Genomic DNA, 72,089 nt, shown 5'->3' on the forward strand with positions numbered 1-72,089 from the left:
GTTTTCTCAGATTAGTTGGTGTCTAAGGTAAGGTTTAGGGGTGCGTAAAGCGCTCCGTAAGAAACGAGGTACTTAATTGATCTCTGATCATCCTCTAGTATTATCCTTACCTAGCTAACTACCTGGGTAAAACTTTAATCTTTTTACTTTAGGAGTTTTTGGTTAGGAGCTGGTCTAGTTGAGTTAGGCTAAATCCTAGAATTAGAGTGATTGAAAAGTGATTGCTTGATTTGTTTTGGTTAAGATTTTTTTCTTTATCTTTTTCTTCTCATAAAAAAAACTAATTTTCTTTCTTTCCTTAAAAAAAAGTTGTTTTGGTGTATGCAAACTTGGGTTAGGGATAATTCTCATCGTTTAATCCGTGTTGAACCAATCCAAGAAATGGCAAATCAACCCGTTCTCTAGGATATGTGTTACCCTACCAGAAATATAATTCCATCTTGCATAAGGCTCCCCAAAGCAAATAGAGCAAATTTCAAGCTTAGACCGTATTACATAAACATGCTTCCCAAATTCCTTGAAAATAAAATAGAAGATGCATATATTTTTATCTCAGAATTTGAGGAAGTATGTATTATGATTAAAATGAGAGAATTAACCGAAGATGCGATTAAGCTTAGATTTATTCCATTTGCTCTTAAGGATAAAGCTAAAAAATAGCTGTACAGCTTACCGACAAATTCCATCTCAACTTAGGATGAATTTGTCACCGTTTTTCTTAAGAAATTTTTCCCTATTCATAAAACGATAAAGCTTAGGAACAACATTCAAAACTTTAAAATTATCCCGGGAGAGCCATTCTGGAAATATTTTGACCGTTTCAAAGATCTTCTAATCCAATGTCCTCATCATGGTCTAGAGAAATAGCGATTATATCAAGTCATATATGAAGGATTGGACTATTCTTCAAAAACATCCTTAGAATCGATGTGTCAGGGAGATTTTATGAGGAAAAACGCCGACGAAGCTTAGGAATTTCTAGAGAGTCTATCCGAGAAAATAATACAATAAGAACACTGTGATGACAGGGTTTCATCAGTTTCCCAATCTAAGTCTAATGGTCTTTCCTTGGAGTCAAGCATTGCTTCTGAAGTAAAGATGGCAACAGTTTTGCGGAGGTTAGAAGCCTTAGAAGTTAAGGAACGAGCTTCAGCTCAAATCAATCATGTTTCTACTTTGTGTTGTCATAATTGTCAATCTCCTACCTACGTTTCAGAGAAATATCCTCTCCTAGGAAACAACAATGCATTAGAACAGATGAACGCTGCATTCCAGCGTCCTAGAAATGATCCATTTTCTCCAACCTACAATCCACGTTGGAGAAATCATCCCAACTTTGCTTAAATCAAGGAAATTCTCCAGAAAATCAAAACTTCATTCCCACGTCGAACCCACAATTCCTTAGGGGAAATACACTTCCATTCAACACACCAAACAATTTTTAACAAGCTAGCCCAGTTTTTCTAACCCAACATCCTCATCCTCACCAGCCTACAAATCTTTCAAATTCTGATCATGAAAAATGTTTGAGTGTCTTAGAAAAGGGTTTAGAAGCTATGATCAAAGCTTCTACACAAACTACCAACATGTTGACCCAGCACAAACTACCAATATGTTGACCCAGTCATCCACCACCCTAAATTCCTTCATGCAAACAACCGGCCAAGTGCTCAACTCGAACACTCAAGCCATAGCCCGGTTAGAAACCTAACTTGGGCAACTAGCTACTGCCGTGAGCGAAAGAGAGAAAGGAAAATTCCCAAGTCAACCTGTTGCAAACCCTAAAGACAATGGATCCAGTTTATCCCAACCAGCCTATATGAATGCAGTTCACACTTTGAGATTAGGAAAACAAATAGACAACCAAGTTAGAATGCCACCGGATCAAACCCCTTCTCCCATCCAACACATTCCTTCCGATGACCAAAACGCTGAACATGAGATTGAGCCTGATCTAGATAGGTATAGGCTCGTTGCCCCCTTTCCAGATAGACTCAAACCTAGGAAAAACTCCCCACAGGTTGAGAAAATCCGAGAAACATTTAAACAGGTCAAGATCAACATCCCTCTCCTAGATGCAATCGAACAAATCCCCTCTTATTCAAAGTTCTTGAAGGACTTATGCAATAAGAAAAGAACCACCAATGTTCCCAAGAAAGTCTTCTTAGCTGCCAACCTCAGTGAAATTTTTTCGAACCCCATGTTGTTAAAATATAAGGACCCTGGTTGTCCCACAATTCCATGCGTCATAGGTAACACTCACATTGATAAGGCACTTCTAGACTTGGGAGCCAGTGTCAACCTCCTCCCTTATTCAGTCTATCAACAGCTAGGTGTAGGAGAACTTAAACCGACAAGATGCACTCTACAATTAGCTGATAGATCCGTAAAAATTCCCAAAGGAGAGGTAGAGGATGTTCTGATCAAGGTTGGAGAGTTTATTTTTCCTGTTGATTTTATTGTCTTGGAAACGCAACCCGTTTCCAATCTTAAAAGTAAAATCCTCGTCATTCTAGGAAGACCGTTCTTATCCACCTTAAATGCTTTGATCAATTGTAGAACTAGTCAAATGAAACTATCTTTTGGGAATATGACTGTTGACCTCAATATTTTCAACTTAGGGAGACAGCCTAGTGTTCCATCTGATCAACCCATGGAAGTGAATTTTATTCAGGGAATATCCGGTGAACAACAAGAGGGAGAGTGTGAGTTAGATTCAAGTGCATCTGACTTAATGTTCGTGGAGTCTTCTGATGACGAACTAGAGTTAGATCCGCTAGTCAATCATATTTCTGTTGTTAGCTGGCAACGAGAACCTTTGAAGATAGAACCCTAAGTCCAGCTTCGCCCATCTGTGGAGGAACCCCCTAAATTAGAGCTCAAACCTTTATCTAAAATCTAGAATATGCCTACTTAGGGGAGAATGAGTCTTTACCAGTTATCATTTCTTCTGACTTGACTACTGGTCAAAAGGAAGCTCTCTTAGATATTTTAAGAGAGAATAGGAAAGCCATTGGATGGACCATGGCTGATATCAAAGGGATTAGTCCAACCATTATTCAACACCGAATCCATTTGATAGATGACGCCAAACCTACTAGAGATCCTCAACATAGGTTAAACCCAATGATGAAAGAAGCTGTTAGGAAAGATATTCTGAAATGTCTCGATCATGGGATCATTTATCCCATTTCTGATAGTTCATGGGTGAGTCAGGTCCAAGTTGTTCCAAAGAAATCTGGGATCACCGTGATCCAAAATAAGGCTAATGAGTTGATTCCCACTCGAATCCAAACTGGATGGTGAGTTTGCATTGACTACCGAAAACTCAACTTAGCCACTCAGAAAGATCACTTCCCTCTTCCAATCATCGACCAAATGTTAGAGCGCTTAACAGGACATGAGTTCTATTATTTCCTGGATGGATATTCAGGTTACAATCAAATCCCTATCGCTCCAAAAGATCAGGAGAAAACCACCTTCACTTCCTCTTATGGAACATTTGCATACCGACGCATGTCTTTTGGCCTGTGCAACGCACCAGCTACATTCCAACGCTGCATGATCAATATTTTTTCTGACATGGTAGAGAGATTCTTTGAAATTTTTATGGACGACTTTTTCATTTTTTGTGACATATTTTCCCAATGTTTTCATCATCTTAAACTGGTCCTAGAACGGTGTAGGGAGAAAAATCTGACTCTCAATTGAGAGAAATGTCATTTCATGGTCAAACAATGCATAGTCTTAGGACATATAGTTTCCAATAGGGGAATCGAAGTTGACAAAGCTAAGGTAGATCTCATTTCTAATTTCCCTCCTCCCAAAACTGTCAAAGATGTCAGATCGTTTCTTGGTCATGCTGCTTTTTACCGACGTTTCATCAAGGATTTTAGTAAAATTGCTAGACCCATGACCAATCTCTTAGCTAAGGATACATCATCTGTCTTCTCTCCTGACTATCTCAAAGCTTTTGAATATCTGAAAAAGGAGCTAACCACAGCTCCTATCATTCATGCACCAGACTGGACCTTACCCTTCGAACTGATGTGTGATGCATCTGATTCTGCGATTGGTGCTGTTTTAGGATAACGGTTTAATGGAAAAGTGCATGTGATCTACTGCGCTAGTAGGACTCTGAATGATACCCAGCAAAATTACTCTGTCACAGAAAAAGAGTTTTTAGCTTTAGTCTTTGCCTTAGAAAAATTCAGGTCCTACCTCATCGGTTTCTTAACCAAAGTTTTCACAGAATATGCTATACTAAAGTATCTTTTGACCAAAAGGATGCTAAGGCACGGCTCATTAGATGGATTCTCCTACTTCAAGAGTTTGACATTTAAATTCTTGACAGAATGTCAAACTCTTGACAGAAGGGGAACAGAGAACCCCGTAGTAGATCACCTCTCTTGACTCCCAAATACACCAACATCAACCGTCCCGATCAACGAACATTTTCCAGATGAACAACTCCTAGAAATCTAATTTGTTCCATGGTTCGCCGACATTGTGAACTACATAGTCATGAACCAGATCCCTTCTCATTGGTCCAAACAGGATAGATCCCATTTTCTCTCTCAAGTAAAATACTTTTACTAGGATGATCCATATCGGTTCAAATACTGTCCTATCAGATCTTTATGAGGTGTGTTCTCACTGAAGAAGCTAGGAGTGTTCTTTCCTTTTGTCATGAGCAAGCATGTAGGGGCCACTTTGACCCAAGAAAAACAGCTGAAAAAAATTCTCCAATCTGGGCTATACTGGCCCACTCTTTTTAAGGATGCATACGAGTTTTGCAAAACCTGTAACCGCTGTCAGCTTTTAGGGAAAGTCACTAGAAGAAATATGATGCCCTTACAACCCATCTTATATGTTAAACTTTTTGATCTGTGGGGTATCGATTTTATAGGACGATTTCCAAATTCCTTTGTAAATGTTTACATTCTAGTAGCTGTTGAATACATGTCAAAATAGGTTGAGGCGGTAGCTCGCAAAACTAATGACAATAAGGTCGTTGTTAAGTTTTTGAAAGAGAATATTTTTGCACGGTTTGGACTACCCCGAGCGATCATCAGTAACAATGTTACACATTTCTGTAACCGTTCTTTTGAGACTTTGATGAGGAAATATTCAATCACACACAAATTGTCAAGTCCTTATCACCCCCAAACCAGTGGAGAAGTAGAGGTCACAAACAGGCAGATCAAACAAATCTTAGAAAAAACAGTTAATCATAACATAAATGATTGGTCTGTAAAATTATGTGAAGCTCTGTGGGCATATAGAACAGCTTTCAAGGCCAATTTAGAGATGTCACCATACAGACTGGTGTTTGGGAAAGCTTGTCACCTACCAGTGGAGTTGGTGCATCAAGCAATGTGGACGATAAAACTATTGAATTTTGACTCAGACTCTACAGGTAAGAACAGATTGCTCTAAATAAATGAGTTAGATGAAATTCGAAATGATGCATACATAAACTCAAAAATTTACAAAGAGAAAACCAAGATTTTTCATAACAAATCAATTTCATGAAAAAAATTCTCTCCAGGATAGAAAGTTTTATTGTACAATTCAAAATTATATATTTTTTCTAGAAAATTAAGATCAAGATGGAAAGGTCCATTTTTTGTCAAACAAGTTTTTTCGCATGGGGCTGTCGAGATAGAAAATCCTAAAAATGGTAACATTTTTAAAATAAATGGTCAACGTCTAAAACTATTTTTAGAATTTTCTACGCTCGGAGAGGAAGAGGTGTTGGTTCTTCATGAACCTTATTATCTGTAAAAATAAAAAATAAAAAATAAAAAAGTAATAAAAAATGAATTTTTTTTTACAATTTCTCTTTTATTTCTTCATCCTCATACTAACAATAATTACAGATCCTTATCATTATTGTTCTAGGTCGACCGAACAAATGTAAGTTCTTCAATTCTTATCTGTTTTACTTTGTGCATCAGCGAATTTGTATTGAGGACAATACAAAATTTAGGTTTAGGGGTGTGAAGTACATATTTTCCTCTTTATTTTACCCTTTTGTTGCATTTTTTGACATAATTTTTGTTTAAAAAAATAATAATAATATAAAAAAATTATTATAAAAATATTGCCACTTGCCAAATTAATAGAGTTAAGTAATAATTGATCTAATTGATAGATTTTAAATTTTCTAATTCCTAGTTAGTGATATACTCAACTTCACCTTTTATGATAACTCCAAATAAAATTCGTAAGAAATGATTTTTAAACTAGTATACTTTACTTAAGTCTTACCTTAGACTTTTAATTAAAAATTATAAAATTTTTGCATGCTTAACTTAGAGTTGAAAATATTTTTTTCAAGTTATCTTGATTTACACATTTTTTCAGACTATATATACTTACACACATATATATATTAAAAAAACTAATCTTATAAAAGAAGAGTGCGAAAAATGGGAACCAAAAAGAAAAAAAATCTTAAATTCAAGGTGATTCTATCTTATAAAGCCTAAGTTGACTGAGTAATTAAGCCCAATGAGTATCTCTATACTTAATGACCTAAGCCTAAATGGGTTAGGATTCATTGGCCCAAAACTAGTTAAATGGTCGCTTAGAAAGACCGTTAAAATAGAAAATAATCACCAAGAATTAGAGAGTGATGAAAAAATATATACATATATATCTATAACACTAACCTTTTTTTATATATATTGTTATTTTGTATATATGGTCCTGAAAAATAATTTTTGATCAAGAGACTTGAAAGTTATTTAAAACAAAGAGTTAGCATGTTCTTTTCAAAACTTTTAAATTAAATCTCTAAGATTTGACTTGGTTTTGTATTGCTATAATGAAAAAGATTTTCTAAGAGATTTACATTGCAGTTATATATAAAAATGTTTTCTTAATTAATAACTAGCTTCAATTAGAATGTCTAAATATATCAAAGAAAATTAGTTATTTACCGACTTATTTAACTTGGCAAGTTGACCAAATTTTGTGCGTATATTTACTGCAAACCCTCACGAGACTACAACTCGTCCACTAGGGTAACCTAAGGGTTTAAAGGCTTGTTGTATGCGCTAAATACAACCGTGATTCCTACAAAAGTGAGTTAGAATTTTCTATTTTCTTTGCTAAAGGACTAGCAAAAGTTTAGGTATGGGGATATTTCATAATCACATTTTATTATAATTTTATACCCTCATTATCTATTTTATATGAATAAATATGTCACTAATAATAATTTTATACCCTCATTATCTATTTTATATGAATAAATATGTCACTAATAATTATTTTTATCTTTAAATACAGGTTAATGAAGAATAAATATTTTATATGAATAAATATGTCACTAATAATTATTTTTATCTTTAAATACAGGTTAATGAAGAATAAATTCTAAAAATCCCATCTTGCATCAAAATCCCTTGATTTAATGAAGAAATAAAGCAAAGAAGCCCATTGAAAAATCAATTACCAAATTATCCAAAAGCCTAAGCTAAAAAGAAGAATTAAAGCTCAAAATGCCAAAGGCCCAAGCCCAAAAGCCGAACACAAGACGAAGCTTAATTGAGAAGACCTTCCAAAAAATTATAACTTTTTGTTTCAATCAATAAAAGAATTTTTCTCCACTATAAATTTTCTTTTCTCCTCTTTGTTGAATGATGGGGATGGAGATGAAGAGCAATTTGAAGGTTTGTATTTCTTTTATTTTTTCTCTTTTATTTCTTTTTAGTAATTTCTTCATTATTGCTTATTAGTTAGATTTACATTCATGCTTGTAGTGTAGATTTATTTTCTTATCTTTTTTATTTTTTTGCACTTTCATTTGTAGAGTAGATTTATTTTCATGCATTTAATTTTTGTAATTTATTTTATAGTTTAGATTTTAATTCTTTGTAGTTAGATTTATTTTTTGTTTATAGTTTAGATTTTTCCTTTCTTTTTATTTTTGTAATTAGTTCTTTTTCTTCTTGCTTTTATTTCTTAAGACGTGAAATTAATTCTTGTAGTAATCTTAGAATTATATGAAACTAGTCTAATTTCTTTTATGCTATATAAATTATTCTCTTACACTTAAAATAATCATGTATAGGATAATCAACTAGAGAACTAATTGATAGAAGAAGAATTTGATAATCTATGCTTATCTTGAGTGGTTTGATAGGTTATACTTATGAATTCTACGATTATTATCTTCTTGTTGTTCTTACCATGATTTTTATTTTGACTTAGATGATAGTTTGATAGGTTATATTTTCCTTAAATGGTTTAATAGTCTATGCTTAATAAATCTAAGTTGAAATATGATAAAAAGAGAATAGTTTATATTTTATAATTGAGATTAGCTAGTGGATTCAATTCTAGATCACTCATATCTTTAATTGAATCCTCCATTTTTTGTTTTCTTGATTTTTCTCTTTTTATTCTTGCTTTTTATTTTATTCTTTGATTCTTTCTTCTCTCCTCTAAAATTCAATTTATTGTCACTTGCACATATTCAAAACAATCACTCATTATATCTCTCTCCATAACCACACTTATTCTTTAATCCTAATTTTGTCACGCATAAAACACGAGAACTAATTCTAATAATCTCTTAAAAATCACCTTCCTCGTAGGATCGATAACTTTTTATACTATAACTTGATCAATTGTGCACTTGTAATTTTGGTACATAATTATGCCGCATCAGGCATGTTTTGCAGGCCATTTTCCAGCCTGAGTCGAATCCAAGTCCGAAAAAATTGGGCTGAGTCTGGACCGTGAGCTTTTTGAATACCCTATCAAAAGCGAAGTTTCAAATAAAATACATATAAAGAATGAAAATAATGTTATAAATAGTCCATTATTATAATTAATTTATCATAATTATAATTATTTTAGCATTTGGCTTTATTTTTTAACATCTCCTAAAATACAGTAAAGAACAATTATCTAAGTGGCAAATAAATAATAGGAAATAATCTAACAAAAGGTCAAAATATCCTCTCTATTTTTCCAGCCTATTTTGATTTTAGTCCTTTAAAAAAATGAAAATGCCTATTTTCAGAGTACTAAAGCATTCCTCATTATATAATACATATCCTACTATCATTCAAAAAACATGTAAAATCTTTGCAAAGAGTTAAAAATGGATATACGGAGAGATGAGAGGGTGGGAGGGGTGAGGCCGCGTTCTATATAAAACAGGGAAAAAGTCTAAGATGCTCTTTATTTTTTTCCCCAAAAGAATTATTTAACTCTACTTAGATGTCAATTATTCAAGAAATTTAGATTCTTTTTTTTTGCCAAAAAATATTATTTCTCAATCATATTCATGTATTTCTGATGTCTATAACTAATATTATATTACGTTTCTATTTTTAATCAAGGCAACTTATAAGTAATTGATCAAATGCCTTTACTATTTGCAAAAAGCAAAGAGTCTACCATCCTTACTCTGGATACTAACAATTAAGATTCATATCGAAGAACTTATTTTTATTGAATGAATAACTATCCAACAATAACACCATGCGTTTGGAAACATAGTGTTTTTTGAGCTAAATCATCCTCAAACCAAAAATACAACACTTATTTCAAAATATTTTAGGTGTTTTAAGTTTGGTATTTTGGTTTTGAGTTTGAGAATGTGTTAATATAATCTAACATAATATATTAAATATAATTAATATAGAGTTATTATCAATATGCTTATTATATTATACTATACTATACTACACTATATTATAGTTAATTTAATATATTAGTAATATTTATTAAATAATATAAAAATATAATAAATAAAATATCTTATATAATAATATAATAACATATTAAATACCAATATTTAATATATTAATAATGTATTATTTAATAAATAAATAATAATAAAATATAAATAAAGTAATGAAAATAATAAAAAGTTAATAATAATAAAAAATAATATAATAATATACTATACAATAGTATAATCGCTATAATATTATTAACTTTTTAATAAATAAATTTTAATAAATGAATAATTATAAAATATTATAAAATAGTAACACATTTAATAATAACATAACAATATAATTATTGGCCTTCTTGTTTTGATGATATTTAACAAACAATTTACTTCTAATGTTGTTTGTCTAGTGTTTGTGTTTTGGTATTTATTCTAGGCAAACAACAAGTTGGAGGTTGGATGGATTGCACCATAACGATCATATCAAATGGAGGTTTGCGGATATAGTGGGTGAAGCTATGCAAATCCAAGTTAAAGATTTAAGTTCAAGCTTCATCCGCGAGTGTACCAAGTCAAGCTTATTGAAGATCAAGATCAAGCTTGGGTATATTTAGTTTAGGTTTTATATTATGTGTGTTAGTACTTTATGCTTAATCATATATACACACACATATTTGGTTTTTATATATATACACAAGTTTTAGTTTATGGACTTAACAATTATTGTATACATATTTCATTAAGTCTATAAAATCATTTCATAGGGTTTCAAAACATTGTTTATGTCAAAACATCAAATTTCATGTATATCACATTTTCATGTTTTGGACACACTTGCAAAAAACACGAGTTAAAATTATTTTTCTAACATATTCAATTTCATGTTTATAAATGTTTCCTAAAGTTTTATCAATTTTGGAATTAATTTGTTATGTTTATTTGAATTTACAAAATCATGTTTTTAATTAGCTCATGTTCGTGCATGTTTTTACAAAACTGATGCGTTTTCACAATTGGGATATGCGATTTAAAAAATTTCTTTGTTTAAATGTTTACCATCATATATACAAACATTTTCCCAAGTTTTACTATTTTTGAAGTTGTTTTGTTATTTTCAATTGAATTTACAAAATCGTATTTTCTGCAGTTTTTTTAGAAACTATATATCTTTGTTCAAATATTTATTTCTCTTAACTGGAAAGTGATATTTTAGAAATTATTTCTCTAACATGTTTATCTATATGTCTAGAACCTTCCCTCAAAATTTCATAATTTTTGGAGTTGATTTACTATTTTTAATTAATTTTACAAAGTCAGATACGCAAAATTCCAGAATTTGTCAAAAATAGAAACTGTCCGTGAACAGTGCGGTCGGCCACACTGTACCACGGTCGCCCGCTGTTACTGTAGCACCCGGCCGTTGAAAAGTAACAGTAACTTCTGTTTTTTGGTTTTTTAGTGGGTTTTTGAAGTTTTTTGAGTTGTTTTCTTCTTCCCTATATATACCCATTTTTTATAACTATTTTCTACTACCAAGAGATGTTTTAAAAGAGTTTAATAAGGGTTTAAGCTTGTTTTGTGTTTGTTTAAAAGAATGTTTAAGAGTTTATTTGTGAAGAGAATTTTATAAGAGTTTGAGGAGATCATCAATCTTGTTTGGGCTTCAATCTACATCCCTCCACTCTTGTTTTAGAGAAGTTTTCTTAAACTCTTTATCTAGCTTATTTATGCTTAACTTGTCATATTTATTTTGCTAGATTAAATTGAGTTTAGACTTGTTTTGATTTATCTCTTTATTCACACACAACCTATTGAGCTTATTGTATTTACATTCATAGTATAATTTGGGGTTGTGGGTTTGTGACTAAGAGTTATGCTTAATTGAGTTCTCATCCATTGTAGAGAACAACTTTTGTTATATTGTGAGATTATAAGGTTTTCGGTGAGGTAGAAAACCGAGTGTGTTATTGTAAAGTTTTCGGTGAGCTAGAAAACCGAGTGAGAGTGTGAGGTGTGAACGTTGATCGGTGAGCGTTGAAAACCGACATTGTGAGGTGTAATCGTTATTCGGGTAAGCGTAAAAAACCCGGTTGTGATAGTGGATATCTCCCTAGGAGTGGGTAGAGGAGACATAGGATGGAAGGTCCGAACTCCGTGATCATATTGTGTGTTTGCATTGTTTATTTACACTATCACTTTTATCTTTTTTATGTTTATTTCACCCTTGTGTTAGTTTATATATCCTTGCATATATTACCTCTTTACTAGGATATATCTCTTTATTCATATTGCTTATTCTTTCTTATAACTCTTGTATATCTATCTTGCAAGAATATATTTGTAATTAGATTTAATTGGCATAAAATCGGATTAGATTAGCATAAGACCCTAATCACCCCCCTCTAGGGTCATACAATTGATATCAGAGCTTGATACTCTTTGATTTATGGTATGATTGCCTTGAGTTAAAAATACAAGTTATCTTTTTGTGCTAATTTAATTTTGAGATTTTTATATCTTGCTTGCACATATATACATTATGGATATGCACTGTGCACATTGTTTAGGTTATGCCATGAATGTTGCTCCTTGTTTAGATAATTTCTCCTATGCCCAATGGTGTGTTAGATTTAAGTTATTTGTTAGATCTAAACATTTTAATTTATGGGAAATTATAGATGATGCTTATATTGTGCCCCCTATGGAGAAATCCAAATGGTGTAAAAATGATAAAAGATTATTTACTATGAACAAGATTTTGTTAGAATATTTACTTAATGCACTTGATTCTTCTATTTCTAACAAGTTTGTTCATTTTGATAGTGCTTACACCTTATGAAAATTTATTAAAGCACATCAAGGGGATTTGGAGGCGATCCGACAAGCTTTAGAGGACCCCGCTTCAAGTTCATATGGAGCATCATGCACACGGCCACTAGGCGATAGCCCTAGTGAGGTTTGCGAGTTCGAATCCACTAATGATTTATCTAGTGATGAACTTGCTTATACTAGTGAAAAATTATTGCATGCTTATAACAAATTGCATAAAGATTTTATTGATTTACAAAGCAAGCATGAAGATTTGAAATCCGATCATGAGTTGTTAGCATCTAAGTTTAAAACTATTTCTAATGAAAATGTGATCATTAAAGAAAACAATGAAAAATTAAAATTGGATCATGTTTCTTTAACTTCAAATGTTGCTAGTTTAACTCATGAAAAAGATAATGTCATATTAGAAGTAGAGAATATAAAAAATAATACTGCTTCTTTTATAAATAATTATTTATGTTCTACTTCTAAAGTTAATGCTAATATGCCTAATGATGAGTTGAACAATGTCAAATACCGCATTTCTTCTTTAGATTCAACTCTAACTACATGCATTAACAATCACAAGAAGCTTATGGATATGTGTGCAGATTCAACTCTAACTACATGCATTAACAATCACAAGAAGCTTATGGATATGTGTGCCAAGTCTAAGTCGAAATCATCTACTCATTATGCACACATATATAGCAAAGTTTACAAGTGCTCCATTTGTGATCGTAAAGACCATTTATCTAAATTTTGCTATGATGCACACAAATATAAGAATGCTAAAGCTCATTGTGCATCTCATCAAGTTTCTTCATCACATACACATGTACATGCACACACTCATAAAGTTCACCACAAGCATGCTCATGTGTTTAAATGTGATCTTTGTGGATGTTTTGGCCATTTGGCAAAATTTTGCTATGATTTGAAAAAGACTTCACTTTTGCCAAATGATTTTAAAATATCACAAAAGTTTAAGTGTGATCATTGTGGAAGATTTGGTCATTTGACCAAGTTTTGTTTTAATTTGAAGAGAGTTTCCCATTTGCAAAATAATTTTAAAGAACAATCTATTTTTGCAAATGAGTCACATGCACAACCGTTTGGTCAACATAAGCAAATGTTTTCTTTCCATTATACTTATTACAATCGAAAGGGTCATTTAAGTAATTTTTGTTTTGACCGTGTTAGTGTACCACATATGCCCAAACGGGTTCATAACCCTAGGGCTTCGAGCTTAAAAGATATGGGTCATGACCCTAAACATTTTGGTACCAAGAATACTTGGGTACCAAAACAAATTTAATTTTAAACTAAGAATTTTAGTGTTTTTTTTGTTTTGAAAAATTATACTTTAAACTTTTGAACATGAAAACAATTCCTTTTATTGGTCAAATTCTTTTGTTTTCATGATTATTGGTTTTGTTTTGATGAGAGGTTTGTATTTATATAACCCTCCTAGTTTATTGGGTGTTTATTACCAAATTATGTTTACCAGGTGCTAAAAATATTTATATGGGTTGATACTAGCCCAAGAGCTAGATATGGTTGCCTCTCTTGATTTTTGAAAATCAATGATGGTTTGGTTTTATACTCTTAAATTTCTTTTAAATCCATAGTTCATGATTCTTGTATGTTAATTTTGAACTAAGAAAATTTTGCTTTGATTTGTTCTTTTGAATTCATTATATAAGCACAAATAGATGATTCAAATTTCAAATATGCTTTATAATGTATTCTATAAGTGGTTTGATCAAGTCCTACAAAGAAAGTTTTCTTTATTGAACATTGTTTTTGGATTTATACCTTGATTTGTGATTTCATTTGGTTGATTTGAAAACTTTTTGCGTGATTCTCATGTTCTATCTTTTGATTTCATAAATCTATTTTTATACACTATGCTTTTAAAATTGTGTAATGAAACACTTCTTTTATAATAACATATTTATATGTGTTCTCATTGTCTTTTTTGTATGTGAGTTATGTTTAGCATGTTTTTAATATATGATTTCTTACATATGTATTGATTAGCATTCATTTCATACATTCATATGGCATTTTGATAGGGGGAGTAATCCATATATATTGTTTTTGTGTTATACTCACTCATGCATATTGATAGGGGGAGCTTTCGCTCTCTTCATTCTTTTTGTTCTCTTTTTGATGTTGTCAAAGGGGGAGAAATATTATGAGTATATTCTTTCTTGTTTATATGCATGATATATTATACTTTGTATATTCATTTCCTTTCATGCATATATCCTTTTTATAAATTATTTGTCATCATCAAAAATGGGGAGATTGTTGGTCTTCTTATTTTGATGATGTTTAACAAACAATTTACTTCTAATGTTGTTTGTCTAGTGTTTGTGTTTTCGTATTTATTCTAGGCAAACAACGAGTTGGAGGTTGAATGGACGTCATTACGATCATATCAAATGGAGGTTGGCGGATATAGTGAGTGAAGCTATGCAAATCCAAGTTAAAGATTCAAGTTTAAGCTTCATCCGCGAGTGTACCAAGTCAAGTGTATTGAAGATCAAGATCAAGCTTGGGTATATTTAGTTTAGGTTTTATATTATGTGTGTTAGTACTTTAAGCTTAATCATATATACACACACATATTTGGTTTATATATATATACACAAGTTTTGGTTTATGGACTTAAAAATTATTGTATACATATTTCATTAAGTCTGTAAAATCATTTCATAGGGTTTCAAAATATTGTTTATGTCAAAACATTAAATTTCATGTATATCATATTTTCATGTTTTGGACACACTTGCAAAACACATGAGTTTTCACAAATGGAAAACTCAATTTGAGAAATTATCTTTCTAACATATTCAATTTCATGTTTATAAATTTTTCCTAAAGTTTTATCAATTTTGGAATTAATTCGTTATGTTTATTTGAATTTACAAAATCAAGTTTTTAATTAGCTAATGTTCGTGCACATGTTCGTGCATGTTTTTACAAAACTGATGTGTTTTTACAATTGGGAAATGCGATTTGAAAAATTTCTTTGTTTAAATGTTTATCATCGTATATACAAACATTTTTCCAAGTTTTACTATTTTTGGAGTTGTTTTTTTATTTTCAATTGAATTTACAAAATCGTATTTTCTGCAGTTTTTTTAGAAACTATATATCTTTGTTCAAACATTTATTTCTCTTAACTGATAAGTGATATTTCAGAAATTATTTCTCTAAAATGTTTATCTATATGTCTAGAACCTTTCTTCAAAATTTCATGATTTTTGGAGTTGATTTACTATTTTTAATTGATTTTACAAAGTTAGATACGCAAAATTCTAGAATTTGTCAAAAACAGAAACTGTCCGTGAACAGTGCGGTCGACCGCACTGTAGCACGGTCGACCGCCGTTAATGTAGCACCCGGCCGTTGAACAGTAATAGTAACTTCTGTTTTTTGGTTTTTTAGTAGGTTTTTGAGGTTTTTTGGGTTGTTTTCTTCTTCCCTATATATACCCATTTTTCATAACTATTTTCTACTACCAAGAGATGTTTTAAAAGAGTTTAATAAAGGTTTAAGCTTGTTTTGTGTTTGTTTAAAAGAGTGTTTAAGAGTTTGTTTGTGAAGAGAATTTCACAAGAGTTTGAGGAGATCATCAATCTTGTTTGGGCTTCAATCTACATCCCTCCACTCTTGTTTTAGAGAAGTTTTCTTAAACTCTTTATCTAGTTTATTTATGCTTAACTTGTCAAATTTATTTTGCTAGATTAAATTGAGTTTAGACTTGTTTTGATTTATCTCTTTGTTCACGCACAACCTATTGAGCTTATTGTATTTACATTCATAGTATAATTTGGGGTTGTGGGTTTGTGACTAAGAGTTGTACTTAATTGAGTTCTCATCCATTATAGAGAACAATTTTTGTTATATTGTGAGATTGTAAGGTTTTCGGTGAGCTAGAAAACTGAGTGTGTTGTTGTAAAGTTTTCGGTGAGCTAGAAAACCGAGTGAGAGTGTGAGGTGTGAACGTTGATCGGTGAGCGTTGAAAATCGATATTGTGAGGTGTAAACGTTATTCGGGTAAGCATAGAAAACCCGGTTGTGATAGTGGATTTCTCCCCGGGAGTGGGGAGCGGAGACGTAGGACGGAAGGTCCGAACTCCGTGATCATATTGTGTGTTTGTATTGTTTATTTACACTATCACTCTTATCTTGTTTATGTTTATTTCACCCTTGTGTTAATTTATATATCCTTGCATATATTTCCTCTTTGCTAGGATATATCTATTTATTCATATTGCTTATTCTTGCTTATAACTCTTGTATATCTATCTTGCAAGAATATATTTGTAATTAGATTTAATTGGCATAAAATCGGATTAGATTAGCATATGATCCTAAAACTTGTCCCTCTTATTGGATAATGACCCAAAATATGGGACCAATAGGGGGGACAAGTGAGGTGTCAACCTCCTATTGGATAATGAGTTGATCATCATTAATGATTGCCAATTCATTATTTAATAGGATGAGGATACCTCACTTGTCCCTCTTATTGGTCTCATATTTTGGGTCCCTGTAGCAAAGCTCCTCTTAAAATTCATTAAAATGATTGAGGAGCTGGATAGACCTTTTATTATTTTATTGGTGAGGATAGACACCCAATTGCTATTTTTTATTTTTTTAAAGAGTCAAAAAAGTTCACTAAGAGGTGTAATCATACTTGGGCCAATATTAGAGAGATTTATTGGCAACAAGTAGAACTATAAATAGTCTCTTTGCAACAAATAGAATTACAGAAGGTCTCTTTGCAATTGCGTGATGCTACAGGGGTCTGTTCGCAATTAAAGAGGTGAATGCCAGCAAAAAAATCTATAGCTTGCGGTGACCAATGTTTATGGTGTGCCCTAAACCCTACGTGATTATGAGGTCAACACCAGCACATAAGAGTATTTCTTTCTTTACTAATCAAATTTTATGATGGTGGTGATGATAAAATGATAACTTCCTGTTCTCCAACTAATTAAACGTATGTCTCAATCTCATGCTCCTTTTTCAATGGCGTCCATTTCAATCTCAGACATGCCTTTCTTGCTTATTCTTCGGTTGAAATAATCTTGAAGAGAGAGGCGAATGCGACAACAAGAACTCATACCTTCTTTAAGTTAATCTAAATTATCATAAAACACGGTCAAAAGTGAAATTTGACTATCCACTCTTAGGATCTATTAGGGGTTGTTTCGTTCAGTTTTTATAAAAAAAGGAAAAGGAAAAGTATCCAAAAATTGATTTCTATGTATTTCTATAAAAAATTATAGGAAAAGTTTATAGAAATCCAAAAAGTTGTGTTTTCTTATTTTTTTTACTTTTTCTTTGTTTGGATTCAAAATACGAAAAGAGAAAAAAAATTAACTTTATAAAAAATAAGTTGAGAAGTGAAATTGGATAAGTTTATATAAAAACTATTATTTAAATCAATGTGTCAGATTTCTCACTATTTTTTCTCATTCTGAGAAGAAGTTGATTTCTATAAAATATGGTACTTTTCCCTACTTTATAGAAAATATTTCTATAAACTTTTTTTAACCAAACATAGTTTAAAGAAAACTATAGAAAACTTTTAATTATAAAATTACCATTGTTAGATATTTTCCTAAAACTTTTTCTATAAAATGAGGGAACCAAACCCCCTTAGTGTAGAAGAGTTGTAGGTAAGCTTTCATCCTTTTAATTCAACGCCAATCTAGGTTAATTAGCTTACAAAACTCACCAACTCCACCTATCGGTAATGATTAAGTATTAAATTCAGTATAATTTCTCAAAATCAAAGATTTAGTGTCATCCATAGATATGGCTCAAAATAGGTATCCAAGCAAATGGTTTTCAAATTTTGTTCAACTAGCCTAACTAAATTTTCAACAAATACTTGTCACCAACTTGCTAATTTACATAAAAATATCATTTTCTTGTAGAGTTGAGCAACAAAACGAGATAGCAATTATTCTCATTAGGTAACTATAAAAAAATCCTCTTAACTTTGGACGATTATCTGATAACCCTCCATAACTTTGAAAATATTAGAAAAGCCTCCTTAAATTTATGGGTTATTAGAAAACCATTCTTGAACTTTGAGATTATATTAGAAAACTCCTCCTAGAATGACGCTTTTGTGGGGGTTTTCTGATAAATTATAAAATTTAAAGGGGGTTTCCTAATAAAATCTTAGAGTTAAAGGCAGGTTTTCTTATAATCCGTATGCTTAAAGGGGATGTTCTGATATTGTGAAAGTTGTGGGGGGTCATCTGATAATCGTCCAAAGTTGAGGAAGGTTTTATGATATTTAGCCTTCTTATTGTAGGCTTTGTGTATACTTTGTAAAGTAATCGTTGCTTATTCTGAGGCATTTCTGAAAATCATTGTGTTTTTAAGAATGCTTTATTGGTAAAGCGACTTCACAATTTAAAAAAGAGTGATGCCAGAGACCCAAAAACATGGGACCCTACATGAGACATGTGAGGTGTCGGCTCCCTTTCCCATGATGCATGTTGTTCATGAACAGTGCATCATGAGAAAGGGAGCCGGCACCTCACATATTCCATATAGGATCCCATATATGTTTTTGGGTCCCTAAGACATTTTTCTTTAAAAAAATAAGACTCTATTTATCTTCTTGGTATAATAGGCCGAGTTATGGGATTCTCATAAATTCATTGGACAAGTGGATCCCACACCAAGAATTACGTTCAGAGTTGATTTCCAACCAGATTTCTGTAGGACAAATTTTCAAAACCAACCCATTTGATGTTTTAATTGCAAAAAACGACCTGTTTCCAATTTATTTAGAAAAACCGAACTGGTTTCAGCACTGTCACTGAAACCAGGTCGGTTTTTCTAAAAAACTTTACGAAACTTCACGGGAGTTCAACTCCCGTGAAGTTTAGTACTCTTTTAAACTTCACAGGAGTTGAACTCCCGTGAAATTTATTTCCCTCAATAAACTCCACGGGAGTTCAACTCCCGTGGAGTTTGTTGTATTGTTAAAACTCCACGGGAGTTGAACTCCCATGGAGTTACAGGCCAAATTTCCCAAAGAATCGCTCTCTGGGAAATTTAGACTGCAACTTCACGGGAGTTCAACTCCCGTGAAGTTGCAGGTTTTACAAAACATGCACAGGCTGCTGTGCATGTTTTGTAGATGTCTACATATTTTCCTGTTGACAATAATTACTGTAATATATATATTATTTAAACAAACACGAATCAAACAATACGCAAAAAGATTACATATCGAGCTATAATTGATCCATAAAAGTATAGTATTTGAAAATTCATATAATTTACAAATTTTAACAAAATAAGTTCAAATACAACCCAATATAGCTCATCTCCTTCCTCTCCCTCTCTTCCCCCTCCCCCTCGCTCTTCCCCGCCCCCCGCGCTGATGAGCCTCGACTATCTGAGTATCCGGCTGTGTGTGAGGCTGCGAAGTGCCGGCTCCATCAGCATGTGAAGTGCCGGCTTCATCAGCATGTGAAGTTCCGGCTCCATCAGCATGCGAAGTGCCGGCTCCATCAGCATGCGAAGTGCCGCCGTCATCGTCACGTGGTCGTCGGCGCCGAGTGTACGCTTGCCCAAATGATCGAGACCTGTCCTTACGGTCTGCGAACTCGTCGACGTGAGTCTTATGAAACACCTGTGCTATGGTCTTCTTGATCCTGCCGAGGAGCCCTAACGCCACCTGATCCTGAATCTCAGGCACGATAGCATCAATATCAGCCTCAATGCTATCAAAAGCACGGACCTGTGAGGTAAATAATTTATTAAGTACCAACTCAAGAAAAAAATATTATAATTTAGCTTAGAAACTTACGTAATCTCTCTCGTTCATCCCACTAGGGATGTAACTGTCTGTCGGTGGCCGTGGCATGTGTCCAGCTAAGGGCTGTGGGTCACGTGTGATCCATCTACGTGTGATACCCCAATACCAACCCATATACACCGTATAGTCAACAGCTGTGAGCCTCGTATCCTGGATGAAATCCCACCTATGAGCTCACCTATCTATGTAGGCCGCACGGACTACGGCCCAGTCGGTATGGTGCGAAGTAGGTCGCCGCCGACGAGAGATCTGCTCGACAGGATCTGGCATATACTGAGAGAGCGTAAACTGTCGTAGCACACGGTCAGGGACATGCATCTCCACGATCTCCCAACAAATCAATGGAACTCTCGCTCTCCATAAGTCGGGACTATCTCGGCAGATGGGTGCAAGAGAATGCATATCCAGCTCCGACAATGTATAGGGTCTCCACTTGAACTGAAATAAAATAAAAAAATTTATCAGTATCAACAACAAAACTATAATATTCACAACGACTTGAGATTTATATTTACCTGTTCGTGTTGGAGGCCATCAAGCTCATTTCGGTAAAACTCACGATGGCGCGTCGCTGATCGGTACTTAGCGTACCACACGTTATACCTATATGCAGAATAGAGAATATATAAGTACAAATTCAGTGCGAATAAAATTTGTGTGTACAATTATACCTGTATGCCAAAGGAAACTGCCCCTGTAGGTCACGGTGCATAAGTAAAGTAGGGCGTCCGATATGAATGTGCTCCCATGACCAAATCTGTATCAATGTGCAGCATCCCTTGAATTCTTTATTCTGCATCAGGGATACTCTACTCAGTTCTCGATACAAGTATGCCAACACCGTACTGCCCCACGACAGTGCGCCGCATATGTCAAAATCCTCTAGCAACGGCAACCATCGTGCATGTACAAGAGTCTTGCTCGCATCAGGAAAAAGCACGCACCCTATCATGTGCAATATGTAAGCACGAGCATGGAACTGAAGCGTCTCCATACTGGCATCCTCTGGTATGTCACCTTGAAATGTCTGACGAAGCCACGATAGCTTCATCGCACCACTCCTCAAGTCCGGAACCTGTCCAAGAAGCCGGGCACATACCTCCGGCCAACTATGATCATCGGTGCCCGTAACTGCCGACCCATCAATCCGGAGCCCAAGTATGACGGCCACGTCCTGTAAAGTGATGGTGCACTCCCCTATATGCATGTTAAAGGTGTTGGTCTCTGGCCTCCACCTCTCAATCAAAGCAGTGATAAGCGGCCAATCTAGCCTGATATATCGAACCGTCGAACACTCCCGAAAACCAGCCTGAGAGATCAGCGCTAGAACTCTCTCATCCTCAATGACCCAAGCTGAATGGCTCTGGGAATGTTCGATCATGGTGATATCAGGTACGGGCTGCACGTCAAAAAGAATTGATTAAGTATAATGCGAAAAATTAAAATTAGTGTCAATGCTAACTAGCATATACAAAAGATGTTTTACCTGTCCTGAGATAATATAATCTGAAACGTGGCTCGCCTGGAGGGTCAAAACGTCGGGGCATATCGGTCCCGGATCCATAATGAATATAACTGAGAATTATATTAGAAGACAATGCACAATGTGTTAGATCTTTCTGTTAAAATACTCATCTAGTTATATATAAACAACAAACGAATGCGCAACGTGAAGAAAGCAATAACTCGAAACCAAACATTAAATTTATATAACATAGTACGAAACGATACAAATTACAATCACAAATGAGATACGGAAACAAACAACTCACGAAACCCCTAACATTTAACAATCACAAATGACAACCAGAAGAAAACACAGATCGAAACCGCTACAAATTACAACATCAACGCCTAATCCTAACTGGACAATTATTTTTGTTATGGCCCGGTTGATCGCATTTACTACACTTATTTCTCCTCCTAACTCCTTCACGACCGTCATCCATACAATATTGTAATTGCGGTACGTTGCAAGTGCACGTACACGAGTGATCCACTAACATGTTAACTTTATAAGAGCGATTTTCTCTATGTGATATTCCCTTAATGACTTCCCATTCATTAAAACTGTATCTTACGTCATGAAAGGATTGAGCTTGTACAATCCGAGCCGCTAACATTTCATCATTTTTCGGTGTGAGCTCCGAGCGGATATTTTCACCAAGTTCGCGACGTCGTAGAAAGAAGTTATTAAGTCTGTAGAATGTTTTAGCAACTAGTGACTGTATTGGCATACCGCGTGCTCCCCTGAGCACGCCATTGAAACTCTCTGAAGCGTTCGTAGTCATCATACAGAATCGTCTCCCGCCATCTTCACATAAAGCCCACTTATCAACATTGTGTGGTCCCAAACTAGTTTTGATCCAATCATGTGCAGCTCGGGAGATAAACTTAATCCTCTCTCGTATTTGGTCATAAACTAATTTTTCTGTTGCACAGCCGGCTTGCCAAAGAAGATCTTGAACCTGACCGTTTCCAAATTTCTTCTTGAAGTTGTCCCTAATATGTCGAAAGCAATAACGATGTGCATGTGGTGACGGGAAATGACGTTGGAGTGCTCTTGGAATTCCTTTCATCCTATCAAATATGAATGTAATCGGCCACGCACCCACACTAGGGATATGATATCTAATGCATGCAAAAAACCACGCCCAATTCTCTGTGTTTTCAATATCAACCACTGCAAACGCCAAAGGAAACAAACCGTCATCCACATCAACTCCGGTGGCAACAAGCAAAACGCCTTTATACTTGCCGTATAAGTGGGTGCCATCAATGTTAAGAAGAGGACGACAATATCGAAACCCCTCAATACATGGCCCAAATGCCCAAAATACACCGGTGAACCGCCGATCTCCGCCATCAACGGGGTCCGAAGATACTTCGTAGACAGTTCCTGGATTTTCTCTTTTGAGTGCTTCAAGATAATGAGGTAAGATCTCATACGATTTATCCCAATCACCGAATATTTTTATCATCACCTTCCTCCTAGCATTCCAACACTTGTGATATAATACATCCAAGTTGGTGGCTTTTTGCACTAGAAGACGAATATCTTTCGGCCTTAGATCAAGATCCTCCCTCAAATACGGTAAAATCAATCGATATATGAAGGAAGAGGATGCATTCTTGTTATTCATCTCTAATCGAGGATTGCTACAAGTGTGGAGTCCGTTGTATGCCGTGATTTTGAATTGCCCGCCTACTCTTACACCGGAGCTTGAATCAAGCTTCCACGGACATTTCGCATTGCCGTCGTGGTGTCCACCAATATCTTCATCATCGCCATCTTTGCGATAGAAACAAACCGCATTATAGCTTGTAGTATTATTTTTTGTTGGCCTAAACTTGACATTTTTTGCAATGGCGTACGAGCGAAGCGCATGGATCAATTTCTCCTTGCTCTCATATAGATCTCCCTTCACGAATGAGAAGTCCTCGCCCTGTGTATCATGACCGCTATTAGTGCCAATAGGAACACTTTCCATCACGGAGTTATCGATCCATTCTTCTCCTTGAAGTTCATCGGGCGGCGGATCCTCTAAGACAACATACTCATTATTAGCATAACACCCGTCAATGTGGTGGTTGTCCCCTTCATCACGATCTATCAAGGTCATGCTATTAATTTGTAAGCCCTCCTCTTCATCATCATTCTCAGATTCAACACTTGCATTATCTTCTTGAACTCCCGTGTTAGTATCGACCGCATTCGAAGTGCCCACAAGCGAAGGACCGCTCATATATTGTGATTGAGTCCAACCTTCATCTTGTTGAGGATATAAAAAGCCAACGGAATCAACATCAGGGTCCTCCAACATGCGGAAATACATTCCATCATAATTCAACGATTTGCCCAAATTCCTTTGATGTTTTTCAATGAACAATTCAATCGAACGCTTCTCGTCATGTAAGACTCCAATGAGACTCATATCATAATCACTTGATATTTGAATGCCGCTTGTCCTGTTCTCCACAATAGGATAATTGCAAATAACATTAAGGTGATACTCACGTGAGTTGGTTAATGTAAGTTTGTGCAATTCATTAACCAACTCATCGAAAGTACACGATTTTGTTATAAACAATGGTCTCGTCGTACCTCCTTCATAAACGAGCATATTATTTTCAAGGTATTTAATCTTCCCATCATACGAACACAAAATTACGATTCGATCGTTCATCATTACCTCTGAAGAGTAAAACATTCAAGATCAATATTACACGAAAAGACTTTAAAAATTTATTGTTACTTAAAATTAAATCCTATATCAATTTTAGGGAACCATAATTTTTTACAAATTCATATACCGATGTCATACATATGTAGTAACACTATTTTTTACATTATTGATAATTTACCCTCTAAATCGACAAAATAATTTAAGTTTTCTTCACATAATTCATAAAATTCACAATTAAATTCTCAAATCTAATTGCTGTCATATAACACTAATTTTTAGATTTTTTATAATTTCATAACTTATTCACAATGAAATTCTAAAATCGACAAAAGTATTGATAACACTATTTTTTTAAAATAAATTAGATGTCATACATATGTAGTAACACTATTTTTTACATTATTGATAATTTACCCTCTAAATCGACAAAATTATTTAAGTTTTCTTCACATAATTCATAAAAATTTCACAATTAAATTCTAAAATATAATTTTTTTCATGTAATCACCATTAAATAGCGAGAAAATACAAGAAATTAAGAGAAAATCTAATTTTGGGAGGAATTTACCCTCAAACTGTCGAAATCCAGCGAAGTAGGCGGTTCCGACGGTCGGAATCAAGGGCCGGCGGTCGGAAAGGGGTTCTGGCGGTCAGAATCAAGGGTCGGTGGTCAGATTTGGGGGGCTGGGGTCGAAAATGACGTGGACGGTGGCGGTTGGGACGGGAGAGAAGTTAGGGTTTGGGGGCGGTTGCGGGGAGAGAGAACTGAGGTGGGGAGGGGTCTGGCGCTTCTACTCGCTGGGGATTTTACCCTACAACTCCACGGGAGTTGAACTCCCGTGGAGTTTATTGAGGGAAATAAATTTCACGGGAGTTCAACTCCCGTGAAGTTTAAAAGAGTACTAAACTTCACGGGATTTGAACTCCCGTGAAGTTTCGTAAAGTTTTTTAGAAAAACCGACCTGGTTTCAGCGACAGTGCTGAAACCAGGTCGGTTTTTCTAAATAAATTGGAAACAGATCGTTTTTTGCAATTAAAACATCAAATGGGTTGGTTTTGAAAATTTGTCCGATTTCTGTATTTGCTTCGATTGAAAGTTAAAAGTAGATGAAATTTGCTATAATCTACACTGAATTACCTCCTGAAAATTTTGGAGAGTAAAAAAAAACAAGGAAAAGTAACCCCAGATTCTGATAATTAGTTTCACATCAGAGCCTTGTTTTGATCTGATATCCGTTTCTAATATGTCCAACAATTATAAAATCAAAAGCACAACAGACTACTGTTACACCTAGGATTAAGAGTTATCTTAAATAGTAAATTGTATTTATCACGAATTCCGCTTATGAATAAATTCACAGCCGCTGACCTGCTAAGCACGTCTATTATGCCTTTGAGAATAATCCAAACCGGTCATTGCCGGTTGCAAGGCTGAAAATATTAAAACAAAAATCAAAATTTGTATTTAACTTTTAAGTTCTCTTCAGATGACCTTCAACAATAAATTATACTTTTATACCCGCTTGGGCCTCTTGAAAGTAGAAGGAAGAAGAGAACAGAGGTGTCTAGATACTTCAAGGTACGAATCATTTTAATTAAAACCTTATTTCATCGGTTTTGCTTTTTTATGTTGATTGATAATCAAGTTTCTTTATTTGTTAAATTATGATATTTATACATAATTGTTGATTCTGGTTTTCACTTCAAAACAACTTTTGATGTTTTTCCCTTCATGGGTTTATTGAAAATTACTACGTTTATGTTTTAATTCCATGATATTTTTTTTCAGTGCATGTATTCCTCAAAGCTGTTACTTAGGGCTCTGCATGTAATATATTTTGATGGGTTATGGAGGGTTTAGAATTTAAAATAATATCTCACTGTAGAAATTTGCCCATGTTTTTGTTTTATCAAAGATTTGCTCTTGTCATTTAGTTTAATGGAAAATTTTAAGAAATTATCTTCAATGTTTTATTTTTTAACACCCGTGATTTTAATTGCGAATTCTACTTTTAAGTTTGAGATAAGAATTTTTTCTGTAAATCATGTAGAAGTAATTTTCTCATAAGTGACGACATTAAATTAGATTAATAGCACTTAGAGCTTTTATTGGGTTTTGTTCTCTCCTTTTCCTTCTTAATTTAATAATTTTTTGTTTGTAGTTTTAGTGGGCCTGAAAGATTTCTAACAAATCAACTACAAATTGGTATTCATAAATTCTATTTGTCAAACCATTGACTACGTACAGAGATATATACTGGCATCAGTGTATATGTGCTTGGACAAAATAGTCAATTTTCAATTAATCACTAACTTTCTTTCTACTAATTACATTATATAATTTAAAAAGCTTAGACAGCTTTGTATAACTCTTGGTTGCACTGGAATTGAATTATCAAATTTCTACATCCAATAATGATGACCATTCAATTTATTCTGACTACTTCTTCACTTCTCCTTCTTTTTCTCCACACAAACGCGTCTAACGAATTTTCACGGTGAATCTCTTCTTCTTTCTCTTATTTTCACATAATTCACATAATTTTCACTGTCATTTATTTTTTTTCTTGTGCAGCAATTTTTTTTTCTTCTTTTCTCATCTTATTCATTTTTGCCGTTTTCTGAAATAGTTTCTTCTTTTCTTCTTGATAATTTTGCTAATTATCGCTCTGAACATAGTCATTATTTTGTAAATAACAAATGGGATCTACTGTCGTTAGTTATACCATTATGATACCTTTAGTTGATGAGAAAGAAAGAAAATTTGAAATTCATCAATTTCTTTGTTTTTCTTATGCCAAATATTTATTCTTTTTATTACTTAGACATACTGTGTTTTCAGTTTATTTAACTTTCATTGTAAAGCCAACGGCTGTACATCTACTTGTAGAAGTAATGGACACATTAACTATATTAAAAGTTTTAATTTTCATATAGATAAAGAGACTTTTCAGTAAGTCTACATAGATAAAAACATTGATGCATCAAAATCATATGCTTATGTGCAGTAGATAATGATCTTTTAACAAACTAGGACTGACTTCCGTTTCTATTATAGTTCAAAAACAAGAAAGAATAACAAAAAATTGCCCAAATTTATTCAACCATTAATTGCAGTAGGAAATGTGTTATACAATTCATACAAACATTTATCAGATTTTTGTTTTACTCTATTTCTATTTGATTTTCTTTCCCCACTCAGCTATGAATTGGAGTAGCTCTTTGTCATACTTTACGCTATTATAATTTGTAGTCGTTAGTTTTTTTTTAAAATCTGCTAAAGCACTTGTTCATGTCATCAAATTCAGAATCAATTTCGTTAGCAACTTTAAAATAATCCTTTAAAAGGTGAAATTCCTCGTTATTATTTTTGCCAATTGTAACTTCAAAGTTTATCCTGATAAGTCTTTTGCTTATCGTTTTGCTGCTTGTGCACTAAAACATATTAGGATTGTATCTCTGATTCTTTGTAATTTCATGTAGTCTACAATATTAAAATTTTATCATGATTGGAAGTTAAGTCTTATCATGAGAAAGAAGTTCGTATTCCATTTAAACTAGGGTGTAGAAAATGACTGACGAATTGTTCAAAGTGTTGAAAAACGTGTAAAATCAGCAGCTACAGGAAAGTCTTGGGTCCGTTGACTAATCGAACATGATCAGTCGACCGACAACGTGCACGTTATAGGGTCCGAAATTGGTGTTCTGATCGGTCGACTGATAGACCATTATCAGTCGACCGATGCACATTGATCAGTCGACTGACAAGGGACCATCAGTCGACTGATATCGGGTAATTAGGCCGCTAACTTGTTACCTAATCTGTTTGGGTTTGTGTATATATATTTGAAGGCACGTTTTTAGGGTTAAGGAGAGAGGGATATTATTGTGAGGGAGTGAGAGATCTTTGGTTAGGGTTTTTTTGTGTATTTATGAGAGTTGTAACTCATTGTTTCTCCTCTATATAATGAAATCTTTCCATGCTCTCCCCGTGGACGTAGGCAATTTGCCGAACCATGTAATCTTTGTATTTGTGTGTGATTTTGGTCGTTCTCTTTGTGAATTGTGCTCGTTAGTTGTTCTCTCATTGCTCGACGACTTGTTTGGTTTGTGCGCACGCTTCTGCCATCACGCAACAATTGGTATCAGAGCTCTAGGATTTCAGACCTAGGGTTTATTTTAGGTTGAGGAAATTCGGTGTTGGAAGCTTGGATCATGGAGTTTTAGGCTTCGGTGGAGATAACGTTGCGGAGTTGCCGTTGAGATCTCTCCTTCCTCGTGTGGTTGGAAGTTCGTTTGGAATCCAATCTAGGGTTCAAGTCAGGTAATTTCACAAATCTATCAAGTTCGAATCTTTCCTCTACAATTCGGAGTTTGCAAGCAATGGTAGGAGATAGTGGTGAAAGTAGCAAGCTACGATGAGTACAGTTCAGGTTGTACTTCAGAATACAAAGATTAGTGTTGTGAAGTATGACGGCAAGATCAACTTTGGGTTGTGGATGAGTGATGTGCAAGATGCATTGAATACTCAAAATTTGAAAGAGACTATTATGACTCATGAGAGGCCACCGAAGTATGATGAGGCAATATAGAACATGATGAATTGGAATGTTTGTGGGGTGATTAGATCTTATTTGGAACAAGAGTTGAAGTACGATGTTATCGGTATGACGTCTGTGATGAAGATGTGGGAGATTCTCAACAAAAAGTATCTTACGAAGAGTGTTGAGAATCGGTTGTACTTGCTATGAAAATTATTCAGATTCCATATATCAAGGGGTACCTCACTTGCAGATCATGTGAACAAGTATACAAAGTTATTGTCAGACTTGGCAAATGTGGATGAGAAGATATCAGATGAGTACAAGATGATTATTTTGTTAGACTCATTACCAGATGAGGAGTATGATACCTTCGTGCTCACATTGTTGAATAATAGATCTTCCATCACCTATAGTGAAGTGACTAATTTATTAACGAATTTTTATTTGAGGAGGAAGGATAAAGAGTCTTCCAGAGCTAGCACTTCAGGAGAGGTCTTGTCGACGAGATGAATGAGTATCTATTCGAGAAGTGGTAATCAAGGCAGGTCAAAGTCTAGAGGCCACTATCAGATTTCAAAGAACTAGTGTGTCTTTTGTAAAAAACAAGGACATTGGAAGAGAGATTGCCCGAAGCTCAAAGAGAAGGAGAATAACAAGAAGAAGGGGTCGAAGGCCAGCGAGGTGAATGTTGCTAAAGATGGTGATGATTCAAATGATTCATACTTTTTTTTATTGATTACTCTAGAGGTTAACCATGCTGATGCATCAGATTGGATGATGGGTTCTAGTGCTACTTATCATGTGACTCCTCAGAGAGATTGATTTGTATCTTTCGAGAAGCTCAATGGGGGTGTGGTCATGGGAAACGATCAGTCCTATGGCATTCGTGGGATATGTACCTTCAGGATTCAGATGCATAATGGAGTTGTTCGAGAGTTGAATGAAGTGAGATTTGTTTCTCAGCTGAAGAAGAATCTTATTTATGTTGAAGCTTTAGAGGCAAAGGGGTTCAAGGTGACTTTTGATAACGCTGAAAAAAAGTTATTAAGGGATCTTTGGTATTGATGAAGGCGGTCTACAGTAAAAATCTTTATTATCTGAAGAAAAGCACAGAGATTGGCCAGGTAGCTTCAGCAATTTCAGAGGCGGATGTGAGCAGACTTTGGTACTATAGATTGGGACACACAGGAAAAATATCATTGTAGGTATTGTGCAAGCAGGGGTTATTGAAGGGAGCCAAGAGTGAGAAGATTGAATTCTGTGAGCACTGTATTCTTAGAAAGAAGACTAAAGTGAAGTTCGGGATAGCCGTTCATAGGATGAGAGTCATATTGGACTACGTGCACACGGATGTTTGGGATCCCACCAAGACGACATCACTTGGTGGTCGATATTAGTTCGTCATATTTGTGGATGATTATTCTGGGCATTGTTGGGTGTACACCATGGCAAAGAAAAGTGAAGTCCTAGAGATATTTATGGAGTAAAAGAGAAGATTGAAACTACAGACAGGGAGAAAGATCAAGACGTTGAGAGCCGATAATAGTGGAGAGTATACTTCAGATCCCTTTCAGCATCTATGTCGAGATGAGGGCATAGAGAGACACTTAACAGTTAGTCATACGCTGTAGTAGAATGGTGTGACACAGAGGTTGAATCGGTCTTTAATAGAAAAGATCCAATATTTGTTATCGCACAGTGATTTGGAGAAGATATTTTTGGCTGAGGTACTTTCATATGCGAGTCACCTCATTAATAGGCTACCTATAGAGGGGAAAACTCCTATGAAGATGTGGTCGGGAGAACCAGCACACGACTATAATCAGCTTAAGGTTTTAGGTGTCCTGCATTTTATCATGTGAAGACTGATAAATTAGAATCTCAAGCTAGGAAGGTCATATTTGTGGGATTCAAGTGTGGTGTTAAAGAATACAAGCTTTGAGATCCAGTTGATAAGAAGTTTGTGCTAAGTAGAGACGTCAATTTTGATGAGAGTTCTCTCTTGAAGCCTTCCAGCTCTCACTAGGTGGAGAGCACCTCGACAGAGAAGAAGTTGCAAATGGTGGAGATTGATGCAGCTCCACAATGTCCAGATGGAACTGTATCCATTAGAGTACCGACTGAGGTGACTCTAGGTGAGCACAATGATATTTGGGGGATACAGGTTCAGCAGAGCAGGATCAAGAACCGATGGCTAAGGTTCAGAATTCTATTGCAGTACGGAGACCCAGGAGAGACATATGGTTGCAAGCGAGGTATACAGATATAGTGGTTGCATATGCACTTATGGTGGACAACGTCAATGAGTTGGTTCCTACTACATTCAGAAAGGCTGAGCATAGTTCAGAGGTTGATTTGTGGCAGGAAGCTATGCAGGAGGAGATGGAGTCCTTTCAGAAGAGCGATACATGGGAGCTTGTCGAGCTTCCAAAGAGATGGAAGGCAATTGATTGTAAATGGGTGTATACCAAGAAGGAGGGCATTCAGCGCACTCCAGTGAGGTTCAAAGCTAGGTTGGTAGCGAAAGGTTATGTACAGGAAGAAAACATTGACTATAACGAGGTTTTCTCTTCAATGGTGAAGCACTCTTCAATTCGGATCTTGCTAGCTTTGGTAGCACAGTATGGTTTGTAATTAGATCATTTGGATGTGAAAATAGTTTTTCTTCATGGTGATCTTGATGAAAAATTTTATATGACTCAGCCATTAGGGTTTTGAGCTGCAAGAAAGGAATAATTGGTGTGTATTTTAAAAAAATCGCTATACGAGTTGAAGCAATCTTCGAGACTATGGTATAAGCGGTTCGATGGGTTTATGCTCGGCCATCCGTATATTAGGAGCTTGTTTGATCCTTACGTGTACTATCGCAAGTTGCATAGAGGTGTGTACATTTATTTATTACTTTATGTTGATGATATGTTGGTTGTTTCTATTTCCAGATCCGCCATAGATGAGTTGAAGATACAACTTTCGAGCGAGTTTGAGATAAATGATTTAGGTGAAGCAAAGCTCATGTTGGGGATGGAGATCGGCAGAGACAGAGATAAGAGCAGAATATGTTTGACACAGATGACTTATTTGAAGAAGGTGCTATAATAGTTCAATGTGAGTATGGAGACAAAGACAGTCAGTGTACCTTTGGGAGCCCATTTGAAACTTTTAGCTGACCTTTCACCAAAGACAGTTGAAGATATAGAGTTGATGTCGAAGACTCCATATTTGAGCGTAGTGGAAAGTTTAATGTATGCCATGGTATGTACGAGGCCGGATTTATCACTGGAAGTTAGCATGGTTTCATGATACATGCACAATCCAGGTCCGGGTCATTGGGATGCTGTGAGGAAGATTTTGAGGTACTCTCAATGTTGGTTTGGTGTTTGAGTGGGACACTAGTAGTGGGTAGCCGTGTATTGGTTATGTTGATTCAGACTATGCTGGAGATTTGGATAAACGCCGGTCGACGACGGGATATGTGTTCACTTTAACCTGTGCGTCGGTGTGTTGCAGATGCACATTGCAGTCTACGGTGGCTTTGTCGACAACGGAGGCAGAATATATGGCGATTACAGAGGCTGTTAAGAAGGCAAATTGGTTTTGAGGATTTTTGGAAGATCTTGGTGTTTCGCAGCGATCCGTCATCATTCATTGTGATAGCATGAGTGCTATCTATTAGGCGAAGAATTAGGTTTTCCATGCGAGGACGAAGCATATTGATGTTCGTTATCATTTTGTTCAGGATGTTCTTGAAGATGGGAATGTGAAGCTTGTGAAGATCCACACAAAAGATAATCCAACAGATATGCTCACGAAGGTGGTCCCGAGTAACAAGTTCGATTATTGTAGAAGCTTGTTACGGATTTGTGCTTGTTGAGACCTTTCGAGGCAATTTAGATGAACTACAGGCGGCTTGATCCCATGGGAGAGGGGGTACGTAGGCAACCACATTGGTGCAGACGGATTTGGAGAAACGACGCATTAGTGCTCATGTTGGTGTCGGTTTAGTTTGGGAACACTACGCCGAGGTGGAGAATTGTAGAAAACAGCGACGAATTGTTCAAAGTGTTTAAAAACGTGCAAAATCAGTAGCTATAGGAAAGTCTCGGGTCGGTCGACTGACCGAACATGATCATTTGACCGACAACATGCACGTTACAGGGTCCAAAATTGATGTTCTGATCGGTCGACTGATGAACCCTTATCAATCGACCGATGCACATTGATCAGTCGACTGATATCGGGTAATTAGGCCACTAACTTATTTTCTAATCTGTTTGGGTTTGTGTATATATATTTGAAGGTACGTTTTTAGGGTTAAGGAGGAGGTTTTATCAGAGAATTTGGATTTGTTTGAGCACTTTGATAAGGAGAATATTGTGAGGGAGTGAGAGATCTTTGGTTAGGGTTATTTTGAGTATTTGTGAGAGTTGTAACCCGTTGTTTTCTCCTCTATATAGTAAAATCTCTCCATCCTCTCCGAGTGAATGTAGGTAATTTGCCAAACCACGTAAATCACTGTGTTTGTGTGTGATTTTGGTCGTTCTCTTTGTGAATTGTGCTCGTTAGTTCTCCTCTCATTGCTCGACGACTCGTTTGCCTTGTGCGCACGCTTCCACCATCGCGCACATAGAGAAGGTAGGCTAGAGACATGGTTGTTTGGTTTCAGGCCTTCTACTGTTATCGACCAAGGTCAGGTGATAGATTAAGATTTGTGGACGGAGACCTGAAACTGGTTGGTTCTACTGGAAATATCTGTGATCTCCTCCACTGTCTTCTAAGGCAAAATCTCCAACAACCAGAGATGCCTTGTCTATTGGAATAAGTTTCTAAATTTGTAGTCTTCATATCTGTTCTTTTCATCAATTACAGTCCTCAGTTTCTTATTTCAATAATTTTTTGTATTTACTGTTGTTTTCTATTGATTAGAAAAGTCCTCTCAGTCCTCTAATGCTCTTTTTCCCCCCTTATTGCAGTTTCTTCAAAAACAATATTTTCTGGTGCTGACATTCTCTGAAGAAACGACGAGCTTTAGTACATGGGTGACAAAAGTATACAAGCTTGTAGTCTTTTATGTCGAAAGCCCCTCCCATTTCTCTTCTTCATTGCAACAATCGGAGCATTTTTCACATGGTTCAACTTACTAAATGCAGCATCTCATCCTAATTTTGTCGACCATAGTTTTTCAATAGATGAAAAACTTGTGTTTGTATCTGAGGATCAATATTTTCCCGAAAGTAAAGACAAAGATTTCTTAGCACCTTCTCACTTATCGAACAATAATGACATAGGAATACAAGAAACAAAGAGTTGTGATCCAAGAAGAGCTCTATTGAAGGTGTTTATGTACGATTTGCCGCCTGAATTCCATTTCAGTCTTCTTGATTGGGAGTCTCAGGGTAATAAAATATGGCCAGATATCAGAAATCAAACTCTAATTTATCCCGGGGGTCTTAATATCCAACACAGCGTCGAATATTGGCTCACACTCGACCTCTTGTCTTCAAGATTTCATGATCGAAATAGCCTATGCAATGCTGTAAGAGTTACTAACTCAACTGAGGCAGATGTTATTTTTGTACCCTTTTTTTCTTCGTTAAGCTACAATCGCCCCTTGAAGGCAAAAAATACAAATAGGGACAAGGTATTGCAAGAGAAATTAGTGAAGTTTCTGAAAGGGAGAAGGGAATGGATGAAATCAGGAGGACATGATCATGTTATAGTTGCTCATCACCCCAATAGTATGTCGTATGTAAGGGCAAAGGTGTCATCTGCAACGTTTATTCTTGCTGATTTTGGACGGTATTTGCAAGCTATAGCGAACATTGATAAAGATGTGATTGCTCCTTATAAACATTTGGTGGCGACTTTTGATAATGACTCTTCAGGTTTTGATGCTCGTCCAACGTTGATGTATTTTCAGGGAGCTATATTCAGGAAAGCTGTAAGTTCTTATTCTTTTGTTGACCTTCTGTCTGATATTTATCCTTTTGGAAGTTTATGCAGTTTTTGCCAATTTGATTATTGATTCATTGTTTTAGATGAATGCACAATAGTATTACTGATTTATTCTCCTCTTATATGCAAATTGGCATTAAAAGAAGAAAGAACTCTATGGGCTATAATTATGGAATTCAAATAACATATGGGAAGATTTACTGTTAGGCTTTTCTATATTTCCTTCTGCCAAAATTTAGTGGACAAGTTAAACTGTTTAACCTGGTAGAACAATGCCATGGACTAAACTACAGTAAGCAATGATGACAAACTAAATTTAGGGGAAGATAAGTATGACAAAAATCTGTCAACGTACATAGTCATGCAGTCCTGTTCATAATTTCAATTAATGAAGAGACTTAAACGCTTAAATGATTCAGTATTCCTCTGTCTACGTAGAGTTTTTCCTAGTTCTGTTACATATCATTATAGTTATCTATGACACAAATTTTACTATTGTTTTACTAATAGAGTTTTTGGTACATCTGTTTTAGTATTAAATGCAATGTTTTGGTTATAAGATATGAAGATTTCAATTATAGTTCTATTTTATGCTTTGGTAAATTTACAGCCTTCTAGTAAACAGGTATATTCATTTCTTTGCAATTTTGTCATTCATGTCACATTAAAGAAGAAATGGAAGAAATCATTATAAGACCAATTCTGGTTAATCTTTCACCTGTGAGATTTGCAAATGATCTCTATATTCCATCACATTCAAAGTTCAGTCATTGTTTTTTTTTTGGTCAATGAAAAAAAAAACAATGACTGAACTTTGAATGTGATGGAATATAGAGATCATTTGTTATAGCTTAGGGTTGAAGATTTTTAACCTTCTTTTGGACTAGCATCACTACCCGACAAAATACATATTTTCATCACTTGAACATTGATAAATTAATGGTTATAATCATATGCTTGATGCATTATTAATTTGACAGGCAGATCCCTCGTCAATGGCTTGGAAACCTAAAAAGTACATTACCTTAATCATGTAAAACAATGTTATGCATGTATATTACAACATGTCAATGCTCATAAAACCTGTCGATTAACTTATATAATATTTATCTAATGAGCGATGAAAGTTAGCACATCTTCAGCTTCAAGCTTGAGGTTGAATTTCTTGCTCTAATATCATTTTATGATATGATTATAATTAATTACAGATCCCGGCATCTGCTATGCAAGAATTTACAATGTATAATAGAGATCTCAAATTCATTGGTGTCAATTGTTGCACCTAATCTGTTTAATGCTCTTTTACCCGAGAATTGTATAATTAAAAATTTGATTGTTTCTCAACTCAGGCTTGGCGATTTAACTTCCTATTGGATAAACATCATACTACTCACTAAAAGATGAATATTTTCCTCACTTGAAAAATGACAAATTGTGTTAGTAACATATCAAATGCTTTATGCATATCATCAAATTGATAGACAGAAGTCACTACTCAAAATCCTAAAAAAATAACCAAATTTTCATCATCTTCTAAATAACTTGTGATCTTAGTTTAAAAACATATCTAGAACCTTGTAACATACATAAACTCTTGTTTTTGACTCTTAATATCACTATCACTGCACCAAAACTTCATAGTTGTTCTAACATGCTCCTACAAATTGACTACCCCTTTTCATGTGAAACCTGGACTCATGTAGAGGTAACACTTCTTAAAAAAATTGCTTCAAATTCATTGATGGTGGGATTTGAACTTGAATTGCTTTGATACCATCTTAAAGTCCATATAATTACTCCGAAGTTATAGTGAGGCTTATTATTTTATTTCTAACATGGACATATATCATATAGCTTGGTAAACCTTTTGTTGGTAACATATCACATTCTCAACTCATCATTGAGTTCAGAAATTGGCAAGGTATATGAACTCATGCTATACATTTGTATGTAAAATCTACCATATTTTCCTAATCTTTGATTGATGTTATACATACACAGACAACTTATATATCAACATACATAAAATCCTAACATATCTGTCACAGGGAGGAATCATCCGTCGGAAGCTATATAACCTACTCCGAAACAAACCAAATGTCCACTTCTCCTTTGGTTCAATCAAGCACAGAGGCATCGCCGAAGCCACTAAAGGAATGCGGTCCTCCAAATTCTGCCTCCACATCGCGGGTGATACTCCTTCTTCTAACCGCCTCTTTGACGCCATCACAAGCCACTGTGTCCCTGTCATTGTCAGTGACCACATCGAGCTCCCCTACGAAGACATCCTCGACTACTCACAATTTTGCATCTTCGTTCGGTCTTCTGATGCAATAAAAAAGGATTATTTGTTTGAAAGGATAAAAGGAGTGAGTAAAGAGGAGTGGAGTAGTATGTGGGAGAGGTTGAAGGAGGTTGAGGGGTATTTTGAGTATAGGTTTTCTTCTGTTAAGGATGATGCTGTTCAGATGATATGGCAGGCTGTGGCTAGGAAAGTTCCGGGGATGAAGAGGAGAGAGCATAGATTTAGGCGGTTCAATAAGATTTAAATTGAAGTTGGTTTATAATATAAATTCTTTTGTGTATAATTCTTTGTGTAAGTATGTGATCTTTAAAATGAGAGAAGTTCTTATTGGAGATTCATTTATGAATATGCTTCTAGATTGGAAGAGCTAGCAAAGAGGGATGGGGTTAAATAGAAAGTTGTGAGTTTAAGTTTATTGGCTCAATTTCTCTCCTATAAGGGTTTTTGTTGATGTTAAGGGGGTGTTTGGTTCAATTTCTACAAATTATAGGAAATGTTTTTCCACCCAAAATATGATTTTCTTGTATTTTTTAAAAATTATAGGAAAAGTTTTGAGAAGTCAAAAAGTACCAATTTTCTTGTTTTTTACTTTGCTTGTTTGGTTTAAAATAAGAAAATGACCCATAACTTTATAGAAATAGCAAGATTTCCTATAATTTGTAGAAATTGAACCAAACACCCCCCTAAAGTTATTAAAAAATATCAATTTTATAGAAAAGTATTAATGTGATGTCAGATTTCTGGGTGATTTTCACCCATTTTGAGAGGAAATTGATTTTTGTAAATTTTGGTATTTTTTTGTACTTTACAGAAAATATTTATGTAAATTTTTTTGAACCAAACAGTTTACAGAATCCTACAGAAAATTTTTAATTTCAGAATTGCCATTGTTAGACATTTTAAGAAAACTTTTCTATAAAATTGTGCAACCACACCCCCTAAGAAGAAAAGAAATTTCTCTTTATTGATGATTTGCTGAAGCACGAGTATATTTATTTATAAATGATAGAAGACTTAATATAGAAAGTCTAGTAGGTAGAATAAGGAAAAACATGCACTATCAAATAATTAGGAATAATGTAGATTATGCCTTACTATATGTAATATACCCCTCTAGTGCCTTACTATATTTGATATCTCTCCTTTGCATATAGAGAAAAATTGGTGAACATTCAAAAGCATAAACAATTGAAAAATGTCAAAAAAAAACATGAGTTCCCTAAAAAGAATGACTTTTCTCAATACCACAAAATAAAAGGACAGTTAAGAACTTGCATCTAGTTTTGGGAGCGGATCTCGAGAGGGAAGGAATCAAGATGAGTACTCTGCGTTGCCAAAGCCTTCAGAGACGGAACCATTAGGATATTTCTCAAAATCTCATCTTTAGGTTGTTAGGAACCATTCCTGGTGAGCTGCTGTGCGATGTCAACATGTCAGCTACTGATATGGACTGATATGCAAGTGAAGGTCTGTTATGCAAGTCCTTAGAAGATTGGAGGGCTATTAGAAAGTATTAATGTCCAGCTCAGCAGCTCTGCAACAATATTAACTGTTTCCCAACTGTTTTACAATTTCTGTTTTTGCTGTTAGTGTGTGCACGTGCACAGACAGTGCTTGTTTCCTGTCGATTGTGCTTTTGAGAAGAGAATTGTATTTCTGTATAAATAGGAGATTGAAGTCAGTGAACAAATCATGAATGAATAAGAATTCTGTTCTTCCTCTCAACTCTAATTTCTGTTCTCCCCTCAAATTCAACTCTTGTCTTCATTCTTCTCAATTTCAGTCTCAATTCCCAGTCCATGTTCATCTTCTTCCTCATACTCTCTTCTTGAGTTTTGTTACAGGTTCAGCTATGGCCAGAAGCAGCACCATGAGGTTCGATCGAGGATTCGATACCTCACAAGATGACAAGAATCACCGACCCCTCAGAGACATATGAAATGTCGTCGGCACTCGTCCTGCCATCGTCGAAGGGAAGCCATTGCATCCAATTTCGCATCCAATTACCAGAAGCTTTCGTGCTCAACTCCTTGCGAATGATCAAGCTGATGATGTCCAGAACAAGAAGCATGTGGTTCTTGATGTTGATTTCAGTGGAGAATCCCAGTCAGTTCATAGTTTTGCTACCAACAAAAAAATTGACGCAAAGGCACAGCCTGTAAAAGTTGCTAAAGCTGTGAAGGCTAGAGCTTCAAGCATAAAGAAGAAAACAAAGAAGATCCGCACATCTGTGACATTTCACCACCCCAAAACGTTGAAGAAAGACAGAAACCCCAAGTACCCTAGAATTAGCGTACCTCCGAGAAATAAGCTTGACCATTATCAAATTCTCAAGTACCCTTTAACTTCTGAGTCTGCTATGAAGAAGATTGAGGACAACAATATCCTTGTCGTCATTGTTGATATCCGAGCAGACAAGAATAAGGCCAAAGCAGCAGTGAAGAAGATGTATGACATCCAGATTAAGAAAATGAATTCTCTCATCAGGCTTGGAAATTTGAAGACTTTCAAGAAGAAAGAGAATGCGGTTGTTGAAAATCTTGGGGCGAAAATTGTAAAGGAGAAGGATAATTTTGAAAAGAGAAGGGAAGAAAAAGATGGGCTTGTGAATTTTAAGAATAAAGAAAATGTGGGTATTGGACATTTTGGTGTGAAAATGGAGAAAGAGAAGAATAATCTTGAGAAGAAGAAGAAACCGCTATGGCCAATCTCAAGTAAGAGAAAGCCAAAGCTCAAGAACCCACCATGGCCAATCTCAAGCAAGAAGAAGATTTCTAAGACGACGAAGTTGTATGCTTTGAACGGATCGCCGAAGGCTCAAGTTTTTTCAGCGGTGCCTCCTGAGGGGATCTCGAGGGCCGAGCTCGAGGAAAAGGTTGGTGGTCTTGTGGCATACGCTGATGCTAGCTCAAATCCTCTTGTTGAATCACCTCAGGTTCCTGCCAGGAAGAAGATTGTGGTGGGAAGAACTGGAACTGAAACTACCTTGTTTGTGTCATCAGGTGCAATGGGGGCAGGTATTGTGTTGTTTGAAGGTTGACCAATCAACTGTTACAATCAGAGAAACTTTTGGGAAGTTTGATGATGTTCTTGAGCCTGGATGCCACTTCTTGCCATGGATTTTTGGCCAACAAGTAGCTGGATATCTATCTTTACGTGTCCAACAATTTGATGTTCGCTGTGAAACAAAGACAAAGGATAATGTTTTCGTACAGCTCGTCTGTTCGATTCAGTTTCGAGTTGTTAAGAAAAATGTTGATGATGCATTCTACAGGTTGCAGAACCCCAAAGAGCAAATCAAAGCCTATATTCTTGATGTGGTTCGTGCCTATGTGCCTTAGATGACTTTAGATGAGATTTTTGTGCAGAAGGGCGATGTGACTAAAGCCGTTCTAGATAAACTTGAGAAGGTGAATGATTCTAAGACCCTTCTCTTTGGTGAGAAACAGGTTTTAGATTTTTGCTGCAGGAACCCTGAGGAGATTCCTTGGGCTGAGACTGGAGCCGAGTACATTATCGAGCCCACTAGTATCTTTACTGACAAGGATAAGGCTGCAACTCACCTTCAGGGTGGTGCCAAGAAAGTTATCCTCTCTTCACTAAGCAAGGATGCCCCAATGTTTGTTGTTGGTGTAAATGAGAAGTCATACAAACCTGACATTGATTTTGTTTCTAATGCTAGCTGCACCACCAACTGCTTGGTTTCCCTTGCTAAGGTTATCAATGACATATTTGGCATCATTGAAGGACTGATGACCACCGTTCATTCAATCACTGCCACTCAGGAAACTGTTGATGGTTCCTCTGCCAAGGACTGGAGGGGTCGAAGAGCTGCCACTTTCAACATCATTCCTAGCAGCACTGGAGCTGTTAATGCTGTCGGCAAGGTGCTCATGAATCTTATTGGGATTTGGTTAAAATGCTTCCTGCTTTTGACCTTGAGACAAGGTCAAAGTTAGGGGGAGGGGATTGTTAGGAACCATTCCTGGTGAGCTGCTGTGCGATGTCAACATGTCAGCTACTGATATGGACTGATACGCAAGTGAAGGTCTGTTATGCAAGTCCTTAGAAGATTGGAGGGCTATTAGAAAGTATTAATGTCTAGCTCAGCAGCTCTGCAACAATATTAACTGTTTCCCAACTATTTTACAATTTCTGTTTTTGCTGTTAGTGTGTGCACGTGCACAAACAGTGCTTGTTTCCTGTCGATTGTGCTTTTGAGAAGAGAATTGTATTTCTGTATAAATAGGAGATTGAAGTCAGTGAACAAATCATGAATGAATAAGAATTCTGTTCTTCCTCTCAACTCTAATTTCTGTTCTCCCCTCAAATTCAACTCCTGTCTTCATTCTTCTCAATTTCAGTCTTAATTCCCAGTCCCTGTTCATCTTCTTCCTCATACTCTCTTTTTGAGTTTTGTTACAAGTTCAGTTATGGCCAGGAGCAGCACCATGAGGTTCGATCGAGGATGCGATACCTCACATAGGTTTTGTATATTTATCTTAAAATTTAATATTTTATCTTATGTTTTCTTTTCCCAAACTTGAAGGAATGATATTGATCCATTCCGATTACTGCAAAACTTGAAGAAGTAACCACTATCAATGTAAAATATTATGAGTCCAAAAAGAGAGATTGATTTTGATGCGTACCTCATTATATTGGTAATGAGAAAAAATTGATTTTATAAAGCGTGAAGTTAGATTATTTGTTTTGTGATTTTGAGAAGGAAAAGGAGAATGATGAGTTTATGGTGAGGAAGAATTATGGGTTGTGAAGGATGCAGAGATTTTTTAATTAGTAAGAGAAGGTGAAGAGTAGGTCGGTGGTCGAGGTGTTGGGTTGGAGTAATTAGGTCTATTGATCTTGCCAATGAGGATGTATTGGAGGGTTATGTGTTTTTAGGGGTGTTTGGTTCAATAGTGAGCAAGAATAGGATTAGAAAAAAGATGTTTTTTATGGATTTCTTTTTAATCTATAAAAAATTTAAGGATAATTTTATGTTGTCATTGAATATTGTGGAATCCTATTTTTTTTTACTTTTTTATATTTGTTTCATAACATAAAAATATAAAATCCAATTTTATAGAAACCCGTCAATTCTTATTCTTTAGTTTGGTTTGGAATAAGAATTTTTTGGGATAAATGGTGAGAACACCTTACATATTTTTACCACTCACAAGTGGACAAAATATTTAAGCAAGAAGTTTGGGTAATCTTACTCGTTTAACAAAATTCAAAATCAAAAAAATACTGTAGCAACGGCTAGTTCCAAGGCCTTAGAGGCTATAAATGTGGATTGAGCGCTCATGGTGCCAATGTATCCCTCATTTTTATCATTTTTTTAAAATTCTCATAGATTGCAAGTTTCTTCCCCTCCATCAATATGATATCAAAATAATGTAGTAAAAATTTTAAAGTTTGGTGCGATTGCAATCTCTAAACACCCATGAAAGTGTGCAAGAATGGTAAAAATAAGGGGAGCTATTATTGGGGGTGTGCAAAATACTCAAATAAAGAATGTAACTTTTTTGAATGGGCTCATGAAGGAAGAGAAATAAGCAACCAAGGAAATAAATAACTTACAGGCTTATTGTAGATTGCATTCTAATGATGGATTGTCTCACCCAGACATTGTCATTTTAATGTAGGATGCAATCTCATCACATATTGCCTCATCTGAACATAATAAACGCTATAAGTTAGATTGTATTACCAGTAAACGCTAATCATCATTGCCAAATATCAACTATGGAGCATCACAAGCTCCAACATATAATAAACTTAAACTAAGAAAACTAAATAAGAGCAACCCAAGCTCCAGCAATTTATCAACCAAAACCAATAAAACAAAGAATGAGCATCACAAGCTCTATCAACTGAAATCAACAAATAGAAATTGTCTTGCGCTTAGCACACGTTCTCAGAAGACAAGTTATTATCGTGACCACGAAAGAAACAGTTGTATTAGCACACATCCTCTTTAATTATTCTTCATCTACGTTATCCATCTATATCCATTGTAAAATTAGCATACATTTAGAACTTAATATTTCCACTTATTCAAGATTTAAAAAAAAATAAATAACTAATACATATATTAAAATCTTAAAACAAAATATCTAAATATCCACTAATCTATTTGCGTAATGAAACAACTAATTCATATCACTAATCTATTTGCGTAATGAAACAACTAATTCATATATTGCAATCTTAAAATAAAATTAAAACAAAATTACTAATTCATATATTAAATAACCAATTTATAACTATCCATGATCAACTATAACAAATAACCGAAGCAATGAAGCTCTAAATTATCAAACATCCACTACAAAATCAACTATGACAAATAACCATCCATGATCATATATTAAATTTTTTTAAAATGAGTTATAGATTTATACCTTCAACTGCTAAGAGGTTAATTCAAGGCTAAAAACCAAAGCAACAAACCAAAGCAACCAACTGAGAAATTTTTGGGACCAAACCTCGAAAGCAAAGCTCAAAATTGAAGAAAGGAGCTAAAGATCGAAGCTAAAAACTTAAGCAACCAACTGACAACAACCAACCGCAGCAACAAAGCTAACTCAGCTGGGCATCAACGATCAAAATCGAAGATCGTAATTGATCAAAAAAGCTCAAGATCAAAGCTGTAAATAGAACCCTAACCAACTGACAGCAACCCACCGAAGTAATAAACCCACCGAAGCCAACTCAAAGCTCGTAATTGAAACTGTAAACAGAACCCTAAACCAACAAAAATCAAAGCCAACAACTGACAATAGAGCTCGATCCTAATCCTCGTCTTTGAAAAAAATTGAAGAACAGTTTGAGAAGAGGCGCGAAGAGGATTAAGAAAAGGCGGGAAAAGATTAGCGGGAGAAGGCCGAAATCCAATCTAGGGTTTGTGGTACGGCGGATTCCAAAAAACAAAGAGAAAGAGAAATAAAGTGGGTGGTGTCAGCTTTTTTACCCAATTCCACCTAAATCCATTGGATTTGGGTTTCCATAAAAACCATCATCTTTTCTAACTTTATAGATTTTGAAATCTATAAAATTGTTATGAACCAAACTTAGGAATATGATACATTTAGAATCCTTTATTTATAGTTTTGCCACTGTCAAATCCAATTCTTATTCCTATTCTATAAAAAGAGTGAAACAAATACCCCTTAGTGTCACTTTATCTCTTGGTGTGATTTATTTCTATCTATATTGTATGGAAAATAGTTGTTACACTTGACAGAAAATAGCCAAATTGTGCTTTAATAGAGGTTAAAGCAGGTGTTTGATTTATCTTTACATAATACTTATAAGATTCTGATTTATCTTTATATAATACTTATAAGATTCATTTTTTTATAATTGCACTTTTTTAGTTTAAGAAAATAAATCAAATTGTTTAGTCATAGTTTACGCTTTTTTGATAGCCCCCAAAATTTTCATATTTTGATAGTAATCCCACGAATCTTCATATTGAGAAATTAGTCTCCCAAATCTTCATCGGTTTTAAAATTACTTCTCCTAAATCTTCTCAAAATTTATATGTGTTTTGAATTTAGCTCCTCTGGTCCATACTGGGTTGAAAAAGAACCTGTTCTATATTCAAAGTTTCTCATAAAAAGGTAGTAAATTGAATTCTCCATTCATAAGATAATTAACAAATATTTTATAAGTTGTCTCTATTTATTCCAAGCTAACTCATCTCCATTTTATGTTTTATATTTGATAGATCCATTGTTTCAACACCAAAGAAGAGAAGATAATCTCGGAAACTTTTTTCTTTTAGTTGATTGTTTTAAATAAAGGTACTTATTCTTGAATTTGAGAGCCATCTAATTATATGCTAATCCAAAATCTTATTGTTATGTTGTTGATTGTTCTCTCTTACGTTTAATTTAGTTTTTTTTACAAATGGTATTTTGGTTTAGTTGATTCTATATTATTTTTTAAGGTTCTATTCTTTCATTAAAAACCATCTACTTTTAGTGCTAATGAAAAAAAAAATTGTTTTGTAGTTGATTGTTCTCTCTTTGATATTTGGTTTATTTAATTATTCTAATATTATTTTGGCTAAATTGCACTTAAAATACCCTACTATTTAAAAAGACACTTATTACCTTACAATACAAAGCATAACAAATGTTGTAAATTGTTTGTTGTGTGAATTTATTAAACAACATTAAATTTTACATGTAAGCAAGAGATTTACCCTTCTCTAAAAATAACCCCCCCCCCAAGTTAAAAACCTCCTACTTTTTATTGTTTCTTTACATAATCTCTAAAAATCTCTCTCCCAAATCTCTTATGAAGCCACAGTTTCACAAATTTAAGAGAGATCTTGGTTCGGGGATTGTTGGAAGTGATCAAAGAGATTAATTTACAATCATAAATAAGGTGGAGATCTGAAATCATGTAGCCTTCTTTTTCTAAAAATAAAAGAGATTGCAAAGCTTGGGAACTAAATAAGAAGAAGAAACAAAAAAGAGGATGAATGGTATTTAATAAGAAGAAAGAGGTAGATAAAATTGTAACCAATACAATCAACGAGGTTAGATGATAGTTAGTACAATATGGCAAGAACGTGGGAATATTATGAGAAATATTCTCACGACTGCTTAACAAAAGATAGAACGTGCATCATTTTTATAACGTAGCGGAAGTAAAAACCTTGGAATCCATCAATGTGTGTTCTCTGAATCCAGAAAGAACGATCTCCAAATCTACGAAGAACTTTGAATCAATGAATATAATATTAAAGAGGAATTTCATTGATAAAAATGTTATGCTTTTAAGGCTTACAATACTCTATTTAAATAGAAAATAAACATGACTCCTACTATGACTCAAACTTTGCCAAAAATAGAAATCACAAAACTCTTCTTAAAAGACTTCCTATGATTAGGAAGTAAATCAGTCAAATTTAGAATCAAACCAGATTTTCTTTCTAATCAAAACAGAATCCTAAAACATTACCTAAAATAGTAAAAAACTGATAAAAACTCTGATATATCTCAATCCAAAGGGAATTTTGCAAAACATATGTCATCAAACTAAACAATTATGGGTTTGTTTGACCCCGTCTTAAAAAAATATGCAATTTACATATATAATTGTCCAATTATGACAATTGTCCAATTATGACATACGGTTTGAGAGATATGACCCGTTCTTTGTTGCAAATTATTATTTTTGGCTGGGTCTACATTTGATCCTTTGACGGTCCCGTTTCTCCTTAAATATATCTACAATGTGTTCTACATTAGTCCCTCCTACTTGAAAAGAGCTTGACCTCGAGCTTATAGTCGCATAAAGAGTTGTTCCTTCTGGTGTGTAATACTCAAACAAATCTGTAACATTGAAACTAGAAGAAATAGTCAAATATGCAAAAAGGTTAATGATATAAGCATTGTTGCTAATCTTCTTCAGTATTTTGCATGGGCCATACTTTTTGTTCTTTATCTTATTTTAGGTTCTCACTAGGAAGTGTTCTTTTCACAGAAACACCATCACCATGTCTCCTCCTGTGTTGATCAACATCTACCTTATACCTAGCATTGGACTTCTCTATCTTCTCTTTCACTTCTTGTTAGATAGTACATATCTTTTCAACCATATGATCTGCAGCAATACTCTGTCCAAGAAGCTTAGGTACTAAAACTAGATCAAGATAATGGTTTGGAATCCTTCCATACACAATCATAAATGGAGCCCTGCCTATAGTTCGATTCTCCATACAGTTATAAATAAATTCAGCATGTGCTAGAGCAAGATCCTACTGCTTTGGATGATCGTAAGAGAAGGATCTGAGAAGGTTACTGAGAGTATGATTTACCACTTTAGTTTGTTCATTTGTTTGAAGATGGTAAGCAGTACTAAATTTGAGTGAAATATTAAAACGCTGCCATAATGTCCTCCAAAAGTGAGATAAGAACTTGGAATTATGATCAGACGTGACAGACTTTAGCACTCCATGAAGGCATAATGTTATGGTGTTTTCAGTTACCAAAGTACGGCCCTTTGCCAGCAATGGACAAGTGTCCCTCTGCATGCACCTCTCAAGTCAGATTGACGGTCAAAATAACCAAGGATCCCGACGTAGCGGACCCGTCGAGTCGACATCTCATTAGGTCGACTCGAAAGGTTGGACTTGTCGGTCCTCTTGTCGAAGATGACTCGCTATGAGTCTACTTGACCATTTATTTGATGCCTCACGAGCTCGACTTGAAAGGCGTTACTTCTTGTCCAAGCTAAAGGATGACTTCGGCCTCGAGCCTCTCCCATTGACAGCATGTCGACATCACATTAATGCTTGGCAGATGCATCATACTTCTAGCCCCAATAGTCTTCATGACTCGTTGAACAACGTCAGCACTGCCATACCTTCGATCACTTCTTATTTAATGCTGATATGATCTCTCCCCCACTCGTAGACCGGTACGTGTAAAATAGGTGCTGATGCAGCCGCCAGCCCATGCCTACTTACCGCCATACTGTACTCGGGCGAAGTGACGGTTCTACCCTTTCAGCACCACTACAAATAACTATTCTTTACAAGGGAAGATCTTTTTTCCAATCTTTTTCCAGTCTAATCTTTTTTTAATCTTTTGGATATGATCTTTTTCCAAGGATTCTTTTCCTAGCAATATCTACAGATTATACTGCACTATACTAAAGAACTCACATAGTTTTTTATTTTCCCACACAAAATCACCAGCTGACTTAATCGTTAGAGGTACAATGGGAGAACCAAGCCACATCCTCTCATGAGTTGCTATTTGTGCAGGCTGAAGCTATCTAACTCAGAACCGGATATTCGGAGAAGTAAGCGGTTCCTAATCAATCTCACCCATCACATATTTGATTGTTTGGTTATTTAACATCAACAGTTTGGCGCCCACTGTACGGCTCTCTTTCTTTTTTGAGAAAACATGTCTGGTTCTAAGCATAGGGCTAATCAGTCTCACCCTGTAGAACCACACCATAGCTACATTACTTGAGCTCAGTTTGAAGAAATAGCTCAGCAGATTTCTCAATCTCTCCAATAGCAACTCACAACCTTCACCAGCGAGCTCCTTAGCCGGCTTCCATAACCGCAACAAGCTACTTAAATTGTCCCCCCATCTTCTAAAGAACTGCGGTCAGAGTCTCACCCTCCTTCCAGAGCGTAATAAGTAGTCCCACCTCAGACTCCTCATGTTGCTGCCAAATAGCTGAGGGATCAGGCCGAGAACACGACCACACTACCTCATCGATCGACTCGCACTGAAGAGCCTCGCCGACGTCTCCTCTCTCATCTTGAAATCACCGATGAGAGCCCCAGCCCTAGTCACCCTAGGGACTACATAAGGGGACCAATCTCTAAGACTCTCCCCACCATCGTGCTTCTCTAGCCCCTTCTACTACCATGGGGGTCTTTGGATATGATCGGGTGTAAAGACCGGTCATAGAAGCCATCAGGGGGAACACCCTCCTCTTTCAGATGACCTCATGAATACCCATGTGAGAAGTTCAAAATGCCTCACGTGGAGAAGTACAAAGGCGAGTGAGACCTCTCCATGTTCAGAACTACTATGATATGATGAGCATGATCTAAGCTTTGGAAACAGTCATCTGTCGATGCTTCCCCATCAATCTTTCAGGGAGTGCCAAGCTCTGGTAGAATGCTCTTGAGAAAAAGTCCATCAGTAGCTTCCAACAGCTCAACCGAAAGTTCATTCACCACTTCTTGGCTTACACTAAGAAGAAGTTACCCCCTCATGTGCTAATCCAGATGAGGCAATGGCCTAGAGAGAGCATTTGAGCCTACTTCAAGAGGTTCTAGGTGAAAAGGCTGGAGGTCAACGATCCAGGGAGTACGATCGCTATGTTCGCTTTTGTAACCGGGTTGTAGAGCAATGAGTTGGCTGACTCGCTTGCTAAGAATGTTAGCCCTTATGTTTTGATGATGTTCTTACAACCACCATTATCGGTACTAATGGCTTATTGAGTGTAAATGTAGTAAAATCATTTGTCAAGCTCGTTAGTGCCATTAACGGAGGATGGATGGAATATATGCTACAACGAAGATATCCAAAGGAGGAGGAGGCCAAGAGATGAAGCAACATCATTTCAAGAACGACAAATTCGATCAAAAGCTTCATCCGATTCAAGCTATATCAAAGCTCAAGTATATTGCTCTCTATATGAGGATATTAGCTTTCTTTTGTTTTTCTCTCTAGTGCTAGAATGTAGGCGAAGAGTTACTGAGTTTACTTGAAGCTATTGGGAATCACACACACGTTTTTAGACTTGTGTTTTTTAAGCGTTTTTCACAAAATACTATTTTTCACAAGTATGAGTACCTATCTGCAAAATTCTTTTTCCAAACAGTTTGTTTTTAGTATTAAAAACATTTTACAAAGTTTCAGAATTTTCAGAGGTCAAATGAATATTTTGCAAATATTTCAAGTTGGTCAAAAATCTGTTTTCTGGAAAATATCAGAAATCGGTCGACCGGCCCGGTCGACCGATCCTATGACCTTTCCTCAGTATCTTTCCAGATTGTCGTCGGTCGACCGATACGGTCGACCGAATTTTCAATCTTCAAATCGGTCGACCGTTCCGGTCGACCGAAGAGGCTCTGCTTGGTTTTCCAAATTTCTTTAGCTGTCAGCGGTCGACCGACGGTATTTTCGGTCGACCGATTATTTCTTCGGTCAACCGATTTGGTCAGCCGCGATTTTTTAAAACGGTCGTTTTTCGCCTCGACTCCTGTGCTTTCACTTATTAGTGATTGGCACAGTCTGAGGTCACAACCTGCAAAGTAGATTATCTTCCTAAATAGGAAGATTGGGTTTTTGTTTTTATTGATTTAAACTCTTTTATAAAAACCCCCAAGCCTGCTTCTTCTTCCCTAAGCCCTAACGTTTGAAAGAGAACCAGAGAGCTCTGTTTCTTCCTGAGAAAATTTTCAAATCAAACTTGTTCTTCTGAGTTCTTGTGTGTGTTTCACTTCCCAGCTTCAGTACTCTTCTCTTTGCTATAGGGGCTTGTGTAAAGAGAGTGTCTTGCATTTATCTTCTGCTGCTGTGAGTGAGATCTTGTGTAGATCGACTGTGAGGGAGTGTGATCTGTGAGATCAACTGTGTAGTGAGAGAGAGATCTTGTGGGATCATTGTGTAGACGAAGTTCCGGCTTCCAAACCGGATGTGTTAGTGGATTTCTCCTCGAGAGTGGGGAGCGGGGACGTAGGTCAGCGGGCCGAACCTCGTTAACACATCGCGCGTCAAGGATAACGATTCCTAACTTTATCTCTTTCTTTATTATTGCACTTCTGTTACTGTGGTTTGTTTGTACTGTTTTTTAATTGCATATTAGAGCCTCTTGACCCTAATCACCCCCCCTCTAGGGTCCTACAATTGGTATCAGAGCTTGGTCTCTATATCAGTTTTTGGTTTAACAACCTTAGAGAAAAGATCTAATGGAGGCCTCTTTGAATATGCATATGCTAGAAGGACAATCCACAACTAGGCCACCTCTCTTCACCGGCATTTATTTTGCTTATTGGAAGGCTAGGATGAGAATTTACCTTCGTTGCATAGACCTTGACATTCTAGAGCTCATAGAAGAGAAATATGAAGAAAAGTCCAAAGTCGGGAACATGACCGATGGAGAAAGGCACCTAGCTAATCTCAACGCTAAGGCTATGAACGCCTTAATTTGTGGTCTTTCCCCTAATGAATATAATAGAGTTTCCACGTGTGCAACCGCATACGAAATTTGGCAAAAATTATGTGTCACACATGAAGGAACACCCCAAGTTAAGGAATCTAAGATTAGTGGACTTATGCATGATTATGAGCTATTTAAAATGCTTCCAAATGAATCCATTGATGCTATGTTTTCTCGTTTTACTAATATCATCAATGAATTACATGGTCTAGATAAGCAATTATCCATTCAAGAGATGAATTACAAGATACTTCGCTCCTTGGTAGAGAAGTCCAAAGTTGAGAACATGTCCGATGATGAAAGGCACCTTGCCAATCTCAATGCTAAGGCCATGAACGCCTTAATCTGTGGTCTTTCCCCCAATGAATACAATAGGGTTTCCACGTGTGCAACCGCATACGAAATTTGGCAAAAATTATGTGTCACACATGAAGGAACACCCCAAGTTAAGGAATCTAAGATTAGTGGACTCATGCATGATTATGAGCTATTTAAAATGCTTCCTAATGAATCCATTGATGCTATGTTTTCCCGTTTTACTAATATCATCAATGAATTACATGGTCTAGATAAGCAATTATCCATTCAAGAGATGAACTACAAGATACTTCGCTCATTGACTCCGGCATGGGAGCCCAAGGCTACGGCCATTGAGGAAGCTCATGACCTCACTATCTTAGCTCTTGATAGTCTCATCGGAAAGCTCAAAGTGCATGAGAAGAAGCTCAAGGGGAAGGAGAAGGAGGAAGTGCCATCACGAGAAGTTGAGGAGCCGTCACCAAAGTTGAAGACCATAGCTCTCAAGGGAGCTAGTGACAACTCATCTTCGTCGTCGGAGAGTGAAGTTGATTTTTCTAGAGAAGTGGCTCATCTCTCTAGAAGAATCTCTAGACTTATAAAAATGAACAAAAAATTTAACCCTCGATCTAACAACAAGTTTTCCTCTCGTGTAGGTAAATGTTTTGAGTGCAATGAACCGGGTCACATCGCTAAGGATTGCCCCAAGCTCAAAGAAAAGTACATGAAGTACAAGAAGAAGAAGGCTATGTATGCCGGATGGGAAGAATCCGAACCAAGTGACTCGGATAGTGATGAAGAAGGAGCCAAACTTGCTCTTCATGACCCAAATGTTTGTTTCATGGCAAATGAACATGAGGTAATATCCGAGGCCGAAAGTGAATCTTTTTATATGCAATGTGACATAGCTATGGCTTTAGAAGAGTTGAACTTTGAATTTAAAAGAATGTCTAAAGAATACTCTTCTTTCAAAAAATTGCATGCCTCTTGTGATATTAAGCTAGAACAACTAACAACCTCTCTTGCTCTAAAAGATGAATTGCTTGGAGATCTCGATTTTGAGAACAAGCAATTAAGATCAAAGATTGAAAGACTAGAAATTGAGGGTTGTAGGACTAGACCCACTCATGCTTATGCCAACTACAATCACCATGGTAGAAATAGGTTTCATGGTTCTAACATTCGTACATACAAAAGAAATTTTGTATGCACCTATTGTATGAGACATGGACACATTTCTACTCATTGTAGAATTAAAGACAATGAAGATTTTTATGGTTTGATATGGGTACCCAAAGGTACCAAAACTACTAACCACCAAGGACCCAAGACATGGGTACCTAAAGCTACTACACCTTCATCTTCTTCTTTTGTAGGGAACGTCACGGCAACGACGTAAGGAGATGTGGTACCTTGATAGTGGTTGCTCACATCATATGACGGGCAACAAAGAGTTATTTGCAACCCTATCAAGGATTGAAGGAGGCAATGTCTCCTTCGGTGGTGGTGAGAAAGGTAAAATCATTGGTATCGGTTCTATTGGTAAGAAACCCTCACCCATTATTGAAGATGTTTATTTAGTAAATGGCTTGAATCATAATCTTCTTAGCATTAGCCAATTAAGTGATAAAGGTTTTGATATTTCTTTTAAACCGGATAAATGCATCATTAGTATGGATGGAAAAATTGTTTTTATTGCAAATCGCAAGTCTAATGTTTACATTTTTGAGATGAATGAGTTAGTGAATCAAGATGTGAAGTGTCTTGCGGCAATTGATGAAAATCCTTGGATTTGGCACAAGAGACTTGGACATGCAAATATGGAGTTAATATCAAAATTGTCTAAGAAGAATCTTGTGAAAGGGCTACCTAGCTTGCACTTCATAAAAGATACAATTTGTGAGGATTGTGCCAAAGGTAAACAAACAAAGTCTTCTTTCAAATCCATCCATGAGGTATCGACTTCTAAACCCTTGCAATTACTTCATCTTGATTTATTTGGTCCTATGCGTGTTACCTCTCTTGGAGGCAAACACTATGTTTTTGTGATTATTGATGATTTTTCTCGTTTTACATGGACAATATTTCTTGCTAAGAAAAATGATTGTTTTGAAGAATTTGCTAATCATGTTAAAAGAATTGAAAATGAAAAGGATTTGAAAGTTGTTAAAATAAGAAGTGATCATGGTGGTGAATTTCAAAATGAATTTTTCTATGATTTTTGTGCTCATCATGGTATAACTCATATGTTTTCCGCTCCTAGAACACCACAACAAAATGGTGTTGTTGAACGGAAAAATCGTACCATACAAGAGATGGCACGCACTATGTTAAACTCATTTGATTTACCAAAATATTTTTGGGCGGAAGCCGTCAATACGGCTTGCCCTGTTTTAAATCGTGTTTTGATTAGACCAAAGCTTAAGAAAACTCCTTATGAACTTTATTATGGAAAAACTCCTTTCATTGGTTATTTTCGTGTCTTTGGTTGCAAATGCTTTATTTTAAATACAAAAGATCACCATGATAAATTTGATTCCAAAATTGATGTTGGTATTTTCTTGGGTTATGCACCTCGAAGTAAGGCTTATAGGGTCTTCAATAAACGAAGCCTCGTTGTTGAAGAGTCTATAAACGTTACTTTTGATGAGACTAATGTTGGCTCTCAAGTTGTGTTGCCTAGGAAAGATGATGATGATGATATTGAGGGAGGATTGGACTTGTTGCAAATCAATGACACTCCCTCTATAGAAGTTCAAAAGGATGTGGATAGCACAAACGCTCAAGATCAAGTTGAACCACCTAAAGCTTGGAAATTCACATCAAATCATCCAAAGGAACAAATCATTGGGAGCCCTTCAAAAGGAGTTATAACTCGCTCAAAAGCCTTGAGTGAATGTGGTAATGTTGCATTTCTATCTCAACTAGAACCTAAAAAGGTTAATGATGCTTTAAATGATGAGTTTTGGGTTTTGGCTATGCATGAAGAATTAAACAATTTTCAAAGAAATGAAGTTTGGAAGTTAGTTCCTAGACCTAACAATGCTAGTGTTATTGGTACAAAATGGGTTTTTAGAAACAAACTTGATGAACATGGCATTGTAACTAGAAATAAAGCACGTTTGGTTGCCCAAGGATACAATCAAGAGGAGGGCATAGACTATGATGAAACCTTTGCACCGGTTGCAAGGTTGGAATCTATTAGGATGTTTTTGGCATTTGCTAGTTTTAAAAATTTCAAACTATTTCAAATGGATGTCAAAAGTGCTTTCTTAAATGGTTTTATAGAAGAGGAAGTGTATGTTGAGCAACCCCCCGGTTTTATAGATCATGCTTTTCCTAATCATGTTTACCGGGTACAAAAAGCTTTATATGGGTTGAAACAAGCTCCTAGGGCTTGGTATGCTCGCCTCTCTAGTTTTCTTATTGAAAATGGTTTTTCAAAAGGAACAATTGATAACACACTTTTTGTGAGAAAAAGGAAAAATGATTTCATTTTGGTTCAAATATATGTGGATGACATTATTTTTGGTGCTACTAATGAATCCTTGTGCAAGGAATTTTCTAAAGTTATGCAGGATCACTTTGAGATGAGTATGATGGGAGAGCTTACATTCTTTCTCGGGCTCCAAGTCAAGCAAACTAAGGATGGGATCTTCATTTCACAAAGCAAGTATGCGAAGGAATTGGTGAAGAAATTCAAGTTGGAGAATTCTAAGCATGCGCCTACTCCCATGAGTACTAGTGTTAAGCTTGATGCCGATGAGAGTGGAGAAGATGTGGACCAAAAACTATATCGAGGTATGATAGGTAGTCTTCTTTATCTCACCGCTAGTAGACCCGACATCATGTTTAGTGTATGTGCATGTGCACGTTTTCAAGCTTCTCCAAAAGCATCTCATTTAATTGCGGTTAAAAGGATCATTAAGTATGTTAATGGAACTTTTAACCTTGGTTTATTTTATCCAAGAAGCACTTCTTTTGATTTATATGGTTTTTGTGATGCCGACTTTGCCGGATGTAAGGTAGATCGCAAGAGTACTAGTGGAACATGCCAATTCTTAGGAAATTCCCTTGTTTCTTGGGCTTCCAAGAAACAAAATTGTGTTGCATTGTCCACTACGGAAGCGGAATACATTGCCGCCGGCTTATGTTGTGCTCAAGTTTTATGGATGAAACAAAGTTTAGTTGACTATGATTTGAATTTTCAAAATATTAAAATCTTTTGTGATAACACAAGTGCCATAAATATTTCCAAAAATTCGGTTTTGCATTCTAGAACTAAGCATATTGACGTGCGCCATCATTTCTTACGCGATCATATAGAGAGACAAGATGTATCCCTAGTATTTGTTGACACCAAATCTCAACTAGCGGATATATTTACTAAGCCTCTTGGAGAGGATGATTTTCGTCGCATAAGAAATAGTTTGGGCTTATGCACTATGTGAAAGTTCTACATTGTTTGCTTGCTTAGTTGCATTTTGCATTTGGCATTTCTCTTTACCCCATTTTTTTTTGATGGTGACAAAGGGGGAGAGAAATCTCCTCATTTGTTGCATATATTTAGGGGGAGCTCATAGATAGGGGGAGCACCTATCTATAAGCTATTTCATTTTTGCTCTTATATAATGGTTGGTTGTCATCATCAAAAAGGGGGAGATTGTTAGCCCTTATGTTTTGATGATGTTCTTACAACCACCATTATCGGTACTAATGGCTTATTGAGTGTAAATGTAGTAAAATCATTTGTCAAGGTCGTTAGTGCCATTAACGGAGGATGGATGGAATATATGCTACAACGAAGATATCCAAAGGAGGAGGAGGCCAAGAGATGAAGCAACATCATTTCAAGAACGACAAATTCGATCAAAAGCTTCATCCGATTCAAGCTATATCAAAGCTCAAGTATATTGCTCTCTATATGAGGATATTAGCTTTCTTTTGTTTTTCTCTCTAGTGCTAGAATGTAGGCAAAGAGTTACTGAGTTTACTTGAAGCTATTGGGAATCACACACACGTTTTTAGACTTGTGTTTTTAAGCGTTTTTCACAAAACACTATTTTTCACAAGTATGAGTACCTATCTGCAAAATTCTTTTTCCAAACAGTTTGTTTTTAGTATTAAAAACATTTTACAAAGTTTCAGAATTTTCAGAGGTCAAATGAATATTTTGGAAATATTTCAACTTGGTCAAATAACCTGATTTCAGAATATGTCAGAAATCGGTCGACCGGTCCGGTCGACCGATCCGATGACCTTTCTTCACTATGTCTCCAGAGTGTTGTCGGTCGATCGATACGGTCGACCGAATTTCTCAACCCTTAATCGGTCGACCGTGCCGGTCGACCGATGAGTCTCTGGATGTTTTGTCAAAACTCCTTAGCTGTTGGCGGTCGACCGATTTTTTCGGTCGGTCGACCGAAGGTATTTTTCGGTCGACCGATATTTTCTTCGGTCAACCGATTTTTGCCTCTGTTCAGCCGCGACTTTTTTAAAACGGTCGTTTGCCTCGAACCCTGTGCTTTCACTTGTTAGTGATTGGCACAGTCTGTGATGAGGGCCTGAAGAAGAGATTATTATCTCATTTGGGAAGATTTGTTTTTGTTTTAAAATGATTTAAACTCTCCTATAAAACTCCCCAGACCCCTTCTTCTTCCTCAAGCCCTAACGTTTGAAAATCAGAGAGCTTTTTCTGTTTCCTGAGAAAATTTTCAAAACTCTGTTTTTCTTTCTGTTTCAAGTGTGTTTCACTTCCCAGCTTCAGTACTCTTCTCTTTGCTATAGGGGCTTGTGTAAAGAGAGGTTCTTGCTTGCTTTTTCTTCTGCTGCTGTGTGGTTGAGATCTGTGGAGATCTACTGTGAGGGAGTGTGATCTGTGAGATCAAACTGTGTAGTGAGAGAGAGATCTTGTGGGATCGCTGTGTAGACGAAGTTCCGGCTTCCAAACCGGATGTGTTAGTGGATTTCTCCTCGAGAGTGGGGAGCGGGGACGTAGGTCAGCGGGCCGAACCTCGTTAACACATCGCGCGTCAAGGATAACGATTCCTAACTCTATCTCTTTCTATTTGATTGCACTTCTATTTTGTGGTTTGCTTGTGCTGAGTTTTAAATTGCATATTAGAGCCTCTTGACCCTAATCACCCCCCCTCTAGGGTCCTACAAAGAAGCCAGTCGCCAATTATGAGCAGATGATGGCCAAAGTCCATGGGTACATGGATATGAAGAATGCCTGAGCTGAGATTATAAGGTGGCAGCCAGAGCCACAAAGACCTCCACAACCACGACTTCCGCACTATTAGCAACACCGGCAGTGGTGCAGACACTAGAGTTGGCTAGAGGCCCCCCTACGAGGTAGGAGTGGTCGAGAGACCCCCCGAGAGTCGACTCCCGCTCTAATCGGTCTGACAGGAGGGACTGATGGGGGCACCATGCACCAAGGCATGCTCTCATAGTTCTCACTACCTCCCTCGTAGAAGCTTTCACTAGAGTCCAGAAGGAGGGGTACCTCAAATAGCCTGCTCCCAAGATGAGGTTGGATCCTCAGAGTCAAAACATCAAGCAATATTGCCACTACCACAAGGACCACGACCACCTCACCAATGAATGTCGCACCCTGAAGAGGGACATCGAGGATCTGATCGAGAGAGTATACTTGAAGAAGCTCATCTCTCAGAGAGACCAAAGGGAAGCTCCCCTAGCCATAAGGGGGCATCAACATGATTAGTTTTCATTAATTTTGTACAAAATTTTTATTCATTATATATGAAATTCTTTTTGAAATGGACTCTTTATTTCGCATTCTCATAGTGCCCAATCTATGCAGGAATATTAAGCCCTTGATGCATTCTCAGGGTAAACTCAAGGCACACTTGCCATTCAGTCGGCTCCCGCATTTACAGTTTGACTCTCAGTAGGGCAATAAGACCTAGGCGTCCTCATTAAGACCTCGACACCTAACCTCCGGTTTATCATTTTGCCAAAAGACCCAGGCATCCTCATTAAGATCTAGGCACCCAACCTCTAGGTTGTCATTTTACCGAAAAGACCTAGATGTTCTCATTAAGACCTAGGCATCCAACCACCGGGTTATCATTTTACCGAAAAGACCTAGGCGTCCTCATTAAGACCTAGGCACCTAACCTTCGGGTTGTCATTTTACCAAAAAGACCTAGGTGTCGTCATTAAGACCTAGGCATCCAACCTCTGGGTTGTCATTTGGCAAAAAAACCTAGGCGTCCTCATTAAGACCTAGGCACCCAACCTCCGGGTTGCCATTTTACTAAAAAGACCTAGGCACCCTCATTAAGACCTAGGCACCCAACCTCCAAATTGTCATTGTACCAAAAAGACCTAGGCATCCTCTGAAATTACCCTAGAGGGGGAAGGGTGAATAGGGTAATCAAACAATAATATGCAATTAATAAAATTCAATGCAATTCAAGACACAATATAGTAATACGGCAAAAACTAAGAGAGAGAGAGAGAGAGAAAGAGAGAATTAGAGATAGTTAGCCAATTTGGACGCCCGTATGTTCACGAGGTTCAGTCCTCTCGACCTACATCCCCGATCACCTCTCCCGATGGTAATCCACTAACACAATCTGGTTTGGAAGTCAAAACTTCTTCACAATGATCTCCCTGAGATCTAACTCTCCACACAATGATCTCCTCAAGATCAAGCTCTCCAAACAATACAAGATGAAAAGAAAATAATCTCTCTTACAAGTATCCTATAGGAAGGATAAAGAGATTGACAATTAAAGCTAAGGAATTTGTGGGGATGTGAAAGTGAAAGCTTTAAACAAAAACTTGAGGGATTTAGCTTTGAAACCCTTAAAACTCAAACAAACTCTTTCTCAACTGCTTTTGATAGTCTTGGTGAGAAATAAATGAGGTGTCGATGAGGTATATATAGGTTTCACCAACCAGCTCAAAGAGTACAAAGAAAATCAACAAATCCCCAAAACTTAGCAATTCTGGAAACTAGCATTTACTATTTTCAACGCTAATCGGTTGACTGATCAAGAAGATTGGCTGACTGATAAGTTACCATGGTTCGGTCGACTGATGACATGGTTCGGTCGACTGAGCAAAAATATTTTAACAAATGCAGAGTAATTTATCAGTCGTTTGATGAATAGTGTCGGTCAACTGAAAAACATGCACAACCCATATACGCACAATAAAATTGATTTTTAAAGTGTGTTTAAAAATAGTAAATAAATTTCAAAAATTATGAAACTTGGGGAAATGTTTGTTCACATGAAAAACAAAGATGTTAGGAAAAAAATTCTTAAATATTATTTTCCAATTGTGAAAACTTATCATTTTGCAAAATGGTCAAAAATATAGTTTTAGAAATGCTTGTGTTTAATCCCCAAATGCTTCCAAAATAATCTACTTTATTTCTTGCCTACATCATGATCTAGAGAGAAAATAAAATACAAATAATATTCACAAATGTATACAAATCTTGAGACTTGATATTTACTAATTTGTTGATGAAGCTCTTTTATATATATTACACTTTGAAAACTCTTCTTCATCAACTTGCCTCCACCTCCATGAATATGATCATTGAAGCTTAAATCCATCCATCCTCCTATCATGACACTATATTGCTTAATAAAATACATCCTGTGTAATATCACTCATCAAGTAATTAGCACCAATAATAGGGTTTGTAAATAATCATCAAAACACGAGACCTAACAATCTCTCCAATTTTGATAATGACAAACTATCATTATAAAAGAGAATAAAAAAATAAAAGTATACTTATAGATAGATGCTCCTTCTATCTATAAGACTCTCCCCCTATCTATGTGCATAAAAGATAGGAAATTCTTCTCCCCCATTGTCAACGTCAAAATGAGGTATACAATACAATACACATGTTGTCAATTCCACAAGACACTTCTCTAAGTGTTGGCATACCTGTGTCACCTTCCTCAAGTGTTTGGATTTACTACCTCTCCCTAGGCTTTTCAACCAACCCACTCCTCTTGGAATTGACCCTACTCCCTCCCAACAACTCCTCTAAGTATCCTTATGTATTACAATATGTGATCACAATGAGGGCAAATAAAAAATATCAAGATATGAAAATTATAATTCATACAACGAAAACATGCAAGGCCGTCAAAATAATCAAAGAATGCATATGCCTAATTCACCTCTTATACGATAAAATCTTCTTCGTTAAGAGGCTTGGTAAAGATATCCGCTAATTGTGATTTTGTATCAACATAAACAAGGGATACATCTTTTCTTTCTATTTGATCATATAAAAAATAATGGCATACATCTATATATTTTGTTCTTGAATGCAAAACAAAATTTTTTTAAATATTTATGGCACTAGTATTATAACAAAATATTTTCGTATCATGAAAATATAAATCAAAATCAACTAAATTTTGTTTCATCCATAATAATTGTGCACAATATAAGCTGGCAGTAATGTATTCCACTTCCATAGTGGACAAGGCTACACAATTTTTTTTTTGGATGACCAAAAATTAAGTGAGTTGCCTAAGAATTAACATGTACCACTAGTACTTTTGTGGTCTACTTTGCATCTGGCAAAGTCGGCATCACAATAACTATAAAGATCAAAAGTAGTATTCTTTGGATAAAACAAATCAAGCTTAATAGTACCATGTATATATTTAATAATTATTTAACCTTAATTAAATGAGATTTTATAAGAGAAGCTTGAAAACATGACACAAACACTAAACATAATATTCTGTCTACTAACGGTGAGATAAAGTAAACTATCTATCATACATCGGTATAGCTTTTGTTCTACTTTCTCACCACTTTCATCGTTGTCCAACTTGATGGAGGTGCTAATTGAAGTTGGTGCATGCTTAGAGTTTGACATCCCAAATTTCTTCACCAACTCTTTGGAATATTTGCTTTGTGACACGAAGATTCCATCATCATTTTGTTTGACTTAGAGACCAAGAAAGAATGTAAGCTATCCCATCATACTCATTTCAAATCCTCTTGCATGACTTTTGAAAATTCCTTGTAAAGAGTTTCATTAGTAGCCCCAAAAATAATATCATCAACATATATTTGAACTAAGATAAAATTATTTTTCCTTATTCTAATAAACAAAGTATTATCAATCTTTTCTTTTGAAAAATCATTTTCAATAAGAAAACTAGTGAGCCGAGCATACCAAGCTCTTAGAGCATGTTTCAACCTATACAAGGTTTTTTGTACCCGGTAAACATAATTTGGAAACAATGGGTCAATAAAACCGGGGGGGGGGGGGGGGGGGGGTTGTTCAACATACACCTCTTCTTTAATAGAACCATTTGAAACGTTCTTTTGATATCCATTTGAAATAATTTATAGTTTTTAAAACTAGTAAAGACTAAAAACATATGAATGGACTCCATTCTTACAACCAGTGTAAAAGTTTTGTCATAATCAATACCCTCCTCTTGATTGTATTCTTAGGCAATAAATCTAGCTTTATTTCTAGTAACTATACCAAATTCATCAAGTTTATTATGAAAAATCCATTTTGTGCTAATAAAATGAAAATATTTAGGTATAGGAACAAGTTTCAAAATAATATTTCTTTAAATTTTTTTTAATTCTTCATTCATGGCTAAAACCCAAAATTCATCATTCAAATCATCATCAACACATTTTGGTTCAGTTTGAGATAAGAAAGCAATGTTACCACATTCGCTCGTAGCTTTTGAGCAAGTCATAATGTCTTTGGATGGGCTTCTAATAATTTATTGCTTAGGATGATCTGATGCAAACTTCCAAGTTTTCGGAAGTTCTTCTTAATTATTGTCAAGCTCATCTTCTACATTCTTTGGTGCAACCGTTGAAGGGGTGTCATTTATTTGCAATAATTCCAATCCACCTTTAATGTCATCATCATCCCTAATAGGCACAAAATCTTACAAACCAGCATTAGTTTCATCAAAGATAACATTTATAGATTCTTCAACAATAAGTGTTCGTTTGTTGAAAACTCTATACGTCTTACTCCTTGATGCATATCCCAAAAATATTTCAATATCTATTTTTGAATCAAATTTATGATGGTGATTTTTAGTGTTCAAAATAAAGCATTTATAACCAAAAATTTGAAAATAGCTAATATTAGGTGTTTTGCCAAAATAAAATTCATAAGGTATTTTCTTGAAAAAGGGTCAAAACACAATTTAAAACATGGCAAGCCGTATGAACAGCTTCCGTCCAAAAATATTTTGGTAAATTAAAAGCATTTATCATAGTACGTGTTATCTCTTATATATTGCGATTTTTTCGTTCAACAACTCTATTTTGTTGTAGTGTTCTTAGTGCGGAAAACGTATGAGTAATATCATAATGGTCACAAAAATTATTAAAATACTTATTTTGAAATTCTCCACCATGGTCACTACGAATTTTTACAACTTTCAGATCCTTTTCATTTTCAACGCTTTTTATAAAACGGGAAAATTCTTCAAAATATTCATCCTTATTAGCAAGAAATATAACCCAAGTAAACCAATAAAAATCAACTATTATGAAAACATAATATTTACATCCTAGTAAGGCAGCACACATAGGACCAAACAAATTAAGATGAAGTAATTGCAAGGGTTTAGTAGTTGATACCTCGTTAATGGACTTAAAAGAACTTTTGATTTGTTTACCTTTGGCACACTCTTCACATTAAGAGTCTTTGACAAAGGTTAAGCTCGGTAGAGCTCTTACCAAGCTCTTCTTAGATAGCTTGAAAATTAATCTCATGTTAGCATGTCCAAGCCTTTTGTGCCAAATCCAAGGATCACCATCCACCGCGGCAATGCATTTTATATCTTGATCTTGTTAGATATAGGTGCCCTGCAGGTAATAATTGTATATTGTAACAGGACCTATATGAATATAACATCCTTGTTCAAAATGGTAGTATGCTATTTTGGTCAGATTTATCTAGTATTTTAATACAGATAAAGTCCTTAAAATAATACTAGACTATCAGACATTTCAGATATGATCGTAATGAAGAGATCTGATTTGTCGCTAACGTATATTCTATAATGTTCCTAGTCGATGAAGTGTTGAAATAGGACATCATCACTTTGGGAAGACTAGTGTATACTCTATTTCTCCTTTGGAAGGATGATGATCCATCTCTTAGATTATTTATGTAAGTCATCAAGATACAGTATACAGGTGACTCATTAGTGAATGAGTTGACTGAACGACTCACCGAGAATATCTAGTTGGTAATTATACTTAACTGTCAAAGAGAAGTTCTCAAGTGATATAGTACAAATTAGTCTCATGACCTGAGGCATGAGTGCAATATCTTACATGTCAGTATAGGTGTGTGCTTAGACTTTTATCTAACCACAGTTCTCATCGAGTTGTGCATAACGGTTCTTGTTTGGTGCATCCCGAGGCATAAGTAGATATTGAGATACCAAGATGAGATTTTTCTCTCCCAGTATAGGGGGTTAATGTCATAAGATTGTTTGATATAACTATAACCTGGAAATCCTTGGCCGAGGTAAATAAGATAAACTGAGTGTCAGTTTGATCATATAGGTTATGAGTTTAATATCAACAAACACTAATTGAACAATTAGGATTTGACAGTTTTCCATACCCTAGTCTTAATAGTTTGGCATGGTTTGATGAAAAGACCAGACTGTACGGTATTATCACTGAGTGGTCCTGATAAAATTGTGTAAGCATCTTGCAGACATTTATCATAACTTATACTCGGGTAGTCTTTATGTGTAGCTAGCACCTCTATTGTACTTGTGGATATCATCCACTGCCGAGTTCTTAAGTTGGGTCCTAGAGTCACACCAAGCGCGTACTTAAATCATATGAAATACAAATTTATAGAGTAATGCGTATGATTGATACGTATATATGATTTTTACCGAATACACAAAAATAGTTATATGTATCGGTAAAATCAGAATACTATGTGCTTAAGAAATGAATTCCAGTATTTTCCCCATAAAGGTAACTTTTAGTCATCTGGTTGACTTTTTGGTCAACAGTTGACTTTTGGTCAACTCATTGACTTTTTGGTCATATAATGACTTATTAGTTAATGATTAGAAAATTACGAAATATCATATTGATATGGTATTTTTATTTATGAAATACGCACTTCATTATACCTTGATTAATGAGTCATGAGATGAGTCATTAAGGTGGTATGGTTTGGGAACATGGTTTTAGCACATAGTGTTGATTCTTCATGATTCATTGCATGACTCATGAGATGGGTCATTGCATGACTCATGAGAGAATCATTGTTTTGATGACTCATGGTGTGACTCATAGGATGAGTCATTCATATCATGACATATTCTTCCTTAATAAATATGAGCTCTCTTTCTTCTTTCATGGTTAATGGAAAAATGAAATAAATGGTTTATTCATAGTTGCTTTCCATAAATGAAAAGAAGAGAGATCTACCTCTTACTAAACTCTAGAAATCTTTGAGTAAGAGGAAGTAGTAGGATTTTAAAATACCCCGGGATGGATATCTTGCCTTGTGTCTCAAAAAGACTCTGATTTTATCAAGATCACTTGAAGATCCACCATGAAGAGATTTACTACTATAAGGAGCAAGAGCTAGGGATTGTTCGATCTTCCATCGAATCACTCTTCGAAAGTATGACTTTTTTCTAACTCTTGTATACTCTCTTTAATATAGCGATCATGTTAGATTTAATTAGGATGGTCCTAGCTTGTTTTTCATGCTCTCTACATGCTTAGTATTATTATACATACAGTCTTCCATTGCGTATTTTGCATGTATTTAGCACGAATTTCCAACATGGTATCAGAGCCATGGTTCCATCTAATTAAATCTTAACATGAATATCTAACTCATAGAGGTCATTGTACTTGCTTCTAATTACTAGTTTAATTAAAAGATGTTTTAATAAAACTAGTTAATTTATTCAAGTTGTTTTATCATTAGTTATACTAGTTGTTGATTCAAAAATGTGATTTTTGGTTCTTAAGTTTTTAAGAGTAAAAACACTTGTATATATTCCAAAACACTTATTTACAACTAGTGTAGTTGTATGTTAGAAGCATGATAGTCCTATTTGAGTTAGGATAATCCCTATGTTATCTAGTTTTCCAATTTGTTGCATAACTAGATAGATGCATATTTTTAAATGTTGATTAAGTTATATGGTTTATATCATCTTGCATGAATGTTATGTTTATGGATGGTAGTGGATAACGATTCTCTTGCATTTATTGTATTGATGTAATATAGCTAGAAATATAATATTATTTTCAACCTCTTCCCTCCTCGAGCATGGGCTACGCCTACGGGTTTAGGCACTTGCTCACCGATCATGGGCTATGCCTACGGGTATAGGCCCTTGTTCGGGTGTGGGGGATATGGTTGTTTAGTTTAGTTATTTTATTTATGGCTTTTATTTTACATTCAATGCAATATTATTTCCCATCCTACGAGATGGTTTTTCCATTATAAATGGGGCTTGCATATCCTATGTATATGTGATTGTAATAATACAGGATTTGCAAGGGAGCTAGCATTGCAAGGAGTTACAAATTGCTTACCAAAATGTAATTAGTGTAGTTGTATTTTAATCCTTTAAGTTGTCCACTACCATTCTGTTGACCCTATAGTTTTGATGATGATTTGTCAAATAATTTATCACTAATATATTCTCTAGTTTTGTTTTTATGTTTCCCTTTATAGGTATTTCAACACACGACAATCAAGCGTTAAAGATTCAAGTTCATATGTGTGGAGTTACCTAGGTATAAGAGTAGTTTACTTACATATATTGTATGCTTATATTTAAGCTCAATATATGTACACTTTACACGATTGTTGACGTTTTCTATCACATAAATGATTTTTCATCAAACGTCGTTACAATATCTTTTATCTCATGTTTACAGCTCTTTCATGCTTTATTATATACATATAATATATGCATGATATATATTTGCATGGTTATAAGTCATATCAAAATTTTCATATTCATAAAATACAGGAAAAACCTGTCACATGCCATGTATCAGTTCGCGGTCGACCACCACGGTCGACCGCCAGCAATAAATTTTCAGTATATGGTTTTTATGTGCTCGCGGTCGACCGTGATGGTCGACCGTGAAACCATCCAGAGACTTTCGCGGTCGACCGCCAGCTTTTAATTTCTAAACTCAGATTTTTTGTGCCTCGCGGTCGACCGTGAGATTTTCACGGTTGACCGCCGAACTCATGATTGTATTCCAATGGCTAGTTTCTGATTTGATTCTCTGGGGGCTTTTTGGTCATTTCAAGTTGGGTTTTGTTGAGTTCTTGAGTGGGTATAAATACCCCATTGCTCTTTAATTTCAGTAACTAAAAAAACCAAGAGTTTTGTTTTTACAAGAAGTTTTAACAAAGGTTTAAGAGGCGTTTAAAGAGCTGTTAAGCTAATTTTCGTTAATCTACTTCAAGAGAAGTTTTCTACAACAAGAAGTGGCTTTCAATTCCTATTGGGATCATCATCCACTACTTCCTTATATAGCTTACTATTTCACTTTCATTTATTTAGCTATATTTATTGAGTTGTATTATTTTCATTCACTGTTATCACACACACATATTGAGCTTAATATCTTCATACTATATAGTGTGAGTTGTGGGGTGTGATTTAGTGAGTGTGAGCTTCATTTGTGTTCTCATTTGTTGTTGAGAACAAATCACTATATTTACCTTTTATTGTGAGAATCACTTGTAATATACTTGTACACCGAGAGAAGTATGAGGCGAGAGACGGGGTTGAATCCAATAGGAGTGGCGTCGGTTGACGAACCTAGGGAGAGGTTGTATCCGAGCACTTGAGGAGGAGGACACAGGCTAGGTTCCTACACTTAGTGTGTAAAGTGTGATTGCATAGTTGTGTGAGAGTTTTCGGTAAGCTTGTAAACTGAGTGTGTAGAAGTTCCGGCTTCCAAACCGGATTGTGATAGTGGAGATCTCCTCGTGGTGAGGAGCGGGGACATAGGTCGTGGGGACCGAACCTCGTAAACATATCTTGTGTTTGTGTTTGCTTAGCGTATACTTCATTTGTGCTTATTCTTATCGTTCTTATTCATATCTATCTCTTGCTAGAACTAATTGATCAACATAATTTTAATTAGAATTTAATCGGGACTAGATTAGCATAAGACCCTAATCACCCTCCCCCCCTCTAGGGTCTAACAATTGGTATCAGAGCTTGGTGCTCTTTGATTTAAGGACTAATCGCCTTGAGTTAAAGATCCAAGTTATCGTTTTCGTGCTAATCTAGTGTTGTTTGCTTTTTTGCTTCTTGCATATAATCATTATGGATATGTATGGTGCATCTAGTCTAGGTTATGCTATTAATGTTGCTCCTCGTTTGGATATTTTTTCCTATGCTCAATAGCGTGTTAGATTCAAACTTTTTGTTCAATCTAAACAATTCGATTTATAGGAGATTATTGAGGATGTCTATGTTGTTCCCATTTTGGAAAAATCCAAATGGAGTGAAAATGATAAAAGATTGTTTAACATGAACAAGCTCTTGTTAGAATATTTGCTTAATGCCTTTCACTCATCATTTTCTAACAAATTTGCTCATTTTGATAGTGCTTACGCCTTATGGAAATTTATTGAAGCACATGAAGGAGACTCGGAGGCTATTCAAAAAGCGTTGGAAGATCGCGCTTTAAGCTCTAAGGAAGCCTCATCTCCATGTACAATACCACTAGGTGATAACCCTGGTAAGGTTTGCAATCTTGATAACGATGATATTATTACTTTTGATGAACTTGCTCTTGAGTTTGAAAAATTACACAATTGCTATATTGATGTAAAGAGTAAGTATGTAAATATGAAAGCCACTCATGAAACACTAGCCACTAAGTTTAATTTTAGTGCAAATGAAAATATAATTCTTAAAGAATACAATGAAAATTTGAGAATTGAAAAAGCTAGCTTGCTTCATGAAAAACGTGATGCCATGTTAGAAGTAGATAAGTTGAAATCTATGATGAAAAATCTTGTTTATCCTACTTCTAGTAGCAGTGCTTGTATGCACAATGATGAGTTGAATCAAATAAGAAAACATATATCTACCTTAGATTCAACACTAAACACTTGTATTGCTAATAATAAAAAGCTTATGGACTTATGTGCAAAGTTCAATGTTAATTCTTCTAAGAAACCTATTCACTATGCACATATGTATGACAAAATTCACAAATGTTCTATTTGCGGTCTTAAAGGCCATTTAGCTCAATTTTGTCATAATGCACCAAAAATTGACAAACCTATTCATGATTGTGCATAAGCTTCTTCATCACATACGCATGTACACACACATAGTGTAAATCACAAACATGCTCATGTGTACAAATGTGATTATTATGATCGTTTTGGTCATTTGGCCATGTTTTGTTTCGATTTAAAAAGAAATTCTCGTTTGCAAAATAATTACAAAGAAAAATCTATTCTTGCAAATGAACCACGTGCATTTTATTTCGGTCAACGTAAACCATTCAAACCTCTACATTGCACAAATTATAATCGTATGGGTCATGTTTACAATTTTTGCTTTGATTGTATCGGTGCACAAAATACGCCCAAGCGGGTTCATAACCCTAGGGCCTTGGATTTAAATGATAGGGGTCATGTCCCAAATTTTAGTGGTACCAAAATAATTTGGGTACCAAAATAATTTTTATATAGGGGTCATGTCCCAAATTTTAGTGGTACCAAAATAATTTGGGTACCAAAATAATTTTTATATCAATTCTTTGTTTTTGTTTGTTTTGTTCATTTTGTTTTTGTTTTTTTGAATAATTGGGTTTTGAGTTTTAATGATGAATTTTATTTTTTTATTAAGTTAAAATAAAATATTTTTCATGTTTTAATAACTAAAAACTTTATATTTGCTCATATATCTTATAAAACTATTCCTATAAGTTTCAAATTGAATTTTCCCTAAAATCCAGATTTTAAAACTGACTATGCCCTTATTTTTCTCGCGGTTGACCGCCACGGTCGACTGTAAATATTTCTGGAAATTGTTACGGTCGACCGCCATGGTCGACCGCAAGAGAGTTTTTTCGTTTTTCTACTCATTTTCGATTATTGGGTTTCGGTTTATTCGGTTAAGTTTTTGAACCCGAATCAATCATCATCATTGAAACTGATCTGATCTAATCTGGGCCGCTCTTTCTTCCTCTCTAAGATCCGATCCTCTTCAACTTCCCTCATTCGAGATTTTCTCCCAATTTCATCATTTTCGCCTTCACGGTCACCCGCAGAGTTCCCTCGTTCGACCGCGACCATCTTCTATCTTGATTGGGTAATCTCTTTCATCTCATCTCTTGTTTCCATTCTCTCTTAGGGTTTCATTGCCTAATCTAGGGTTTTTAATTCAATTTCTGTTTCATTTGTATCTATAAATCCCTAGTTGTTACTATCTGTAATTATGCCTCCTAAGAAGAGATACAAGCCTGAATCCAGTTCCTCATCTATTATTGCCTCTCATTATGAGGATTATCTTCTGTTTAAACCCCTAGTTAAGAAATATAGGGAACTATGCAAATTGAAAATCCTACCTACTAGATATATCAAATATGATCAATTAGCCATCTACAACATTCATGAAATTCTTCTTGTTGTTGGCTTAGATAAATTACTAGATGAGCAACGCAAAGTTCCTTATTATCCATTTCTGGTATATTTATTTTATACGAATTTGTCTGTCACTTCCACTGCTAATGGTGTCCAAACCATCTCCACATCTGTTAAAAACATCCAAATTTCTTTTAATGCTGACGAACTTGCGGGAATCCTTAAGATCCTGTCGAGCTTATGTCTATCGAACATACTGATCAAGCTGTGAACAATATCATGTTTAAGCCCGGTTGTAACTACCCAATGAACAACAAATCACTCAATCCCACTGCTAAAATTATAGCTCGTATTGTTGCTCAAAACCTTATTCCCAAAACCGGGAGTTTCGATCACTTTGCCCCTGATAAAGTTAATGCAGTTTATGCCATCTTTGCCCAAATAAAAGTGAATTGGGCTAATCATTTTCTCAAGAGTATGGCATGTAAGTATTTCAAATTCCTTCCCTTTGGTTGTATCATCACTCTCATTCTCTAACACTTCGGTGTTGCTCTGTCTAATGAACCCAAAGTGGAGCCTAGCAAAGAATATTTTGATAGGGTCTCACTTTCCCGGATGCAAATTTCTGACTCCTTATTTGATCCTACTCAGCCATCATCTTCTCGTTCCCGGTCTAGAGCCTCTTCCATCTCTACTTCTGATATTTGTGACCGGCTGGATCGCCTTGAGACTCAGGTCTCATCGATTCAGAAGGATGTTAAGAGCATTCTCAGTTATCAGCGTCAATCTCTCGGGATTCCGGATCCATCTTCCAGTTCTGATTCTGAGGAGGGCTCTGCTGATGGATCTGCGTCAGGCTCTGGTTCAGGATCTGCTTCCGGATCTGATGATGATGGTGGTGATTGATTTTTATTAATAATTTTCATGCTCATTGTTATGTATTGGTGAAACAAAACTCGCTACTTATGTTTTTATTTTTAGTTTCCGACTCTATGTTTATGTGGAAAACTATGTGACTTTGTGAAACAGTTTGTGTATGGTTTGTAGCATTGTGGAACAAATTATGTTTGTGGAAAACTATGTAGTATTTGGTGTTTAAGTGATGATTTGTGATTTATTTGGTCTATATATTGTTTATGGTTGTATTTGGATGGATATGGTTGCTTAGCTCCTATGTATGAATATGATCTTTATATATCATCTATGCAAGTTGACAGGAGGAGCTTTAGCTGTATTTTTGTTTATTATTTGTGCTTGTATGCAGGGGGAGCATTGCTCCTATTCAGTATATATATATTTTTTTTTTCCCTTTTTGATGTTGTCAAAGGGGAGAAAATCTAATGTGGTTTATATGTTTAATTCATGATATATATGGTATATATGTTTAATCCATGATATATATGGTCTATATGTTTAATTCATATTGTATGTGGTTTATCAGTATATATTTCATATCAATAAATAAATTGTTTGCCATCATCAAAAAGGGGGAGATTGTTGACCCTATAGTTTTGATGATGATTTGTCAAACAATTTATCGCTAATATATTCTCTAGTTTTGTTTTTATGTTTCTCTTTACAGGTATTTCAACACACAACAATCAAGCGTTAAAGATTCAAGTTCATATGTGTGGAGTTACCTAGGTATAAAAGTAGTTTACTTACATATATTGTATGTTTATATTTAAGCTCAATATATGTACACTTAACACGATTTTTGACGTTTTCTACCAAATAAATAATTTTTCATCAAACGTCGTTATAATATCTTTTATCTCATGTTTACAGCTCTTTCATAGTCTATTATATATATATAATGTATGCATGACATTGGTCATTTCAAGTTGGTTTTTGCTGAGTTCTTGAGTGGGTATAAATACTCCATTGCTCTTCTATTTTAGTAACTAAGAAAACCAAGAGTTTTGTTTTTACAAGAAGTTTTAACAAAGGTTTAAGAGGCGTTTAAAGAGCTGTTAAGCTAATTTTTGTTAATCTACTTCAAGAGAAGTTTTCTACAACAAGAAGTGGCTTTCAATTCCTATTGGGATCATCATCCACTACTCT

At 35.5% G+C, this 72,089-nt stretch overlaps 2 protein-coding genes across 2 annotated transcripts; both read left to right on the forward strand.

Annotated features, from left to right (window-relative positions):
• On the forward strand, positions 26,054-37,695 carry LOC109829539 (probable arabinosyltransferase ARAD1). The gene is made up of 3 exons (XM_020396621.1): positions 26,054-26,147; positions 34,083-35,050; positions 37,113-37,695. The coding sequence occupies exons 2-3, from the start codon at positions 34,145-34,147 to the stop codon at positions 37,611-37,613; spliced, it is 1,407 nt and encodes a 468-aa protein (XP_020252210.1). The 5' UTR covers positions 26,054-26,147; positions 34,083-34,144; the 3' UTR covers positions 37,614-37,695.
• On the forward strand, positions 38,792-41,328 carry LOC109831191 (glyceraldehyde-3-phosphate dehydrogenase 2, cytosolic-like). The gene is made up of 4 exons (XM_020398527.1): positions 38,792-38,836; positions 38,960-39,027; positions 39,214-39,256; positions 40,786-41,328. Exons 1-4 carry the CDS (start codon positions 38,792-38,794, stop codon positions 41,326-41,328), a joined length of 699 nt encoding a protein of 232 aa, XP_020254116.1.

Source organism: Asparagus officinalis, chromosome 2 (genome assembly GCF_001876935.1).
Source record: "Asparagus officinalis chromosome 2, Aspof.V1, whole genome shotgun sequence".
In the NCBI taxonomy this organism is placed as follows: Eukaryota; Viridiplantae; Streptophyta; class Magnoliopsida; order Asparagales; family Asparagaceae; genus Asparagus; species Asparagus officinalis.

Coding starts and splice junctions, on each gene's coding strand:
- LOC109831191 (XM_020398527.1), top strand. CDS start 38,792: ATGTCAACATGTCAGCTACTGATATGGACTGATATGCAAGTGAAG. Junction 39,028..39,213: donor GAGAAGAGAATTGTATTTCT/GTATAAATAGGA, acceptor GTTTTGTTACAG/GTTCAGCTATGGCCAGAAGC. Junction 39,257..40,785: donor ACCATGAGGTTCGATCGAGG/ATTCGATACCTC, acceptor GAGAAGGTGAAT/GATTCTAAGACCCTTCTCTT.
- LOC109829539 (XM_020396621.1), top strand. CDS start 34,145: ATGGGTGACAAAAGTATACAAGCTTGTAGTCTTTTATGTCGAAAGCCC. Junction 35,051..37,112: donor GAGCTATATTCAGGAAAGCT/GTAAGTTCTTAT, acceptor TATCTGTCACAG/GGAGGAATCATCCGTCGGAA.